At 44.5% G+C, this 72,089-nt stretch overlaps 1 protein-coding gene across 1 annotated transcript; it reads right to left on the bottom strand.

The window, feature by feature from the left end:
• Positions 1-13,672: 13,672 nt before the first annotated feature.
• LOC148505524 (NXPE family member 4-like) lies at positions 13,673-61,798 on the bottom strand. Its single transcript, XM_088448083.1, has 6 exons — positions 61,531-61,798; positions 40,952-41,057; positions 36,160-36,896; positions 34,708-34,769; positions 23,071-23,289; positions 13,673-14,532 (listed from the first exon to the last, which is right to left on the bottom strand). Exons 2-6 carry the CDS (start codon positions 41,039-41,041, stop codon positions 13,988-13,990), a joined length of 1,653 nt encoding a protein of 550 aa, XP_088304209.1. The 5' UTR covers positions 41,042-41,057; positions 61,531-61,798; the 3' UTR covers positions 13,673-13,987.
• Positions 61,799-72,089: the final 10,291 nt, after the last annotated feature.

Genomic DNA, 72,089 nt, shown 5'->3' with positions numbered 1-72,089 from the left:
GTGCTGGGCGCATTCGCGAAAATTTCTGTTTGGGTGCCCAAACAGGTCACTTTTCGCCCATTTCAGCTTGCACCCCCTGGGGCTGCGAGCTGAAATGGAGTGCTGGCAACTGATCGCGCCCGACAGGAGCAACAATTGAATAGCTCCGTCGGGCGCAAAGGGGACTGCAAACAATTGAATTCCACCCCTAGAGTCTTTGGCTCAACCAAGCCTGGCCCAGTCCCGCTCACCGCTTTGTCTCTGACGGATGTGGGTACCCTCCTGTGGACTTCAACTGAGGTGGGCCAACACCCATCGGGGCTTCTTGTAGTCTTTGTCTGAGCATTCCCGCTCTGCTACTTCAGGGCTTTCGTTGTCTTCTCAGACCCCACTTCTAGCAGGTGTTTAATCTTAACCTGGCTATCGACTTGCTTTAGCTCTTTTGCTGTTAGCGCAGGACTTCTGCCATCGATTCTGCCCCTTCCGGCCTTCTTGCTTTGAGAGCTACTTCTTGCTCTTACCACGCTGTTGGACTGTGTTCTGGTACCTCGTACCGGTTGTTACAAGCCAGCGCAAGGGGGTGGGGTGATGATGTGCTTGCCACGATTGGCTCGCCGTGACCATCCTGGATTGGCTGCCGGCTCGCAAGCCAGGATTGGCTTTCAGCCACTGGCCAAATTCAAAATGCTGAGTGGGGACTGGCGGGGCCCAAATCCCTGTGGATGCAGGCCCGCCACCATTCTCCATGCTGTCCCAATGCCCGCCACTTTGTTCTGCTAGACAGGTTGGTGGAGGCTGGATCCCCCAGTATCCAGTCACGCTGTTGAGCCCAAGAGCCACACTGGACCCCACTGCTTTGGCGGCCTGGATCCTGGGCCGCCGTTCTGCTTGTGGCCCCCAAGTGTCCACGCTGTGTGAGGGGCCGGATCCCCTCTGATCCAGGTCAGCTGAAGGGACTGTACGTTGGGCAGGCCTCCACCTGATCAGCGGCCTGGATTCTTCCGGATTCGGGGCTGCTGCCCAGTGTGGAGCCTGACCCCATGACAGTATTATGGTCTCCTTGTGATTCCCTGTATATGTTGGGTGTCAGCCTGATGCATGCGGGTGGTAGAGACAGACATCATCTGAAGTACATGGGCACTAATGTAGAGTAAATGAGAAAGGGTACGTGTGGAGTTTGTATGTTCTCCACGTGTTTTCATGGATTTTCCAGCAGCTCCGATTTCCTCACACATTCCAAAATGCTAATACAGTAGTTTAATTGACTGGTATAAATAAAATAACCCTAGTGTGTATGTGTGTGTACATGTGGTAGGGAACATAGGGCCTGATTCAGACCCGCTCGCGAGCGCTGAGCGCTGGCAAGCGGGTCGATGTTGCCCAAGTGCGCATGCGCATGATGGAGGCTGCTCCGTCGTGCGCATGTGCGAGACCCGGATAGCGACGAGGAAGCCGTCGCTCCGGGTCTCGCACCAAAGGGGGCGTGCTGTCGATGGTGAGTGACAGAGCCAGAGCTCTGATAGAGCCAAAAGCACTCCGGGCTTGCGGATAACGAGACCCTACCGCAAGGGTCTCGTCGCAAGCCTGATGGTCGCGATGGTCTTGACCATTGCGACCATCTTTTTGGACGCTCGCATAAGCTGTGGGTGGTCACCCACAGCTATGCGAGCGGCCAGGAGGCCGCTCCAATTTTAAATAGGACGGCCCTGATTCAGAGCAAGCGCTCTTGTCAGAGCGTCCGGCTCATCAGGCCCATAGATTGTAAGCTTCATTGCAGAAGGGACTGATGACAATGACTGAAAAAGTTCTCTGCAACGAACTGCAGAATATGTGCGCACCATGGGGCATATTCAATAGGCTGCAAGAATAGCAAAAAACCCGCACCTGCAAGGTTTTTCCTGAAGGTGAGGGTTTTTTGCTATTCTATTAGGTGCGAGTTTTATTTTAAAACATGCGCCGGGAGGTTTTTATTCTCGCACCTCCTGAGCAAGCGTGATTTTTCCTAAACTCATTGATTTTAGGAGAAATCACAGGGACTTGCTCTGACACCCCGCGGCAACCCCACCCCTGAGGACTAATTAAGCAGTTGGTGGTATCCAATTAGCTTAGTTAGTCCTTAATTAGTTACCTCCTGCTGCGCTGTCTTCTTCATCCAGTGTCGAGAGCCGGCTCTTCTGCAGCAGCGGTGAGTATATCAGTGTGTGTGTGGTGTATGTAAGTGTGTATGAGTGAGTGTGTGTGTGTATAAGTGTGTGTGTGTCCCTCTGAGAGGTCTGTGAGCCTCCACCTCTCTCAGCCAATGAATGGCTCTCACCACTGACTTTAATGGTGAGCGCCGTAAGCTAACCTTTAGTAACCCTGCGGTTCTTATCATTGAAGTCAATGGTTGGAACCGTTTCTTTGTCTGAGATAGGTGAGCCTCCTGCTCGCTCAGCCAATGAACGGCATAAGAGAAATGCCGTACCTGAGCCCGTCATTCAGGAAGTAAAATCCTTAAAAGATGGTACAGTTTGTGGTTCGGGCTCCTCGTTTTTTTGTTTTAAGATGACGGCCTGGGCTGACTAGCGGTCAGGTGTAATGCTTTGGCAGGGGGATCCGGTAAAAGGGTTTCCCTGGCTGTGGCATTACACCTTGCTAGAGAGGGTCCAGTGCTTGTTATGGTAAATACTCATTTTGTCCCCTGTATTTACAAAACCAAGACCAACACGCTTAGCCCAGTGCTGGTTGTGGTAAATACAGGGACCGCTACATCTTTTGTCCCCATATTTACACAACCAGGACTGGCTCTGAAAAGTCCAGGGCTGGTTGTGCTTTTAGGGGGGGATCCCATGTAATTTTTTTTTTTTATTTAACACTTTACAAGCATTTTACACACAGATGCAGGCATGGATCTCACTTATCTATGTATGAATCTGTGTCAGTTGGAATGGGTGAAGAGCCGCCTGTTCAAATCCCGACTGCAGAAGCCAGACGAGTAAAAATCCCAATGAGGAAAGGTATGTACACTATACCTCCCCTGACCCCCCTAACCCTCCTTTTGTGGTGCCTAACCCTAAATTCCACCATGTGGTGCCTAACCTTAACCCCCCTTCCCCGCACCCTAAACCTAAGTCTTTTGGGGGGGTGCCTAACCCCTACCCCCCTCTAGAGGTGCCTAACCCCCCCTCCCTGCAGCCTAACCCTCAGTTCCCCTAGGGGTACTTAAACCTAACCCCCCCCTTCCTCGGAGATCAAGCTCATACTTACCCGGCCAAGTAGGTTCGGAATTCCACCAGTTCGGGATGCCTACGCCGGTATCCCGATCTCATTCTGGATATCGGCGTCGGCATAATGCCGGGCGGACGGGATTCCGGCATCAGGATATCGACGGCCAGCATCCCGTCCACCAGCAATATCACTACATCCCGTGTCAATCAGAACTGCTCATGTTAATATTGAAAGCATGAAGCAGGTCTATTCATTTGGGGATTTGAAGTTCCATTTGAGTGGGATTTGGTGTTCGATTTGTACATGTGTATGCAAAATCGAACATCAAATCACAGTTCAAAATCTAACCAAATCGAATTCGAGATAGAAAAGGCTTCTGCAATCGCATTTTAGTAAATGTGGGATTTGATGAGGGATTTGTATAAACGATTTGAGGTGAGATAAATCGATCATCAAATCGAATGTAAAATCGAACTTTGATAAATATACCCCTCAGTATCTCTATTAATGGTCTCCAGGGCCACATGAGCATTTATATGGGTATGGCCCCTTTAAATGGTTTCTTTTTGCCTCTGTCACTCCAGCACCTTGTTATTTCTCTAGAACACAGGTTCTCAAACTCGGTCCTCAGGACCCCAAACAGTGCATGTTTTGCAGGTCTCCTCACATAATTACTAGTGAAATAATTAGCTTCACCTGTAGATCTTTTAAAATGTGTCAGTGAGTAATGAATACACCTGTGCACCTGCTGGGTGACCTGCAAAAAGTGAACTGTGTGGGGTCCTGAGGACCAAGTTTGAGAACCACTGTTCTAGAACACACTAATTAGCAGGTTACACCTCATCAGATTGTTATACTCTTATGGACAGTGATATAGATGCAATCATTATAACTCTCAGTGTAGCTGACACTTGCAATTTATATGCTAATGTCGCACATGAAGGTTCAATTGTATTTAAAATGTTTCAGGTCTCACCTTTGTGGATCAAAGTAATGATGAATCTTTTATTCACGTAAAGAAGGAGAAACCTTTCAGTAACATACAGGTATTGTCATTCCACACCAACCACAGAATTCATTAAATGACTTTAGCTCCTGCCTACATAAATGATAACCTGTATCAGCAGGCACTTAATGCCCTGCCTGCTGGTACTTGTGGTTCTCCAAGTAACAGCATGCAGGGGAGGCTTGCTGGGACCTGTAGTTCTACTGTTAAAGACAATGTTATCACTTCTATTTTTTATTTTTTACACACACTTTACACTATCAACCCGGCACCCACTGCCCAGGGGTGCCGGGGACAGCCCGGGTTATCAGCCCAGGCCTGGGGTGCCCTGGAGAGGGGGACCCCTTTATTGGGGCAGTCCCCATCTCCCCAGGGATCCCCAGCCTGGGCTGACTAGCGGTCAGGCATATTGCTTTGGCCAGGGGACCCGCTGAAAGGTTTTCCCTGGCTGTGGCATTACAACCCGCTAGAAAGAGTCTGGTGCTGGTTGTGGTAAATACAGGGGGCCCCTACATCTTTTGTCCCCATATTTACACAACCAGGACTAGCTCTGAAAAGTTTGGGGCTGATTGTGCTTTTAGGGGGGACCCCATGTAATTTTTATTTTAATTTAACACTTTACAATCATTTTACACACAGATGCAGGCATGGATCTCACTAATCTATGTATGAATCTGTGTCAATTGGAATGGGTGAAGAGCCGCCAATTCAAATCCCGACTGCGGAAGCCAGACGAGTAAAAATCCCAACAAGGGAAGGTATGAACACAATCCCTCCCCTGACCCCGCTAACCCTCCTTTTGTGGTGCCTAACCCTAACTCCCCCCCCCTGTGGTGCCTAACCCCCCTCCCTGCAGCCTAGCCCTAAGTTTCCCCCAAGGGTACTTAAGCCTAACCCCCCCTTCCCCGGGGACAAGCTCATACTTACACGGCCAAGTAGGTTCGGAATTCCGGTGGTTCGGGATGCCTACGCTGGTATCTCTAGAACACACTAATTAGCAGGTTACACCTTATCAGATTGTTATACTCTTATGGACAGTGATATAGATGCAATCATTATAACTCTCAGTGTACCTGACACTTGCAATTTATATGCTAATGTCGCACATGAAGGTTCAATTGTATTTAAAATGTTTCAGGTCTCGCCTTTGTGGATCCAAGTAATGATGAATCTTGTATTCACGTAAAGAAGGAGAAACCTTTCAGTAACATACACAGGGCCGGCGCCACCATTAGGCAGATTTAGGCATCTACCCGGGGACGCCAGCCACAGGAGGGCGCCACTCATCACCCTGCTGTGTTATTGACAGTGGTGTCCTAACTATAATGGCCCGCGTAAATTCCAAGCGGCGTCTGCGGCACTTGTAAAGCTAGCCGTGACCACCGCTATGTCCAGGAAGTGACTGACAGTGTAATGGCCCAGCCGCCCCTGTGTAATGTATGTCCGAGCGGTGGCAGGGGCACTTGTAAAGCCAGCCGCGGCCACCGCTATGTCAGATACTGGGACAGAGTGACTTTGCTGCGTCAGTGCTGCACTGCACACTGTCTCCTCACTCCCGCAGCATCTGGTGGGGTCAGGGCAGGCTGCCGCTGCCTGATTTGTTGTCAGTGTGCAGTGCTGCACACTGGTCATCGTCTCCTCACTTATCGCAGGCACAGTGTCTGCCCGCTGTGACCGGACTGCCTGTCAGCTTGCTTTAACTGTAAACTTATCCCTGTGGTGCCCGCCCCCTGGCCTCCTCTATACCTCCCTTTGCTCCTCCACTCACAGACGAGGAGCAGGGATGCCGCCCGCGTTGAGAAGAGCCTGAGAAGAGACTCAAGTCACAAGTGTCAGTAAGTGTAAATGTTGCACACAGTGGGTTTTTTTACATAGTTGTTTTGGGAGGGGGCATTTCACTATTTGACAGTGGAGGGAGGGAGGGGGGGGTCGGTTGGCAGAAGATTTGCCTAGGGTGCTGCAACACCTTGCACCGGCCCTGAACATACAGGTATTGTCATTCCACACCAATCACAGAATCCATTACATGACTTTATCTCCTGCCTACATAAATGATAACCTGTATTAGGTACATTTATTTTATTATTTATTACCAGTTATTCATATAGCACTCACATATTATGCAGCGCTTTTACAGAATATTCGGCCATTCATATCAGTGCCTGCCCCAGTGGAGCTTACAATCTATGGGGCTGATTCAGACCCGGTCGCAAGGCTGCATTCGCACGCAGCCTGCCGATGTTTGCAATCTGCGCATGCGTACAAGACGCAGTGTGCGTGCGAGAACTAGTCCATGCGATCGGGAAGCATTCACACCCTGTACACAGACGCTCCGCAAGCATCGGCGACAGGACGTGCCGTTTGTGGGTGGTGACATGAGGTGGCCGATGGTAGCGGGGGTGTGGTGGTGCGAACGCAGGCGTGTCTGTGCATCGGAATGCCATTTCAGGGGCGTGCATAATTAAGACGCAGCATCATAATACACGTCACATGGCTGAATTACACACAGCAGCACTAGCAGTGTTTGCGGTAGGGTATGGTCAGCCACATGTGTTGCGTATGGGTCCGATGTTACTTGATGCTACCGATTGTTGAATACACTTCCTGGAGATGACGTATGTTACTAAGGGAAAGTGGGCATCTTGTGTCAGGCTGGTGGGCGTCTAAATACATATCACGATTGCACAGCAAGACATAGTGGGTGTGCTAATCGCAGGATTTGTATACTTTGGCTGCTGACGGCTGCGTGCGAACACAGCCTTGCGACCGGGTCTGAATCAGGCCCTATATTCCCTACCATATACAGACACACTCGGGGGTAGGTTTACTAAAGGGTGATTTTGATCAATTTAAAATCGATAAAAATTGATCAACATCGATGTTGTGTTTATGGGGCTAAATCACACATTTACTAATACTAAAAAAAACAAATAAAACATTGGGCCTGATTCAGACCCGCTCGCTAGATGTGGCCGCTCGCTCCCAGCGTATGCAAATTCAGCTAAGTGACGTCAAGGCAGGCGATCGCACGGCAAGGCATAAGCACACCCACTATGTCTTGGCGTGCGATCACTTTGTATATGCAGACACCCACCAGCCTGTCTTTAGAAGCCCACTAGCGAGCGCCATCTCCAGGAAGAATATACAACCATCTGTACATCAGGTTCCATCAGATCTAACTGCAGCATTTGTGGTTGACTTTACCGTACCGGAAGCACTGCGAGCACTTCAGTGTATCATTCAACCAGGTGACATGTACTATGACGCTGCCTGCCTCTCTCGCAGACCCCCCAAGCATACCTCCCAACATAACCCTCTCCAGGAGGGACACAATGCTCTGGTCCTGGACTTCCCTGGTAAGAGGCGGGGCTGCAGCGCAGTCCAAAATTCAAATAGGGGAGTCACACCAACTGTCATTTCACACACTGCCAAACATCACTGGCTGGGACTCACTGGCAGTTGGTGTGACTCCCCTATTTGAATTTTGGACTGTGCTGCAGCCCCACCTGTGGAGTCGCCACCAATCATAAATTACCAGGGAAGTCCAGGACCAGAGCATTGTGTCCCTCCTGGAGAGGGTCATGTTGGGAGGTATGCCCAAGCCACAGTGTGATTAACAAATCTTGCTGCATTTGGGGGGGGGGGCAGAAACGGATGCATCCCCTTCATTTTCCGGGAGGGACGAGGCCAGGGTCTGCTGAAGTGGATGCAGATTCCTGGCCTCTTTCGCGATCAGGCACCGGCCAGGCTGCAGGAGGTTTTAGCTCCAAGTGTCCACTGCTGGGCTGACCAGAACGGAGCAGCGCACCCCACTCACCCATCGTGCCTCCGGACCACTTCGGAGTAAGGTAAGGGGGTCGTGGAAGAGGAGGGAGGTTAAGAAGCGCTGCTCACCTGCGCCGGAGAGCCGGGTCAGTGCCGACCCGGGCATCGCAGTATAAAAAGGGGTCTTTCCCGGGTCTGATCTGGGTTGGAAACGTGTTCGACCCAGGACTTTGGTGTAAAAGGGGTATTATACGCTCTGACGTACACCAGGGAAGGGATTTGTAGCGCCATTTTCAAAAACTTGCTTTGTCTCTAGTGGAGAAGACCTACAAGTATAGAAGACTAAAGCTATGATACTTTATATTGTCCAGATTTTTATAATGTTTTAATTTCATTTTATAATAACTCTTATGTATTATTTATGTGAAACAGTGCAATTTATTCCTACCATCTATTGTAATCCGTTAGACTCATGTAATCTTAATTATGTTTTTCACTGTAATGGAAAAACATTGTTCGCCATAGGAATTTAATATATGTGGAATAGTTACTGTATGTTTTCATTTATACAGTATGGTACAATATTAGACCACTTCCAGGTTTACGGAAGATGGAACACATGGTTATAACCGGCCGGAGATTACATTACCATGGAAACGCCTGATACAGTGAATCATGTGAGTAACAGAAGTTAGATCATGGGTGTACTGAAATGGATAAATAGCGCACATCTATCTTTACACACCATTGACTTTGAAAAAGATTCTATGAATTGAAACGCGTTAGTGGGACAGATGTATCTACTGGACTGACAGCTCCCAGATGCAGTCTCTCTACTAAGAGGACAGATCAACAGAGTTCAGGAGCCTGCTGTTATTTCTCAAGGTTGTTACATTTGGGCCATGTTGTACGCAGCTGTACAGTACTATTATACTGTACTCCTATGTTTCTTAGGAGTGTTATTTTAACTGGCTGACTTGTTTGCATTAAAAAGTTGGGGACACATACATGTCATCAGCACTAATGCTGTTGACAGTCAATATGTCAACAGAATTATTCAGACGGGAGAATTCAAACATGGTAGTAATGTTATCTTAAGCATTTTTGTGTTGACATGATTACTTTAAACTAGAGATGAGTGGCTTAGATTATCTTGAATCTGAACCACACAGAACTTTGGGGCTCATAGTCACATCTGAGCCTGTCTCGGGTTTTCCCACCAGGCTTTGATTTCACATCGAGGTCGAACTCATCCTCCCGGCGTCGGATTCTACAAGTAGCTGCAAGAACAGTTAAATTTGCCATTCCACCATCTGAAGCAAGAGGTAGTGACCAGGTGGAATCCACCTTTATATGCTTCTGCAAAAATACATCGAAACCTACACCACAGGGAGAGGAGGGGGATTGTACCTTACTCCAACACATAGGAGACTACTCTCGGTTTATGCAAGATACTAAAACCATTTGAAATATTAACCAAGTGAGTTCAGACACTGCCAGGCTGAGTTCATTGATTCCATTAGTTAAAAAACTGGAAAAGCAGCCAGAGAAACTGAAGTAGGAGAATAAACAAAGCGATTCTGTTAAGTATGTTGGACTTGTAGATCAAGTTCTTTATTCCCTTCAACAGGAACAAAAGGGTTTACAACATCTTGCAATTGGATTACTACATTTTGGCAACCTTGATTGATCTGAGGTTTAAGTCCTACATAATGTCTTTCTTTATAACTAACACAGATCTTATGAAATGCTAAGATCTCCTTGCAAGCAAATTATCATCTCAAGTGGCACACAACCATGTATCCTGCTTCAGTTTCTCCTGCAAATGCTGCTTGCAGGCAAAACGGTGCAAGAGACCCACTGGTGGGGAGGATGAGTCAACCAGAGGGAAACAATAACATGACATCTGATCAGGCTTAAAAGTATTACGCAAAATTATTGAAATCTCTACCTTGACTCACTCTAAGCATCAATAGAATGGTGGAGGATTATTTGATGAAAAAGTGTAAATTAGCATGTCACACAGTCCTTTTGAATACTGGGAGAAATAAAAGGGAATTTGGAGCTCTTTGTACAAACTAACTTTGCTTTACTTAAGCTGCCCACTCTCCAGTCTGTACTTAGAAAGAGTGTTTAGCACAGCCAGGAACCTTGTGAGCGATCGGCGTAGGAGGCTACTTAATAAAAATGTGGAAAAACTGATATTCATAAAAATAAACTACAAATTGTATGCGAAAGACCTTTGCCACTAATTGCAACAAAGTACAGAGAATTCCGTGATGGTGGATTCAAGTGGGGATTAGCTAACCTTGTGTGATGATGATATTAACAACACTGATGAGGGTGAGATAATAATGACATTTTCAAACTGTAGCAATGATTAACAACACTGTTAGCCTCCTGTTAGCTTGTTTTTGTCTGGCCCCAAACAAACCAAGCACTTCAGCCACAAAAGTGACCGTGCCTGTTGCTTAAGTGTTTGGTTTGTTATATTGTATATTAAAAAAAAATGCACAGTTTAAAAGTGGGTGGGAAGGCCCAAGGACAATTCCATCATTCACCACTTTTAACTATGGGCTTTGCCAAAATTGTGTGTGCTTGACAGACAGTGTATGTTACTTTACTTTACTGGGGTGTTCATGTTGTTTTGTATCTTGCAATGCCATTCATTTTGGATGCTTGTTTTTTAGGGATCTGGTCAAGAAGCCAGCGGACAGGATGCCGGACATCAGGATTCCAACGCCGGAATCCCAATGCCAGCATCTCGAAGGGATCAAGATACCAAACGCCAGCATCCCGAAGGTAAGTATGCGGGTTAGGCTTATGGTTAGGCCAGGGATGGGGTTAGGTTTAGTCACCTCCCAGATGGGGGGGGTTTGGGATCGACCGGGGAGTGGAGCGGTTAGGGAGGAGGCACCGCCTGGGGAGGGCTAGGTTTAGTGTGCTGGAAGGGGTAGTTAAGTTTAGGCATTACTGGGGGGAGGTTAGGGTTAGGGGGGAGAGGGTTAGGTTACTTACCTGCCCCTGTCAGGATCTTAACCATCGTGATGCCGCCGTCTGTCTTTTGACCGCTTGCATCCCGTCCGCTGGTATACCATACCAATTCTGTTTTTTAATAGTGTTTTCATTTATTGGCTTTGTTTTTCTTTATAGTTATACACTGAAGTGCCAAAAGAAATGGGATAGCAGTATGTAATGGTAGGTGACTTCACCATAATGTGACATCTTGGAAATGTCCAGACCTCCATCAGTTGTAATCTGACATTTTATGAGTCAGCTTGAACACTGGCTAGGCTGCTCTTGGCAAAGTGATGTGAATGGGGCATAATAGTGGGTGCCCAACAGATAGGCCATTCCATTACCGAAGTAGTGCAGACATCAAACATTCCTCGATCTATGGTCTAATGTATGTACCGGAAATACCTCATGGAAGGCATTACACCCACCATGGATAGTGCAGTGGCCGACCATGGGTGCTTAATGATTGTAACCAATGGCACCTGGCCAGAATTGTCCATGATAACAGACAAGCGACACTGGCTCAAATCACATCCACATTCCTTGCAGGAGGTACCAAACACATATCAGTCACTGCATTCTTTAACTTCCATGGGATACTGGAGCAAAAGAGCCACCAGAGTGCCCCTGTTAATATTATGACACCGAACACAGCACCTCACTTGGACCCGTGATATCACTAATTGGACCCCGGAGGACTGGCAACATATGGTATGGTCCTTGAGTGACAGTTTGTTGTTTCGGGCTGATAAAGTTTGGGTATGGCACAGACTGCATGATGCCATGGACCCAGTTTCCAACAAGGCACCATGTGGGCTGGTGGTGGTTCTATAATGTTGTGGGGTGTGTTCATGGGTTGGGTCTGCTGATCCACCTGAACACATCATTGACCGGTACATTGCATTGCTTGATGACCATTTGCAGCCCTTCATGTACCCCTACAATCCCACAATAATTGAATATTCCAGCAGGATCGTGTACTGTCTCATCGGTTTTCCAGAATCAGTTCGAGGGGCATTGTTGAGAATTCCAACGAGTGGTGTGGCCATCACATTTACCTGACTTAAATCCAATCAAGCATTTATGGGGCATGGGGGAGATGTCTTTTCGCACCTACAAATATCAGTGAGCTGTGAGAAGCTATTCGGGTGGCAAGGGTCAACATCTCTCCTGAGGTCTTCTATCCACTTGTGAAATTGATGCCACATCGAGTTGCTGCACTTTGCCAGGCTAGACAGGATCTTACATGACACTAGGGATCTATCACATGACTTTTGGCACTGTATTAATACTGTAATTAATTTACCTTTACCTGGCTTCCACTAAATACTCCACCTGTTTACCTGTGCTGGCCTCTGATCTAGTTCTCGATTAATAAAAAAATATTATATAGCATTGTATAGTTTACACTGCCACCTAGTCTGCCACTGCAGTGCCATTCTGTTTCCTAGGTGTGCTATATTCGTTTTTAAACTGCCATGTGTTTGTGCCGCTGCTCTGTCACTTAATTTAGCCAGTCAGCTCTCAGCAGCCTTTGGCCCAGGGAGGTGCAGTCATGGTAGGCAGACCCTACACACAGTCATACTCCCAGTCATGCTCCAGAGTTTTGATATTAAAACTGTTTTTATACATGTGTGCACCTCCCAAGCCATTGGCCTCACCACACATCACTGCTTTGGACAGTATGTGTGAAAAACAATATTGTACAATAATACTGTAGGAACAAAAGCAGGCCCAAAGTACATGATTTTAGTTGCTTTTATCAATTAAAAAAAAAAAATTCAGATCCAAAACCCTTGAGGATGATTTTGGCAAAACCCAAACACTATGATGAATTAAAACCAAAACACTGTGATCCACGCACGTGTCTAATTCGAATACAGTAAGTACTAGTGCTGACATATAGAGAAAAAAGCCAAATAAAATTTACCAATATCCTTACAATCTGATGACGCACATCCACATGCCGATAATACTGAGCGATTGCACGATAACTACATCGTAATCGTGCAACCGCTCAGTAATGGTGCACAAATCATGCACATTTATGTCGGAAAAGGCCAGCGATGCGCGCTCCCGCTGGTCGTTTCCAGCATCAATCATCGGGTGAACATGCAGGTCAATCTATCGACAGATTGGGCATGTTTACAGATGATGGAGGGTGCCTACACTGAATGTAGGCACAGCACAGACTGTGAAATGACTGCACGAATACAATGGCATAATCATGCTGTCATTTTTTGGTCTGCTAGTGGATGTGCTGCTTAACGAGTGTTCCAAAACATTTCTAAAAATATTGAAACTCCAGACGAGAGCTTCCAAGTTCCTGTTCCTTTCACAGAAAACAGTTCAACCTCCTGGTTAAATATTAATAAGTGAAAGTTCAAACAGCACTGGTACTCCTATTCAGTTTCCACTATATAAATATATAAAACACATAGGAGTCCAAAATCTTTAACGCTTCATTTACTGTAACATGCTGCAAGTATCCTCTTTTTATAAAAAGCTGTATTTCCCAGCCTGAAAGGATCAAAGATTGAACAGGACTTCTCAATAACAGAAGGCACGAACGCAATTGCAAGTTAATACTTGTTAGAAAAACACAATCACCCTCATGTTACTATTCCTTTGTTCCAAATAAAACAAACGTAATCCGTTTCAATAAAAGTTCTTTAATAAAAATCTGATTCGCTAGAAAAATATGTAGTAAAATTTTTATTAATCTTAAAATGTTCCATAAAAACAAAAATAAAAAAAATACTTCTCACATGGAGCTCTGTACTTGTATTCCATAATTGCTCCAGTAGGTTGTTCTCCAACCACTGCTGGTATCTTACAGTTTGCTTTGCAGGCGTCACGGTCTCTAGAGTGACCGGCCACACAAGTATAAATAAGTCAGCTAACATAAAAGCACTTACTCTCACCGTAACATGGATTTAAAAGCATGATAAGATCTGGCTACTCCCTTGACAGTCATCTCCCCAGTAAATCTTTGCCTTCCTTCTCGTTTTATTAACATGCAAAGGTGAATGTCAAGCTCATAATACTGGCTAATGTATAGCCATCAGGATGTACAGTTGCTGTGGCTGAAGCCACTGTGATGTCCCAAGCATCGACATAGCCAACGTTGATCCCCAGGAAAACTTCCCTTAACACTAGATTCTGGGTGTATCCATGGAAGTCCGATTGTCTTTCCACCGCGGAATCGGTTTGCCTGGTGTTTTCTGATTTGATGATGACTTTGGTGTCGGGGCTCCTGAGGAACAGCCGTTCTATGGCTGTACGGATGTTGAGAGCCCGTTTAATGTAAAGCTTAAGGGGGAAATGTCTGAAATGCTGTCCAAATGTAATGGCGATGATGGTGTCCTTTCCCCCAATGATCTGGTCAATCTGACGACTCATATACATGTCATCCTTGAAGTTGTAATAGGCAAAATGTTCCAATGGGAACCCGTGTCTCCTATAGGATACATAGAGGTCCTTCTCCATGCTCAGAGCGAGCATCGTCTTTTCCCAACCAGACCATCCTTTTTCATTGAAACGGAAATAATTCACGACTGATGAAAACAAAAACATGTGTTAGTGAAGGTTAATCCAGCATGGTGACATAGTGGTTAGCATTACTGCCTCCTAGCACTGTGGTCAATTCCTGCCCAAGGCCCCATCTGTGTGGAGTTTGTATGTTCTCATTGTGTTTGTATTGTGTTATCTCTGGACAATCTAGATTCTTCCTGCACTCCAAAGCAGGGGCGTTTCTAGAAAGGAGGGGGTCCGTGTGCAGTCTCCGACACAGGCCCCCTCCTCTCCGCCCGGCGGCTGGCAGCGCACTGAGCTGTGCGCGGCCAGCGCCAGGGTTATAGACTCTGGGCACTAGAGAGTGACCAGAGTCTATAGTGTATGCACAGGTCAATGGGAAAATGGCCGCCGCGGCCATTTTCCCTGTACTGCGCATGCGCAATTGATGGGAAAATGGCCGCCTTGGCCATTTTCCTGTCTTTTTACAGTGCCAGATGCCCGTGCCGACGTGGGACTCCGGAGAGGTAAGTAGTAATATGGGTGCAGGGTGTGCGGTGCGGGGCCCACCTGGACCCAGGGGCCCATGTTCCCCGCAAACCCTGCACCCATTATAGATACGCCCCTGCTCCAAAGACCTATTGGTAGGATAATGGACTCCTGACAACAACAATTAACCCTTGTGTGTCCATGTGGTTGGGAATATAGATTGTAAGCTCCACTGGGGCAGGGACTGATATGAATGACTGAAATATGCTCTGCAAAGTGCTGGGTAACGTGTGCGCTGCATAAATAACTTTATAGATAATAATGATGTTCTCTGGTCGACTGATCACGAAGAATGTACATTTCTTACTCTAAACATGACTTGTAAATGCCAGATATTTAAGTTACTGTATGTATATATTTGAAACAAAAATGCAAACAAGGGCGCTCCCTAGTGCAATAACATCACCATCCACCTCTGTGCTAGAGAATAATAAAGTGAACACATAGATATATGTTAATAAAATGGTTAATCTGACAACTCAATAGAATCCCCACGGACAGTTCTTCAAAAGATTTGACTGCCTCAGGGACATAACCTGCATGACGCCATGCCATGAGTGTCAGGATAAAACACGTTGAGTAAAGATCAGATAAGCCTGAAAGGTGCCTACACACTTGGAGATATTTTACACAATTTGCCCAATTCCGACGCATCGTGACGACAAATCGTGTAAAATATGCCCAAATCGGGAGTGTCCACTCATGATCACGATTCGCATCCCCACAGTTCGTACATCGCATCTTCAGATCTGCCGTGCTGTAGGGCAGATCTGACAATCTCAGTCACGATGCACTGGAATAGTTAGGAGGCACGATAGATTGTTTGTCACATTGGACAGTTTTTAACACCAAATCGTGCCAATGACTGCCGGGGAGCTGCTGGGGAGAGTTCAAGGGGAAATCGGACACAATGTCGGATCGTGAGCACATCGCCAAGTGTGTAGGCACCTTTACTGATTTTACAATATTGTACAAGCGATTCTTTTTTGGCATTCGCTATTTGTCCTAACAGAATGACACTATGTATTTTTTTGGTTTGTATTTTCATTCATGAGTCATTAAAAGAAGAAATATCTTTTGAAGCACCGTCTCTTGGGAGCCTATGGACTTATCAGATAAACCATTCTATTCACCAATATTGGTGCGGTTTAAGGTTTAACTTTAATTATTACCCTCTCGCACAGAGGTGGATGATGATGTTATTGCACTAGGAGGCGCCCTTGTTTGTTCTTGGAGTATGGTTTGGATCTGACGAGGCTGCTGCCGTTGTCCCTTACCTGGGGATTATACTAGGCATTTTTTTTTATTTTATTGGACACATTTATGTTGCTTGGACACAATCATTGGATATTTATTATAGATTACTGTGGCAACACGCCACAGAAAATGGCCGCTTAGAGTAATCTTATGTGACAATGGTTTCACTATGCCGTATATAGCAGCAATAACAATTCACAATGCGCTAAGTGTATACTTAAATAGCAATTACTGCATATCAGTGGCGTAAGTCCTGGATGCAACAGGAGCATTCCCCTGCAGGCACCAAGTGTCGGGGATTGTACTCTAGGTCACAGGCTGCCTGTAGAAAGGCAGTGGCATCCATTACACAAGCTGCACTGCTTCCTGTGCACTTTCCTGCACTCCACCTACAAGCTACACTCTCGTCCATGCCACGAGCCGGTGAGAGAAATGGGATTTGCAGGAGAACTTGCCTCACTGTTATACCACTGCTGCATAGATAGGTTTCCACTAATAGAGGAACTGCATGTGTTGTATTGGTCAGTATCTGTATAAATAGGATGTAGTTATAATACCGACAGTCGGGATGCCGATGCCGAGAATGCCGGGGCTGGAATCCTGACACCTGTCAGAATCCCGATGCTGCCATCTTGACGATAAGTAGTGGGGATAGGGGGAGGCAGGGACAGATTTCCCACTAGGTAACCTAGGCGCACGCCTAGGGCCCGGCGGGATCCAAGGGGCCCATGGACAGACCCCTTTGCCTCAAAAAATCTGTCCGGTCAAAATGCTCCCAGAGGAGCACTGCGTGAGTAACGCATGACGTCATGAGAGTCCCACTGTCTGCGCAGTACACTGTCAAAGACACAGAGTGACTGCGCATAACAGGGGGGAGGGGGAAGGGTCACCAGGTCAGCCGCCCAGCCTCAGCTGCTCCAGACCACGCACCGATTCCCCCTATACTGCCTGCAATAGGGACGGAATCAATACGGCAAGCCCCGCCCCATATCACCGCAAATCTTCGCATTACATTGTGAGGGGCCTAATGAATCGAGGTGTCCCAATTAGCAACCTGTCCTGTAATGCAGCAGCTGCAGCATTAACTGTAATTATGTTATGTATGTGTATATATATTATATATACACACACTGTATATACACACATATATATATATATATATATATATACATACACACATATATATATATATATATATAAATATGTTAGTGTCTATGTATGTTATCGTGTATAAGTTTTAGTGTATATGATTGTGTATATGTGTGTGTATACTGTGCATGTTTTAGTGTATATGTGTGTGTATACTGTGCATGTTTTAGTGTATATGATTGTGTATATGAGTGTGTGTATACTGTGCATGTTTTAGTGTATATGTATGTGTGTATACTGTGCATGTTTTAGTGTATATGTGTGTGTATACTGTGCATGTGTTAGTGCATAGTGTGTGTGTGTGTGTGTGTGTGTGTGTGTGTGTGTGTGTGTGTGTGTGTGTGTATTGTGGCAGTATCACCAGAGGTGGCATTGGTGAGCAGCAGTTTCTGTGTGGGGTAGGGGAGATCCGCCCACACAGACTAGAAAAGCATTATGGGAAGATGCCTAATTGCTGCCTTGTGGATAGAGCTCAGGTGTGGGCTGATGTGAAGGCGGACCAGTCAGGCTGCCATGTGAAACAGTCTATGTGGGCTTGTGGCAGCCAGAGAGCCCAGTGAAGCTGAGCGAGCCATTGGGGGCCAGGAGGCCTGTGTCTGGACCTTGCAGGAGGCAAGGGGGGACCACAAACTCTGAGACTGTGTGACATTAAAGCAGTGAAGCTGCAGGCTGAGGAAGCCAGGACCTATATCTGTATGATACAGAGAAGGCCACCAGGACTGACTGTATTTGTGTAGCTGTTGCAGCCAAGCCAGGCTGGTAGAGACTTTGTTGGCAGACTAGCTGCACCACATTAGAGAGAGCTCAAGAAGTGAGTTAGATGCCCTAAACAGGGTCTAGGTTGTTTATTATTTTCTGTTCCTTGTGTTGTACTTGTTTTCCCTGCTGGAAGTAAAGCACCATCTCATTTGTTTTGCTTATAAACTGTGTGTGGACCCTCATTAAGCACCTAAACACTGCACCAATCCACCCTCTGCCGAGCTAATTACCCCCAAGATATCACATTTGGTGGAGAATGTGGGTAAAAAGATTCTACGCACACAGGTCTACGCAACAAGATCTGCGCAGAAAGTGGATTACAGCAGCTAATGGAAAAATTGATGTTTTCTGCACCTGCCTAGTGGACTCAACAGTGCAATGCTCATCAGGCTGGTGAGTGAAGATAAGTCTATTATGAAGTGTTGTTTAAACAAAACAATTGTCTGCAAATGTGCACTTCCTCAGCATTGGAAGGGTTAAAAGAAATTTTGTGATTTATCCTGGTGATTGCTCATGCTCATTAAATCAAGGTTTGGTACTGAGAGCAGAGGTTCCTATTGAAAGGCTATTGAGACTGCTTGATACATGCTGGTAATTGTAATTGTAATGCCACTTGAAGAAAATGTTTTGCTGTGTTGAAAATACTTCTGAAGGCAAAGTGTGATACAGTAAAAACAATAACAAGTTGTTCCTGTGTATTTTGTGCCAAGAATCATGGGAAATAAAAAGAAAAATTCTAAAGGCAGAATTATTCCTACAAAGGTTCATTCTCAGTCTAGAGAGGTGGAAAACCTGGGCTGGAGTTTACAGTCTGAATGTGAAGAAAGTCAGTTACATGGAAGGGATTTAAAGCAGTTTGAAATCCTCTGTGGTGAATCCTTTCAAATTGATGGGGTAAACAGTGTTATTACATTGAAAGAGACATTTACAAAGCAGAATAAAGATGTCAGTGTTTGTGATCAGTGTATGGTGCAAGGTCCGTCCAGAAAGGACTATATCATCCTGGAAGAATTTGACATTAAGCGTAAAGTTTTGAATGAAAGTAATACGTATTATGCTGGGAAGGTTAATGACTTAATGGAACAATTGGCTGATGAGAGAAATTTTCATGAGCAAGCTGAAAAGAAATTACAAAGTGAATCTTTGGAGAGAGAGCTTAACCTTGCCCATGGCAGGACTTGGAAATTACAAGAACAAAGTGAGAACCTTAAGAAGTGTCTGCTAAGTACACAGAACCAGTAGCATAGATTCCAAGTGGAGAGGAATACCAAAGAACTGGAGTTGCAAAGTGAATTAAACGTGGCAGGGTCTGAAATAAATTTACAAAAAAGTTGAGACTTGCTGAACATGAAGTTGTGGAGCGCAATCTGCTGCAATCTGAAAGCAAGTTGAAAAGCACCATGGTGAAAATTGCCCAGCTGGAAGAGCAGCTGTCTGTGGCTCAGAAAAAGTTCCACATGGTAGTGGGAAAACCACAAGAGGAAAAGAAGTTAAATAACATTCTGAAGTTGAATTCTGAACCTAAAATGGCATCTGATGTCTTCAGTGAATCCAGTGTGGCAGAAGTACATAAACACAAGCAGCAATTGTTACAGATTGATCCTGAAAAGCCTGGCATGCAGAGTGATATGCTACCAGTACAGAGTGTCTTGTGTGATGAGCAGCGGCCAAAGTGAATTGCGGGAACTGAGATGTTCCAGAGTTATGTCTTTCAGCAGCAATGGGACCATAGAGATGTCCTCATTAACTGTGTGACATTAAAGCAGTAAAGTTGCAGGCTGAGGAAGCCAGGGCCTATATCTGTATGATACAGGGAAGGCCACCAGGACTGACTGTATTTGTGTAGCTGTGGCAGCCAAGCCAAGCCAGGCTGGAGCCGGTGATAGACCTGCAAGAAGCAGGTAGAGACTTTGTTGGCAGACTAGCTGCACCACATTAGAGAGGGCTCAAGAAGGGAGTTAGACGTCCTAAACAGGGGCTAGATTGTTTATTATTTTCTGTTCCTTGTGTTGTACCTGTTTTCCCTGCTGGAAGTAAAGCACCATCTCATTTGTTTTGCTTGAAAGCTTTGTGTGGACCCTCATTAAGCACCTAAACACTGCACCAATCCACCCTCTGCTGAGATAATTACCCCCAAGATATCACAGTATAAAATAAATAAATATATATATATATATATATATATATATATATACACACACACACATATATACACTGTATATATCCACGATCAGCGGCACTCATCGGACACAGTTTTCTCAACAGTAAAACAAAGACTGCTTCAACGTTTCGAGTTTATTTCAATCTCGTTTCATTGTTCCTGATGATGAGTTGAAATAAACTCGAAATGTAGAAGCAGTCTTTGTTTTACTTTTGAGAAAACTGTGTCCGATGAGTGGCGCTGAACATGGATTGACATATATATTTATTGGTCTGGCAGGCACCACGGAGTGCCAATCACACAGGATAGATATATATATATCTATTAGCAAGGTCGGGGAACTGGTACCATCTCCTGGGGTAGATGGCACTGTGCAGTGGCTGAGAAATCACACAAAGTCCACTGGTCTGGTGCAACTGGTCTCCGCCAGTTTTATTAGGCAATACAAACAAAATAAACAGAAATAGACACTTTGCCGTCTGGCACTAACTATACAGAAGTGATCCTAGCACACTAATAAACAAAGTATTAGAAGGGTTTTTCAGATTTAGTTTACCTGCTTTCATCAACCTGATTCTCACACAGAGACACGAAAGTCTGTCCTTTCCCCAGGCAGTGTCTCCCTCTAATGATCAGCCTCACAGCACTAAAAAACAGCCACATGGCTGAAAACCCTAATTAGCCTCCTGTGAAGCTAATAACCCAAAAAGCTCCCAACACAAACACCTTCCTGAGGTTTCAAAAGACATAGGTCAAGAATCTAGGGAAAATATACCTGCCTGTCACTATGATGCCAGTGACCTTGGATGAAACGCGTTGGGAAGCTGTACTCTTGCCTTTATGAGCTACTAAGATAAGCATTTTTAAATCAGTTGCTGGTTATAAACTTGATTTTCCGCACATCTTAATCTGCTTTTAATATACATTATTGGGGTTGTGCAATATATGTTACTGACTGTTGACACTTTATTCAATATCACGGTGTTGAGATTTTTTATGCATTGTGTTTTTAAATAAGCACATGGATAATAAGTATTCTTTGATTTTAAAGGTCCTTTTAACCAAACTCTGAGACATTAGACACTTTAAAGGATCAATTTCATTTCTATTTCGTTACTTCTTCTGTGTGTTCATATTGTCTTTTTATTGTTTGTCTGTACCACTATGTCTGTATAAACTTGGAATAAATTATTTATACTTATATTTATTGCACATGCACTTTAATTATTAGAGACGCCTGTCGCTGTATCATTCACTACTTCCATATATATATATATATATATACATATATATATATATCCCACCCAGGAAATCCTGCGTTTGCCCCTGGGCCCGCGGCTTGCCCCAGGGCTCAGCCCCATGCACATTAGCCTCTGCACAGTGCCACTGCCAGGCTTGCTACTGTCCACCAGCAGCACGCAGAGGCCAGAGGGACAGGCAGAGCTGCAGAGGCCCCAGATCTCAGGAAAGCACAGCAGCCAGCCAGGTAGGGTACTGTGTTAGAGTGGGTACACACCTGAACGACTGGCAATCGTGCCGATGTTCAGGGTGAATTGCCTTCACCCTGGACATCGCATGGTTGCCGGTACACAATACACGATTTAATGAACGACGGAATGATCACTTGTTCCGTCCTTCATTAATATATATGGCGCCGCATGCAATATCGTGTGATTGGCAGCATGGCCAATCACACGATATCGCTTGTGACAGTGCAAATCGGGCAAACACACTACAATTTGTCGTTCCGATTTGGCCAAATTGGGCCGATATCGTGCAAGTGCATAGCCGGCCTTATTCTCAAATACTCTGTACTATAGATTGATTTATGTCATTTTTATGTTGTGCAATCTGATTTAAAATTGAATAATGAATAATTATGGGGTCAGCAATTATCGGTAGACTATGCACGCACCGTGATCACACTGTGCAAACGCCAAGGTATAGTGCTATTATTATTTGAGGGAGGGGGGCCCCAAACTGGTATGTTGCCTAGGGCCCCATGAGGTACAAATCCAGCTCTGGAGTGAGGGCTAGGACATTAGGGTTAGGCACTAGAGGGAGGGTTAGAGTTAGGTGCTAGGGGAAGGGGGGGGTTAGGTTTAGGCAGTGGGGAGGGAAGGTTAAGTTTAGGGGTAGGGGATGAGGTAGGATTAGGATACTTACTGACAGGTGTCGGTATGCTAAGCCTGTCAGGATGCTGGCCATATCCAATCCGTAAATACAAATATGTATTAAACTGTTCATAATACACAAGTAGAAGATAAAAAGCTTTTATGATCTACCCGGAAAATTCATTGAAGGCAGAGCTAAAGGGCATGTCCAAATCATGGGCATCTTTTTAAATGGTGGCTCTAGTCTAGCTACCCCCAAAAGCAGAGGTCACCGTATCCAGCTGCTGGATGTGCAGCAATTCACTGATGTCACCAAACCAGAACGTGCCGCCCAAATTATTCAAGTAGCTTTTGAGGACGCCATTGAAAAAAAAAGACATCAGGAAGCCCAGCAGCCGGATGCAGTGATCTCTGTGCAAGAAGGGTCCCAGCACAAAACGGTCACAGACACCCCTCATTGGTATTTGCCGTCTGTACAACCTATGGAGCAGTTTCCAGCCAAAAGGTGGAAGTTTTTTCCTTTTAGGTTATTTTCAACTTATGTTCATTTCTTTCAGCCACAGTGTCCACAGGGTGAGTGAAGTGAAACTTACGGTTGATGCCGTCAGTGAAGTACATGATATACTGACGTAACGTTGAGTCTCCGATGAGATAGAGTTTCTTCCCCTGTAGACACTTAATGAAGTCCTCCCCGGTTTTATAATCCGTCATGTTGCAGTAAACAGGGTTCCACATATTATTGAAAAAGTATCCACTTGGGACTGGAGAGCTCATTCCTGTCTGACATTTTGGCTTTGGGTTTGATGCGGAGACTGGAAAAGAGAAGCATTATTAAATCGCATACTGCAGAGCTCGACAAAACCCGGGGGCCAGGTCGCCATGGCGACCAGATTTGGAGCAACCCCCTGCCGCCGCTAGTGTAGTGCAGACCGTGAGCGCAGTCCACACTACACAGTAACAAACACACAGCTGTCAGCGGCGGCTGTGTGTTTGTTATAGCAGCCGATGAGAGTCAGACCGACTCTCATTGGCTGCTGCATCCACCGAGTGAGCCGGCTGGAGCTCACTCATGAGCTCTGCCTTCCGGCTTCCCCCACAGCGGGTGATGGGAGAGACGTCATTACGTCTCTCCCATAGTGCAGAGCGAGCCTGGAGGAGTGGACAGCAGTGGTCATCGGCAGGAGCGGGGATCAGGTAAGTTCTGGGTTTTTTTGTGTGTGTAAGGGGCACTGCATGGGGGGTGGCTACAGGGGGCACCGCATAGAGGGGGTGATCATTACTGGGCCACTCTACAGGGTGAGGCCACTACTAGGGGCACTGCATAGTGGGGACTACTACTGGGGTCACTGTATAGGGAGGACTACTACTGGGGGGACAACTACTGGGGGCAATCTATAGGGGGGACCACTTCTGGGGGCTCTGACTAAAGGGCCACTACATAGGGGGACCACTACTGGGGGCACTGCATAGGGGGGTGGCCGCTACTAGGGGCACTGTATGGGGTGGTGGCCACTACTGGGGCACTGTATAAGGGGGGGTGCTAATAGGGCACTGTATGGGGGGGCGCTCTATTAGGGTCAATGCATAGTGGGTCTTCTACTGGGGGCAATGCATAGTGGGGACTACTGCTGGGGGCAATGCATAGGGGGACCACTGCTGGGGGCAATGTATATGGGGCACTACTGGAGGCACTGCATAGGCGGACCACTACTGGGGGCACTGCATAGGTGTGCCCAAAGCATATTCTTGCACCTGGGCCCATCACTCTCTAGTTTGGCCACTGCCGGCGGTGGCTTTGCTTGCCCAGTGTTTTTTGGCTGCAGATAGGTGGTCTTTCTGGGGGTTGGTTGCCTGGAGAGGGGGGTTAGCTGCTCAGTAATGTGGCTGTGGGAGGGTGGTTTACCTGGGGTACTTTGTTAGTGGTGTGGCCATGGGGGTTGGTTGCCCGGGGCGTAGGTGCTAAATAATGCTGCCCCGGGGGAAGGGGGGGTCTGGCTCCTACACTTTCATCCTGGCTCTTAGATTTAAGAAACATTTGTCAAGCCCTGGCATAAATATAACATAAGTAACATGTATCCATTTAGGTGTAGTTCCACAACTTTACCCAATAGTAAATTATATCAAAAATATTGGGCCTGATTCAGAGCCGGTCGCTATTTGCGCTCGCTCGTCCAGAAAATAGGGGTGGCTATTCAAATGAACCGTTCGCTGTTTGCGGTCTGTTCACACCTCTAGGTCTGAATGAGCGAACAAAACTTGCGTTCGTTTTTTGGGAAACTACGCCCCCTGGCCGCTCGCATCCTACGTCATGTCCGCTATTTATTAGATTAATCGAGTACATCGACCAGCTTATGAACTGCTCGCTATTCTTGTGGTTGGTGTTTGCTACCACAATTTTGCGAGCAGTTCAGGCTAAAAAAAAACCCAGTGACGTGGTCAATGACGCTGCTGTTTAAATTATGCACACCCATAAAATGCCCGTTTTGACCTTTAAGCACGCCTGCGATCGGATCTCCACTCCCCGTTTTCAAGCACCTTCCCCTGTTACCACCCACATACGCCTCATCCTGTCACTCAAATTATCAGGCATTCGCTATTTTGCGAGCACATGAATTTCGGCCGCACTGACTGGTTCGCGCATGCGTATAACGATCCGTACGCATGCGCAGATGAGCGAACATCGGTCAGAACGAAAGAGTGGCCGCTTACGAGTGGCTCTGAATCAGGCCCATTGTCTGCACACCCAAAAACACACATAGGGGTCTATTTACTAAGCAGTGTTAGCAGACAGAGTGAAAGGTGATAAGAAAGTGATAAGGTGTCAGCCAATCAGCTCCCAACTGTCATTTTTCAAACACAGTCTGTGAGATGACAGTTGGGAGCCGATTGGCTGGCACCTTATCACTTTTCACTCTGTCTCCTAACACTGCTTAGTACATAGGCCCTCATTCAGAGCCGCACGTTAACAACAGTACGCTCGTTGCGTTCCGATGTTGACTAACCGCGCATGCGTCGGTGTTACACTGCGCATGTGCGTACGGCAGATTGCGAGTTTTTTTTCTCTCGTTCCTAAAATAGCGTACAGGAAGTGACATGTCAAATGTGATTGACAGAACAGGGCGTTTTTGGGTGTTGACGGGGGTGGAGATGAAAAAACGCAGGCGTGGCGAGGCATTTTTGGGGCGTACATACATTAGCAGATGCGAACGTCAAATGTGTTCGGACCGTCTCATACGTCACTGAAACATCCGCTTTCCCTTCAAAATGCTCGCACAGCTTAGGGTCAGGATTACTCGACCACATTGGCGATGGCCTTCTCCTCCGTCCCGGGACTCAAGGATGGTGCTGCGATTAATCGCGGCTGGTCAGTAAAGTAATTAGTGTTGGATTGAAAACCGGCTTGGTATGTGTTTGGAAAGCAGTTTATTGGGATAGCACAAAAGCGTACGCAGGTGGAAATCAGAGCTGCTAATGTCATGATTACACAATCAATTAGCGTACATTTTTGGTGTTTTATTTTGGCCACAATTTGTTGGTTATGGCCTATTGTAACAATAATGTCCTCATGTTTTAATTAGCTCCCCTTTTTTTTGGTTTACTGTGGAATTTGCATCGCTATGTGATTTTTTAAACGTTCCTTAAAGAGGCCTTTTTTTTTTTTTAAGAGGGTCAGTTTTTGCCTTTAGGGCCAGGATTAAATGTAACCCATTTGTACAATAATGTCACAATACAATGTCAGTTTTTTGTTTTAAATTTATTGTTTAAACACAAACAAATTGGCCTAATATTTTGTTGCCTTTTTTTTGTGGCAAAGATATTTGTTAAAAAAAAAAAAAAAGCCATAACTGGTAACATAAACGTAAATACCAAATGTAAAAAAATTTCACAAGAAAGGAGAGGGAAGTTTTGACCAGAAAGGAATATGAGCCAAGCACAGAAGGAGTGTGGGAAAAGTCGCCATTGCTGTCACCGTTTTCTCGCCCATTTGGCTGGGTGAGGGTGGGCGCCAGACCGGGTCCGGGATGCCATCGGGCTGGCCTGTCCAGAGGCAGATGTTGTGGCCTCTGGACTAGGCACAGGGCTAGGCACATTTGGAGGATTGGCTGATGTTGTGCCAGAGGTGGAGGATCCGGATGTTCCGGCAGGAAGGGAGGTCGGCTCCACCATGTGCTGGCGAACGAGCTGCTCCAGGGCATCGGCGATGCGGATGTTGGCCCTGGTATTTTCCGCCAGGGCCTGAGCAATGGTCACGTTGGCCGCAGCATTTTGCTCCAGGGCCTCAGCCACCCGTATCAGACTGGCGTCCATCCTCTGCAGAATCTCCGTATGGAAATCCGATTTAAAATTGAGTTCTGTGAGGAGGCCCACTGCCTGCGAGGGGGCACGCCCTGGACTGGCTTCTGCAGGGTCCTCAGCCGGATGTACTGGTTCCTCCCCTGCAGAGCCAGCAGAAATTCTGCGGCCAAGGCTCCCCTCTGGAGCAGACTCATCCGCCTCTGTCTCTGTTAGGAAAAATGCGAAAAGACTCACATTAGAATCTACATATTGGCACAATAGCATTTCAGAGTTGGTGACATCACAAGACTTACCTTGGCCAACATGAGGAGCCGCAAAGTCTGGCATGTCCGTATCCATGTTGGACACGCCAAACACCTCCACAGCCTGCACACACCCCTGTGCCAGCTCTTCTAAGTCTGTCAACTCCAATGACACAGGGGTGGGACCCCCACCTGTCCCCCTTGCATGCCTAGCCCTGTCGGCAAGTTTTTGCTTGAGACGATATTTGAAGTCTGCCCATCTGTGGAATGAAATTGGAACCATTATCCTTTTTTTTACAATGGGGTTTGTTTATAGGATGGGAAAGTGTTTACTTACCGCCGTTTGACATCCCGGGCTAGACGGACATAATCACCCACCCTATTGACAGCAACGGCGACCTCCTCCCACATTCTCCACTTCTGGTTTTGGCTCATATTCCTGGCTGCCTGGGGCAGGATGTCAACGCACTTCTGGATCAAAACCTCCATCTCCTTGCTTGTGAAATGTGGCTGCCTTTTTTTTTTGGCAGCTTTGGCGGGTTGACTGGGGCCAGCAGTCTCTTCCATGTCATCCTCCTCACCTATTTGGGTAAATATGCAGATTTAGCCACTTCACAACTTGCCCAATATTATGTTTTAAAAGAATCATTGAGACAAAATGCATGAAGGCCTTACCGCCGGATTTTTGGCCATTGTTTCCCTGGTCTGAAGCCATGTCTCTGCTTCCAGAATGAAATCAACCAGAAATTCAATGTGATTTCGTGACGTATTTATACATGCGTCCTTAGTTTGCGGCCGCATCATTGATTGTGCGTCCCTATGATTCATCCTTAATTTGTGCGGGAAAATAAACACTATTTATGGCTTGGTGTGTGTGGAGTCGAGGTTGCGTTGTTGGTTTGTTGGCGGTTAAGGTGGTTGGATTTGGTTGTTTGCGGTTGGAGGATTTGGCGGAGTTTGGTTTTTTTTGGTTTTGCTACAGTTGTTTTGGTTTTCCGTTCGCATTTTTTTGGTTGATTTTTTTCCATCGTTTCCTGATTTGGTAAGTTTTGTGCAGTCTAATTTGTGGCCAATTGGTGTCTACTTCTGGTTTTTGGTTTTATATATTTTTTTTGACACTAATTTCATCTATTTTAGTTTGTTTTGGCTTTCGGACCCAAAGACCTTTTTGTTGGAAATCTTATATATTCGAGTTGGGTAAGTCCATTTTTTTTCTTGCATTTGCGAACTAATTAACGCATTTTGGACAGTTGGTGTAGTGACTTGCATTTGCGAACTAATTAACGCATTTTGGACAGTTGGTGTAGTGACGCATTTGCGAACTAATTAACGCATTTTGGACAGTTGGTGTAGTGACTTGCATTTGCGAACTAATTAACGCATTTTGGACAGTTGGTGTAGTGACTTGCATTTGCGAACTAATTAACGCATTTTGGACAGTTGGTGTAGTGACTTGCATTTGCGAACTAATTAACGCATTTTGGACAGTTGGTGTAGTGACTTGCATTTGCGAACTAATTAACGCATTTTGGACAGTTGGTGTAGTGACTTGCATTTGCGAACTAATTAACGCATTTTGGACAGTTGGTGTAGTGACTTGCATTTGCGAACTAATTAACGCATTTTGGACAGTTGGTGTAGTGACTTGCATTTGCGAACTAATTAACGCATTTTGGACAGTTGGTGTAGTGACTTGCATTTGCAAACTAATTAACGCATTTTGGACAGTTGGTGTAGTGACTTGCATTTGCGAAATAATTAACGCATTTTGGACAGTTGGTGTAGTGACTTGCATTTGCGAAATAATTAACGCATTTTTCGAGGCTTATTCATCATGTAAACCAGTTTTGCTTTTCCCTTTTCCATTTTTGGGGTCCATTTGACACCTATTTGACGTACGGTGTGCAATGTCGTTTTCATCGATGGCCAAATGTGTGTTTCGCCTATTTTATGTGTTGGCTTGCACCAATTTGACAAACAAAAAATCACCCTCTAAATTTTTGATGTCTCATTTTTGGCTTTTTTACAGTTTATACGTATCATGACAATACCCCGGCATGTAAGCAGCTATGGATGGTATCATAAAGCTAAGTTGTTTTATGTTACTTTTGGGGTGGCTCAAAAGCCTTACATTGTAAACTTTGAATTTCAGGTAGATCTGGGGCGAATTGTTCTGGCCCTGCTCCCGGAAGACGACCAACCTCAAACTCGTCCCAGGCGTAGGCATCGTAGGCATGCAAGGCCCCAGATATTTCGAACACGTGTCACCCTTTTTGGAATGCCCGATGATGAGGTTTTAAGACACTACCGTCTACCTCCCAAAATCATTATAGACACTCTCTCATTAATAGAAAGTGATCTTGAGCGGCAAATTGACAGTCCAACAGCAATACCACCACTGACGCAATTTATGGCGGTGTTACATTTCTGTGCCTCAGGATCGTTTCAAACAACGGTGGGAATAGTGGCGGGCATCTCCCAATCCTCCTTTTCCAGGATCCTGAGGGCAGTGATGGAGGCACTTTTCAAGCACCTCCATCATTTTATTAAAATGCCTTTGGATATGGGTGCCCTTAGTGTGGCCAAGGCCAATTTTTACCAAATAGCTGGCTTCCCACACATCATAGGGGTTGTGGATGGTACTCACATACCACTTCAGCCTCCAGCACGGCTGGAGGCAATATTTAGAAACCGTAAACACTATCACTCCCTGAATGTAATGGTGGTATGTGATGCCTCCCTCCAGATCCTGTCCCTGAATGCTAAATTACCAGGAAGTGCTCATGACTCCTTCGTCATCCGGCAATCAGGGATATGGCAGAAATTAACCAACCTACAAGCTGGTGATGCGTGGCTTCTGGGTAAGTGGAGACCTTTAGTACATAACAATGTTACGCTTGATACACAGTGTTCCTGATGTTGGCTATATTTTTTCACAGGAGACAGTGGATACCCTTGCATGTCCTGGCTGCTCACTCCTTATTTGGCTCCCACACCAGGGCCACAAAGTGCGTATAATTCCGCACTTACAGCCACCAGGAAAGTGGTGGAGCGCTGTATCGGCCTTTTAAAAGGCCGATTCAGATGCCTCCACCGCTCTGGTGGCGAGCTCATGTATGTGCCGGATATGGTGTCTAAAATTGTGGTCCTGTGTGGGATATTTCACAACATTGCCATAAGGAGTGGTGTCCCAATGCAGCCAGAGGATGCCTTACCTGAGGATGGCCCCCCCGAGGTTGGTCGTAGGTCAGTATGTGGGGGGGCCATACGCGATGATGTGGTGGCCAGATTTTTTAGGTAAGTTGTAACAAAACTACAGTGTTTATACCTAATGTGTTTGTGTTTGTTTGCGAACATCTAATTTTGTGTTTTTTTTCTCACCATCTTCTGTTTGGTCACATAATCTTTGGCACTCCAACGCTCACTACTTCCTGCTACCCTTACCAAACCTGGATCTGGTCCTTTTGGGCATATATTCTGGAACCCATATTGCAACGCCATGTTTGTGGAATCATGTTGGCATGGTCCTTCGTCAACCAGTTCTTGATTTTTTGTTTTAATTTAATTATTTCTTGGTATGTGTTGTATTTGAATTTATCACTGTGTTCTTTTTTTGGGAGTGACCACTTTGTTTTCTCTGTTATGTTGTGAATAAATGTTTGGAGAGTGAAATGGTCTTCCTTTTTTGGGACGTTAACAGCAAGTGTAACCAGGTTAACCCAAGTTACATTTGACTAAGGGGTAATCCAGTACTGACGCCAGTTGAGCTAAACTGAAATATGTTTTCAGCTTCCCAATCCACACCAAAAGGAAGCCTGGCCCAACCTTGGGATTTGTAAGATTGGCCTAAGCAGCTTGCGCACCAACTAGGAACCTGTAAAATGTAGAAATATGTAATTGACACTACACCCAAAAAGGGAAATGACATTGTTACTGTTCTGTGTTTCTTGTGTCTGTTTGACATACAAAGACAAAACACAATCTAACTTTTAAAAAAGGGAAATCCTTGCAGGAACAGTCTACTTATGTCATGCTAAACTATCTTGGTTTTGGATTTTAAAAATGAGCCAGAACGTATATTTGTCGGAATAAATTTATTTATAAACGTGAACATAAAAAAAAAAAACCTACTGGCGAAGGAGGCCAGACAGCCGGTCGAGGGCCACCAGAATGCCGATTACATGTTGCCGCATCTGGCCAACACAATCCGCCACCTCTTGCCGACGCCTCTGTTCCTCTGTGGGTGAGAAAAGTGTGTGGGTTAATACAACAATAGGGAATCCACATTAAAAAAACAAAAACACAACGAAATCACTCCTAAACCTAAAAAATAATAAAAAAAAGGGGGTGCTGGCAAAAATACAAGGCCTATGTACAAATTCCCACAGGTGTGATATGTGTATGTTGAAATCACCAGGAAGAGGTAAAGGCAAACTGCAAAATCACCAAAAGTCAAGCCACAAAAACACGAAGAAAGGCACGACACATGATTACATACAAACAGTTTGTGCTTTAAAAAAAAACAAAATAAAAACATACCGGGAGCCAAAACGGGAGCTCCGGAAATGCCTCCATGATCCTCCTCGGAGGATCCGTCATTCCCCAAAGAATGGGGAGGAGTTATGATGGACTCCGGGGAGGGGGTAATTGGAAGAGGGGTGGGTGGAGGAGAGGGGGAAGTGGGACGGAGGGGAAGGAGGCCCAACATTTCCGGGAGAGGGTCTGGGAAGGATGGGGAGGAGTGGGGAATAGGGGAAAGATTTGGGGTGGAGTGTTGGCTGGGGGTTGGGGATAGTGGCCGGGAACGCCGTCTGGACGGACGGTGACGGCGGAGTCTTGGCTGTCCCCCTAAAATATGACAAAGAATTGCAGTTAGTTTATGGACAAATCCGGGGACCAAAACTAAAAAAAAAACAAAAACCAAAAAATAAGCCAAATAGGAGTAGAATGAATAAATCAGAAATAGAGGGAAAACATGCACACGCAGATATGAGTACAAATAAGAAATAGGACAGACAGGAAAACATGCACACGCAGATATGAGTACAAATAAGAAATAGGACAGACAGGAAAACATGCACACGCAGATATGAGTACAAATAAGAAATAGGACAGACAGGAAAACATGCACACGCAGATATGAGTACAAATAAGAAATAGGACAGACAGGAAAACATGCACACGCAGATATGAGTACAAATAAGAAATAGGACAGACAGGAAAACATGCACACGCAGATATGAGTACAAATAAGGAATAGGACAGACAGGAAAACATGCACACGCAGATATGAGTACAAATAAGAAATAGGACAGACAGGAAAACATGCACACGCAGTTTGCCCCACAAACACAAACATTAAAACCACAATACATAACACTTACTTTCCAGGATCTCCATGCGAAAGCATGCCAGCAAGCGGGGCGTTCGCCGTTGCAGGTCGGACCACCTGCGCTCCAGCTGCCCGATGTTGCGGCGTGAGCCGAAGGACCGCAGGCGGGACCGTGCCTCTGCATACGCGGAGCGCTTCTGCCGGTTGGTCATGGATTGAGGTTGGCTGGTGATCCGGCGATCCATGACCTCCGTAAGCACCAGCAGCTTGCGCCTGGTGAATGCGGAGGCTCTCATGATGGCAATGGTGTTTTTCTTAAAAATCATTTTTGATAAAGTGTGTAAAAATTTTCTGATTGGCTAATGTATTTTGGAAATTAACAGGAGCAATTTTATTGGTTAGTGTATGAGTCATGTGTTCGACAGGGCCAGAAATCTCTGGAGAGTTATGATAGGCTTGATGCAGTGACATGCGTAAGCAAATTTAAATAAAGAAATGAACCCAGGGAAATATGCGGGGATCCACAGCAATAGTACAATTGTTTAATTGTGGTTCACATGTTTTTTGAACAATAAAAGCGAATGTTTCATCCGTACGTATTCTGCGGGTAAACACAAACACGGACAAGAGTAAAGTTTCTTGCACTGTGTTGAAAAAAACAAACAATTATGCTAATTGATACATTGATTGGCATGATACGATTGATGGAGGTAGGCAGAATAAAGGAGCAGGTAGTCGACATCTGACAAGGCCACTTCCTGTTTATACTTGTGCGTGCGTTCCTTTCAAGCCATTTCGGGGATGTACGCTCGCTATTTCGTACGCTCGTTAGTTAGAGGAGGGGTCGTCAGAGTTTAGGGAGGAATTTTAGATGCGAACGAAAATACGAGCGAGCCATTGAATTTAAATATTTTTGTACGTACGCCTAACGTACGTGCGCCCGCTTGCGAGTGGGTCTGAATGAGGGCCATAGACCCCATAGTCCCAAAGAAATGTGTTTAAACATTTAATAAAATATGAGCATTAATAAGTCTGTTAAACATTCGATATGGCAGTCTTTTTTGTCACAAATAATACAATATAAAATCATCCAGTTATAAGTAAACAGTGTTACACTCTGGAGCAACTATGTTGCAGTCTGAAAAATGCAACTGTGTTAATACTAAAATATGAAAGAATCCAAAGAAAGTCCCAGGGTAGTATAAAGGAAAAGGATTGTCTGAAGTTTGCACAGCTTGCTGTTTGTATCAGGCTGTAAAGTGCAGTAAGGAAAAAAAGAAGGAGATTGCTTTGTATGCAGGCTACCCACAGACCACAGGGTGTAGTCATCCTGTATTTGAATTGAAAATACAACCCAAACGCTTATCTGTCACTTTATTGTTCTCCTAAATCTGATGTGAACCTTCTTTTAATCCATCCTACAGTGATCCAAAAGGTAAAATAACCCACATGCAAATGAATCAATAGGTGTCCGTCTGCGAATAGCCAATCAGAGCGGATTGTCTCTGATTGACGGTAGCATGAGAAAACTGTTCTGATTGGCTGTTTGTATATTAACTTCTGGTGGTCAGTGAATGGACTTTATTGCAAGTCAGGTCAATGATCTTCATTCATTGACTACATACATACACAAACAGCCAATCAGAGGAGATTTCTCAACCTCTAGCCACTCAATGGCAAGATGTTATCAATGATTTATCAGCAACTTTATTACTAGATTGAAGAAAAGAGGATGTACTATGTATTTATGAGAATAAAGTGGAAAATGAGGGGTTGCAATGTGCATTTATTTCAAACAAATGATAATTGCACATGTTCATTTACTATTACATGTTTGTGGAACTGCAAGTTAAAGTAGACCCTCACTGCCAAATTTGGACTTTCGTTATTCTACTCTCTAAGAAATTATATATATATTTATTTATTTATTTATTTATTTTATTATTCATTTTTTTCAAAAATTTAAAAAATACCTGAGTTTACAATACTTTTTAAATAGCCAACCCTTTGGTGATGCTACCACCAAAGTGGTAACCCTTTTGTGGTGTTGGGAGAACTAAAGTCCTATCCCAATCGAAAACACGCACACACAGTTTTGGTTACATTTGTCAATATTATTAGAAGCGCTCTTATACAAGATCTTTAAAAGGGGTTTTATTTTTTTAATAAATAAAATGGTTCAATAAATACAACAAATCTCCAGTTCACCAGTACAGACATCAATTACCATTACCAATAATCCCAGTCAATCTTAATGTAGTCATACTTCATGGTGGCAGAAAAATACACCATCTCTTCTGCTTCATGTTTACTCAAAGTAATAGCAAAAGAAAGCAGGTAGAAAGAAGGGTAACACTTACTGCCGCACTCGGTAACGGTTATAGGCACAAAGCTTTTAGTGATTTCCACAGCAATGTTTGACCTTCAAAAATGAATAGTAAATAAAAGGTTTATATTGTGCAGTTAGTATGAAAGGTAAAATGTTTGCAATGACAAACAGGAGATTAACTGTGAAGTCACATCAGTCAGGTACTAACACACACAGAACAGCATGACAAACTGGAGACTACAGTAAAATAAAAGTAAGACCGGATAGAAAATGAAGCAAAGTTAAGCCATATTAAACTGGTTCACAATGCCTTGATAGGATGTAAGATATTTGTCATAGCAAATGTATGTGTGTACAGTATATATATTTCGTCCATGTCGAAATTCTGAATGTGTACATACTGTATTCCAGTACCCCCAGAGAAGAGATGTACTTACCTGAGGCTCAACAAAGTCAGGTGTGTGCACATGTGTGTGTTGAAGGAGGTATGACTATGGCAATGCAACAGGGTTTCTACTACCTTCTATTCGGGATATAGTTAGTGAGACTGGCAGCTGCGATGCTGCCGGTCTATATCCCGACCTGAGAAGCCCAACAAGGGACTTTAAGATAGGTGTTGAAATACTGATGACTATCTTAATCCAGACGCCGGAATCCAGAAGGACGCCAACCCGAACAAGGTAAGTCTGGGGTACTCTTAGCTGTTAGCCATGGAGGGGAGGGTTAGGTAGCATACCGGGGTTAGTGTTAGGTTCTTTGGGGGGGTGTTAGGGATAGGCATCCCTAGGGGGGGAGCAGGGCGTTTCTAGAGAGGAGGGGGCCCGTGTGCAGTCTCCCCCATGGGCCCCCTCTTCTCCGCCCGGCGGCTGGCATAGCACTGAGCTGTGCGCGTCCAGCACTGGAGTTATAGACTCTGGGCACTAGAGTGTGCCCAGAGTCTATAATGAATGCACAGGTTATTGGGAAAATGGCCACGGTGGCCATTTTCCCTGTACTGTGCATGCGCAAACGACGGGAAAAAAGGCCACCGCGGCCATTTTTCAGTCATGTTAGAGCGCCGGACCCCCACGCCGATGTGGGACTCCGGAGAGGTAAGTAATATTATGGGTGCAGGGTGTGCGGTGCAGGGCCCCACTGGACCCAGGGGCCCATGTTCCCCGCACACATTATAGATACGCCCCTGGGGGGAAGGATAGGCACCACTGGGGGGGTTAGGGACTAAGGGGGAGGGTTAGGTTTAGGCACAAAGCGGAGAGGATTAGGTTTAGGCACTACCGTGTAAGGTTAGGGTTAGGCTACGAGAAGGGAGGGTTAGGGGGAGAGGGTAAGTATACCAACCATCGGGATGCTGCTGTCGGTATTTTGACAGGAGGCATCCCGACAGCCGGCATTACATACCCATTCCCTTCTATTCACATTTGCTCACAAGATTTATGCAGAAGGTAATGAAGCACGACACGTATATAATGAATGGATATTATACCTTGCAAATAGGAGATTTTCCTCAGGAGTGAGATATGACACAGGACGGACAACCCCCCTCATCTCAGTCAGACTCTCACAATTGAAGTTTGGAACTTTGAAACAATAGTAGGCCTCTTCATATTCAGAGTCCACAAACTCACAGATCTCCTTCCCGTCTTCTTTGTCAAGCATTAAACCACATGTCGTGGCCTCTTGTTTACCATCCTTTTCAAATTTCCCTTGAAAGTCAATAAAACCTTGACTGGAATGTCTCGCCCTCCAGATAGCCGCGATGCCTTCGCTGGGGTGCCACAAGAGAGTGGAGGCTTCAGCTTTGCCCGCCCAGTACAAAGGAAAGCGGACATGGTATGACCCATTGTTGAAGTCTTCTACTGCTCCAGACACAGAAGCTCCGAGGGGTTTAGAAATTAGCCTTGGCCTAATGAAGTCTCCTCCGTAGGTCTTCCTGTTGCCATGGTGGTCGTACATATCGAGCTGAACCACAAGGTCCTCTCCAACACAATACCGTGCCCTGGGGTTCACTATGAAAGCCTTACTGTCTCTCCCACTTGTGCTTCTATTAAAGTTGCTGAATTCAACATTGGGGATGAGATTTTGGATTTTGTTAAACATTGCATCTATTCTTTCTTGCAGCTCAGTTATCTTAGGAGGAAGTACTAATTCCTTTATCCCTGGGAAAGTGTTTTTAGTTCGTATTGGCCCTTTGCAGCTTGCAGGGGAAGGCGGCACCAAATCCTGAAATTTAAATTTTGTTTGAAAAAAGAATATTGCTAGCAGTGTGTCAATGATCTTCAAAACAAGAATACCTCCCTATTAAATTGGATCTCTGGCTGTCTTTCATTCTGTCTCATGAGAACCTGTGTTCCTGACCCCTATTATTTAGTAATCTGTAGGTGTAGAATTTTATGGACACACCTGAACCTTTACATGATGGACTTAAGAATTTTTAAAACTGCTCAGCACACTTGAGAAGAATCATTTGACAATTAAATAGAAAAGGTTTACATTTTACTTAAGATTCTTATACTGGGGCTGATGTAAAATTTAAAGGATTTTGTGGCAAAAACACAAGGGTAAAACAGACTTGACTACTCTTCTTGAACCTCGGGTGGCATTTACGTAGGGATGGAATAGCAGTCAAGTTTCCCGGAGTGCTGTTGTGGCTGCCGTGTGCCACCCACTTCCTGAGTGAAGTGGCCGGTGTAGGGGGCTTGATGACTGGATCGCGTTGCCATTGCTATGCCATCTACTTTACAAGGTCTATAATCACGGCATTGTATAGCAGGGGGTGGAGCCACAATGATGCTTTTACGCCCGCCCCCTCACATTGCTGTGCCACTCCCCCTGCCTTACTGACCTGGCTGCACAAGGTGTAAAATGTAAAAAAAAAAAAAAGCACTATTTTGCGCAGCTTGCAGAGCAGGATGCACCTGGAGATGTATCTAGATCTGCAAGGGTAGAATGTGTGCCAGTTTCACATCAAAAGAGAACAGTATATGAGGTTAAAGTTACAGTAGGATAGAACAACAGTATATGTGCCAGGAGATTTGGCTTGACAGCATTAGCATTAATTGCTAGACATACATGAGACAGGCTGTCTCTGGAGCAGGTATGGACTGGCTCTGTCACTGGCCAAATTGGCTGGACCAGCTGGAATGATGGGAGAGATGGGGGTGTACCGCAAGGCCATGCCTCATAACTTGCTGCACTCCCCTGCAGGGGCAAACACAGGATTTTCTCGTGGGGGTTTCTAATATATATATATACATACACACAAATTATATATACATATATATATATATATATATATATATATATATTTTTTTTTTTTTTTACATGATTGATTATTACAATGATAGGTTGTATGATTTGTATTTTCAACATGGTCTTTCCCCCCATGACCTCTGTGAGCGCTGTGGCAGACCTCTCAGTGCCTGGTCCAGCGGCGCTGGAGTGCGAGTGATGTCACCATGCCGGCTCCGTGCAGCAGATGCACACTGATGTCACACCCATGGTGCCCGGCAAGACACATGGAGGGGATGCACCTATCAAGTCAGATAGTCTGGTATATAGGTATGTACATCTGTATGGTCATGTGAGTTCTTGATAAAAGTCGATTGGGACTGAAACGTCAAACAGAATGTGACACAGTTGTCTGTATTTACTCCTAAGACCCGTGAGTGCTGCCTATTCTTTTGTGTAATATATATATCTCACACTTATCCACCGGACGCGGCACTCGTGGTACTTATATCCAACTTTAATGGTGCAATATGTACAGCTGTACATATTGCACCATTAAAGTCTGATACGAGTACCACAAGTGCCGCGTCCTGTGGATAAGTATGAGCATGACATTAGCGGGCACTGGGCCAAGCTAATCTCTGACTGGTAGAGCCGGACGCTATGTAAATTGAGAATATATATATTATATATCTCTCAACACACACATGCATGAAGGAGATGATGGTGTCGCTGAGAGATGTAGGGAGGAGTTGATGGTGTGGCTGAAAGATGACATGGGGGAGATGATAGTGTGGCTGAGAGATGCAGGTAGGAGAGGACTGTGTTGCCGAGTGATGACACAGGGAGGAGATGATGGTGTGGCTGAGAGATGACGCAGGGAGGAGAGGACTGTGTGGCTGAAAGTTGACGTAAAGTGGAGATGATGGTGTGGCTGAGAGAGGACAGGGGGGAGATGATGGTGTGGCCGAGAGATGACACAGGGTGGAGATGGTGTGGCTGAGAGATGCAGGGAGGAGATGATGGTCTGGCTGAGAGATGCAGGGGGAAGATGAGGGTCTGGCTGAGAGACGACGCAGGGAGATGGTGTGGCTGAGAGTTGACATAAAGGAGAGATTATGGTGTGGCTGAGAGATGACACAGGGAGGAGAGGACTGTGTGGCTGAAAGTTGACGTAAAGTGGAGATGATGGAGTTGCTGAGAGATGACAGGGGGGAGATGATGGTGTGGCTGAGAGATGACACAGGGTAGAGATGGTGTGGCTGAGAGATGCAGGGAGGAGATGATGGTCTGGCTGAGAGATGCAGGGGGAAGATGAGGGTCTGGCTGAGAGACGACGCAGGGAGATGGTGTGGCTGAGAGTTGACATAAAGGAGAGATTATGGTGTGGCTGAGAGATGATACAGGGATGAGATGATGGTGTGGCTGAAAGACGCAGGGGAGAGATGATGATGTGACTGAAAGACGCAGGGGAGAGATGATGATGTGACTGAAAGACGCAGGGGAGAGATGATGATGTGACTGAAAGACGCAGGGGAGAGATGATGATGTGACTGAAAGACGCAGGGGAGAGATGATGGTGTGACTGATAGATGCAGGAGGCAGGAAGTGGCACAAGACTGGTTGATCCGCTGTTGTATGATGAGGACCTTGGAAATATTCCTACACAACCAGATATCTGTGCGTTTTTTTTTAGCCACAGCCCTCCCCCTGTTACCTCCCAGTCACCGTTTAGGAACACCCCTCACACTTCTACTACCGTGCATCCAAATCTGTACTGCCACCCTGTACGCACAATAATCGGGGTGAATGCGCGGTACAACTCATGCGCAGAAGAAAAAAAAACAATGTCCCTTTGCATGAATGTTCGACTCAGAATCAGCCCTTCGTTTGTTCCTCTTATCTTTATATTACTTTTAAAAGGAATTTTAAGTAGGATTTGTAATTTTAATATTTCCAATTATTTAGGTAGGGATGTCCTATAACTTTTCTTAGGGGGACAAAAAATCTGAATTTGGATCCCCAACAAAAGGAGTGCTCCTTAAGGCAAAGATTCCCAAACGTGGTCCTCAAGGCTCCCCAACAGTTCAGCTTTTAGAGATATCCATGGCTGAGCACAGGTGGTTAAATCAAATTGACTGAGGTATTAATTAAGTCACCTTTGCTCAACCATGGCTCTCTCTAAAACCTGGACTGTTGGGGAGACTTGAGGACAGAGTTTGGGAACCTCTGTCGTAAGGGATCATTATTCTCCTTCCCAATTTTGTCATGTATTCACTATAATCCGGGAGAGGATCCTAGGTCACTTCATTCTTCTTGAATTAAGAGGTAGCATATATCGAAAATAAAATATAAATATACACGCAGGAGCGGTTTAAGAGAGTAGGGGGCCGTGTGCAACTTCCGTGTGGGCTTTGTGCCAGATTCTATTGCTCAGACGCAAGTCTCCAGGAATGTGGTTGCCCCCGCAATATTCCCGAAGACTTTTCTATTGCGCATGTCTCTGGGAAAATGGCCGCCACTCCATTTTCTTGGTGATTTCTGCCTGCAGCGCCATACATGGGATAAGAGGGAAGTATAATATAATATGGTTGTAGGCAGGGCTATTTTTGGTTGAGGAACTGTGGGTGGAACTATAATAAAAAAATAAAAATAAAAAATACCGCTGGTTGTAGGGTGTTCGGTGTGGGCACTGCACACCCTGCACCCATTATAGATAGGCCAATGAGTACCCGGCTGCAGAAGGCCTATTTGTTCATCATTTGGTATAAAAAATTAGAAAGGGCCAAATCAAGATAAAATTTGGTCAGTGTGATTCTCACTCCCAATTATGAATCACAATATAGCGTTGTTGTTTTTTTTTTATTAAAGGGTTTTTTTTGTTGTTAAAGGTTGTAACTATTCTAACTTTATGTCAGTGTTCCCTACTCTGTTTAAGCACCAAACTCCCAAATACTATACTATTAGATTACAACATTAATTACACCCCCATCCCCCCTTCATACTCACTAGAAAAAGATTTGTTACATGAAAATACAATTTCTTACCCGAAAACTTCTGTACCACTGGGAAGTGATCAACAATACGATGATTAGCAGCAGCAGCAGATGTGTTTTGCCCAAGGAAAATGGGTTCATTATGAGGTTCAACCTGCTGAATACACAGATAATTATATGTTACAGATTCGTTGAAGCAACATTGAAGGTAATTTACAAATAGGCAAAGTGTAATAAAGTATATAGGGTTCCGCCCTATTCTGATTAGGCGGCTTCAAAAGGGTACTGATGTACTAAGCCTTGGAGAGAGATAAAGTACCAGCCAATCACCTCCTAAATGTCACTTTACAGGCTGTGTTTGAAAAATGACAGAAGCCGATTGGTTGGCACTTTACCTCTCTCGAAGGCTTAGTACATCTTCTTAGGCTGTTATCCTATTAGCCGCAGTAATTTGGAGTGGCTAATTGACCTGGGGGGGGCTATTCACTTAGCTCCGATAGCCGGCACTTATCGAGATGGCGTTTCACCTGCCTCAAGCAGGCAGAACAAAATCCCCGAAATCAGCCCAATTTTTGTTGCTGCAATTGGGCAAACACATGTTTCACGGGCCCTGTGTGTTTTAGGATTAAAATGGGACATTTGTCTTGCAAAAAAGGGGCTCTAATTGGATAGCCCGATAATGATCATCGTGTTTTTTGCGTGAAAAATGTACCTACCTGAGCGAGGGATCAATTATATAGTTAATTGGGGAAGAAAAGTTCTACAAACCGATATATAAAATCTAAAGATGTGCACCGACCCCCGTGTTTTGGTTTTGGATCTGGATCTCCTCTGGTTTTGGAACTGGATTGGTTTTGTCAAAACCCCACCTTCGTGTTTTGTTTTTGTGTTTTGGTTTTGGATCTCGATTCTTTCTTAAAAAAAAAAAAAAAAAAACAGCTAAAATCACATAAAATGGGCCTTTTTTTGTTCCTACAGTATAATTAACCTCAATAACATTTATTTCCACTCATTTCCAGTCAATTTTGACCACCTCACAATATAGATTTTTTTCATCTAGTTATAGGGCCAAAAGGTTGCATCCAGCTTGCTGGCTCAAAACTGATTGATATAATTAATAGAGCTGAGGACAGTGCAAAGATGATGGTTGGGATACCCTTGAGGATTGAAGAACTGATAGTTGATAGTTGGTGCAGCCCCTGGCTGTAAAATTGATAATAAATTAATTAAAAAACAATTCATTGGTTCCTAAACCAACCATAACATTAATTTAAATATCAGGCAGCATTGCCCCAACCAGCACATAATGGAAAGGAAAAAGGTGCAAGATGGAATAGTCCTTGGGCCCTCCCACCCACCCTTATGTTGTATGCGAAACAGGACAGTTTAACAAACCAATCATTTCAGTGACAAGGACTGCCAATTGTGGCTGAAATTATTGGTTTGTTTGGACCCCCATAAAACAAGCTGCCAATGTGCATTGGACATGGAAATGAAAATGATCCCATACACAAACTGGCTTTACAGTACAAGTTGTCCTCGTCCTCGTCATCCCCATCAGTGTGTACATCCTCTTCTTCACACAATATTAATTCGTCCCCGCTGGAATCCACCATAGGCGCCTCTGTACTGTTTTTAATGTAATTGTTGGTAGAGGTCTTCCTCGTGGAATTTGTAATTCATTTTAATGAACATCATCTTTTCCACATTTTGGGGAAGTAACCTCCTACGCCAATCACTGACAAGGTTGCCAGATGCACTGAAAACTCTTTCGGAGTACACACTGGAGGTTGGGCAACTTAAGTAATGCAAAGCCAGTTTGTGTATGGGACTCCAAATTGCCTCTTTTTCCTGCCAGTACTGAAAGGGACAGTCTGACATGCCTTTTAGGATGTTATCTCTGAAATAGTCCTCCACTATTCTGTGAATGGAGACCGTATCACATATAATCACTGTAGAAGACATGTCACTAGTAGGCAGTTCTCTCAGGCACGACCAGATGTCATTTTTTGGTGAACAATCTGCATGACCAGCAGGCATTCTGTATTGGATCCTGGTGAAGTGAATCAAGGGCTTTTTTCTACCAGTCCGACATACCTTGCGCAATCACTCCATTTCAGTTCCTCCTTCAGTTTCTCCACCTGTTTTTGCAAAAGTCTGATGAGAGGAATGACCTGACTCAAGCTGGCAGTATCTGAACTAACTTCACGTGTGGCACATTCAAAGGGTTTGAGAACCGGGCACAACACGGAAATTATTCTCCACTGAGCTTGAATAAGGTGCCTTCCCCCTCCACGGCCTGTGTCATAGGCCGTTGTATAGCCCTGGATGGCCTTTTGCTGTTCCTCTATCCACTGAAGCATATAGAGGGTAGAATTCCACTGAGTTACTACCTGTTGATTCAGCTGATGGCAGGGCAAATTTAACAGTACCTGCTGGTCACGCAATCTTCGACAAGCGTTTGCCAAATGTCTAAAATGTCCAGATATTTTGCAGGCTACCGAGAGCATCTCCTGCATGCCCCTGTCATTTTTTTAAAGATGTTGCACCACCAAATTAATTGTGTGAGCAAAACATGGGACGTGTTGGAATTCGCCCACATGTACTGCTCTCACAATATTGGTGGCATTGTCCGAAATTACAAATCCCAAGTAGAGTCCAAGTGGGTTAAGCCATTTAGCAATGATTTTCCTGAGTTTTTCTAAGAGGTTCTCAGCGGTATGCCTCTTAGTGAAACCAGTTATACAAAGAGTAGCCTGCCTCTGTATCAGCTGTCTTTTGGTAGATGTTGCTGCTGCTGTTGCTGTTGTAGGCAATACACCTACCCAGTTTGCCCTGTCCCACTTGTCCACATCAGTGGTCAAGTGGACAGTGGGTAAAACAGCATTTCTGAGGACATTAATAAGGTTTTTTTAATGTCCTTGTACAGACTTGGAATTGCTGTTCTAGCGAAGTGGAATCTAGAAGTGATCTGGTAGCGAGGACACAGGATCTCAATTAACTGTTGAAAACCCACTGCAGTAATGGCGGATACTGGACGCACATCTAATACTAGCATAGCTGTTAACAGTAATCCGCTGTGCAACTGGGTGACTGCTGTCATACTTGTTTGCCCTTGCAAATGATTGTTTGACAGTTAATTGTTTTTTGGAGGATATACTACAAGTAGTCTTCCTCCAGGTCCCCTTCTGGGATGAAGATCCACCCACAGCAACAGGCATGGTCATCACTGATCCTTCTGAGGAATCACGGATAGGAGAGGAGTCAATCATGCTTCGAATAACAACATTGGATGTAGCAGGGCTACTCAAATGAGGATTTGATTATGCAAGTGTTGGTGATCGAAGGCGCTTGGATCCCACAGAGAGGGAGCAGGTAGGTGACACTGGACTTGTTGTTACGTTTTGAGTTTTGGAACTTGGCGACATGCACTATGATATTTGATGAATGCGCTCCAAGTGACGTAACAAGGAGGAGGTTCCTAGGTGGTTTAGGTCCCTCCCTCTACTCACTCTTGCTTGGCAATGGTTACATATGGCTGGACAACTGTTGTCCGGATTGGGGTGGAAATAATTCCACACAAGAGAAGTGGATTTATTTGTCTTTTGCCCCGGCATGACAACAATAGTCTTTGGCTTTTTCAATTCATGGACAACAGCTATTGCCTTACTTACACAAGGACATCCTCGGCATCAACATCCTCATCACCAACATCTTCATCATCAACATCCTCATCATCCTTAGCGCCTTCAACTACCAAAATATCCTCCTCCTCCATGTGCAATTCCACAGAAGCATCCTCACTGACTACGTCTGCAAGATGTTGACTGCCCTTCCCCACATTTACAGAGGGAACGCAAATGTTGGAACTTGGAGGATCCTCCAGTACACTAGTATTTAGGTCTGGCTCACACATGGCAACCGCGGACACACTTACACTCTCCTCGGGGATTTGTGATTTCGATTTCTCAGGACACACAGTTGGTTTTTCCGGAGCCGTCTTACTCATAACAACTTTCAAATTTTTATGGTACCACCACCACTACTACTATAAGCAGAAGGAGTTATTAGAACCAACAGTCAACATAAATAAAGGCCAAGGCCTTATCCTTTCCTTGCCACTTCGTGTAGTGAATGGCATATTGCCAATTTTTTGTTTATCTAAAGACAACTTGCCTTTCGATTTGTTTTCCCTTTACTACAGTAAAAGTAGCTTTACCATATCAATGGCATTTCTTAAGCCCTGGGGCATGGGCCTTCATAGAGGACAAGGAAGTTGACGGCCTTGCATTATCATGAAGACTGCTGGCGGCAGCTACAACATGTGGTTCTTGGCCTTGCTCTCCTGTCATGTGACAGCCCTCCATATTTTCTGCAGTCTTGAAGTAGTGTCACAAGCACCAATAGTGTAGTGTTGTGTTCAGTTTTGTGGCTCCAACCTTAAGTAACTCACTTCCCCGCACAGTTCGAGAGGCCTCCACTCTAGAATCCTTCAAAAATAGACTCAAGACTCACCTATTCACCCAAGCATTTCACTAATGTCCCTTGTAAAAGCTTGTTTTATATTTTATACTGTAAATGTAAAGCACTTTGAGTCCTTTGGGAGAAAAGCGCTATATAAAATTATTATTATTATTATTATTATTATTATTATTATAATAGTGTAGCCAAGGTGCGGTTACAAAATTCACATACGTGCAGCCGTGCACACACAGAAAAATATTAGACAAAAAAAGACACTATTTGTCCTATTTTTTTTTCGGGTCCAGAACTTGGGCCCAGAGCACAGATTGATGATGACTGGAGTCGGGAAGCACTAGGTTGCATTGCTGTATCTTGTGCGGCTAAGCCTAACACGTACACACGGGAAAGATATTAAAAGACAATACTTTTTTTTTTTAAAATTTCGGGTCCAGAACTTGGGCCCAGCTGGACGTAGCAGACAGCACAGCACCAGCCCAGATGGATCAGCACCAGCCCAGATGGACACAGCAGACAGCACAGCACCACCCCAGATGGGTCAGCAACAGCACCAGCCAAGATGGACACAGCAGACAGCACAGCAGTGACAGCACCAGATGCATCAGCAGTGCACCAGCCCAGGACACAGCAGACAGCACAGGTAAGTACCTCCCAGCACTACACTACCCACCCTCCCTGCTCAGTCTCCACAGCCTGAGTGAAACTAGGGGTACTCTCTAAAGTTTCCCCCAAAAAGGATTGTTTAATTTCTGTGAGCATTCCTGACTTTGGTTCTTCATGTCAGGAGTTTTCTGCATTGTTAGATTCTGGAGCAGCTGGCAATTTTATTTCATTGTCTTTGGTTCAAAAGTTGAAAATTCCTGTTGTCAAATTAACCAGTTCTTTTTCCCTTTCTGCAGTAAATGACACTAGAATTTCTAATGGATATGTTACACATCAAACAAAGTCTGTGAAGTTGAGGGTAGGAGCTTTGCATGAAGAAAGTTTGGAGTTTTTGGAATAACCTATTTCTATGTATGATATAGTTCTTGGTTTACCATGGTTAACTCTTCATAACCCTCATATTGATTGGACTTGTTCTCAAATTCTCTCTTGGAGTCCTGAATGCAAATTAAATTGTTTGATTCCTGTGGTACGATTGGCTGAAGTGAAAGTAGATGTTCCACCTTCTCTCCCACAGCCTTATCATGAATTTGCTGATGTCTTTTCTGAGCAGGCGGCAGACGAGCTCCCACTGCATCGCCCCTGGGATTGTCCTATTGAACTTATCCCTGGTAAAATGCCACCTAAAGGTCGAGTATACCCTTTCTCTGTTCCTGAGACTCAAGCCATGTCGGAGTATGTGCGAGATTACCTATGAAAGGGGTTTATCAGGCCTTCTTCATCTCCCGCTGGAGCGGGCTTCTTTTTTGTAAAGAAAAAAAGATGGCGGTCTTCGTCCATGTATCGACTTTAGAGGTTTAAATGAGATTACGGTAAAAAATAAATATAAATATCCTTTACCTCTCATTACGGAACTGTTTGATAGAGTTAAGGGTTCTCATCTATTTACTAAACTTGATCTAAAAGGAGCTTATAACTTGATCAGAATTAAAGAGGGTGATGAGTGGAAAACAGTGTTTAATACGCGAGATGGCCATTATGAGAACCTCGTCATGCCTTTTGGGTTATGTAATGTTCCAGGAGTTTGTGAATGCAATTTTCCGAGATATACTTTACCAGTTTGTTATTGTTTATCTTGATGATATTTTGATTTTTTCCAGGAATCTTTCTGATCATCGTACCCATGTTAAAGAGGTATTAAGTCGTCTTCAAGCTAATAAGCTTTATGGTAAGATCTCCAAGTGTGTTTTTGAAGTTCCAGTTATACCCTTTTTGGGGTATATCATCTCCGGTTCTGAGCTTCAGGTGGACCCTGACAAGTTAAAGGCTATTCAAGATTGGGTTCTGTCCACTTCGTTAAAGTCTATCCAGAGATTTTTAGGCTTTGCCAATTATTACAGAAAGTTTATCAAAGCGTTTTCAACGATTGTAGCCCCAATTACTGCTATGACAAAAAAAGGGGCTAATCCCAAAGTATGGTCCCCAGAGGCATTGAATGCCTTTCAGACTCTTAAAGATTCATTTTCTGCTGCCCCCATTCTAGTTCAACCTGACGTTGAAAAACCATTTATGCTAGAAGTGGATGCTTCCACTTATGGAGTTGGGGCTATTTTGTCTCAAGTGGCTGCAGATGGGAGAACAGTGTCTTGTGGATTCTTTTCACGAAAGTTTTCTAGTGCTGAGAGTAATAACTCCATCGGGGACCAAGAATTGTTAGCTATTAAGTTAGCTTTGGAGGAGTGGAGATATTTATTTGAAGGCACAAAACATCCTGTTACAATTTTTACAGACCATAAAAATTTGCTGTATTTAAAGACTGCCTATTGTCTGAACCCACGACAAGCTCGTTGGGCACTCTTCTTTTCTCGTTTTGATTTTGTCATCAGGTATCATCTAGGTTCCTTGAATAAAAAGGCAGATGCTCTCTCACGCTCAATGTTGGAAGAGAAAGAACAAAATGAGGATCAAAAGGTACCCTATAATAAACCCTCTGGCCTTTTCTTCAATTTCCATCTCTCCTGATCCTCCTCCTGGGAAGATATTTGTGGCACCTGAGTTACAAGGTAAACTTCTTTCCTGGGCTCATAATTCTCATTTCTCTGGACATCCAAGGGTTCATAAAATGTACTCTTTTTTGCAACGTTCCTATTGGTGGTCTTCCATGAAAAAAGATGTCCAAGAGTTTATACGTTCTTGTTCTAAGTGTGTACAACATAAGTCCTCCCGGCAGTCTCCAGTTGGTCCTCTCCATCCACTACCCATTCCCACCCAGCCATGGACCCATCTTTCCATGGATTTTATTACAGATCTTCCTGAGTCTAGGGGGTGTACAGTTATTTGGGTAGTGGTGGATCGTTTTACCAAGATGGCTCATTTTTGTCCTTTGGCTCAAATTCCATCAGCCCCCAAATTAGAAGAAATATTTATCAAAGAGATATTTTCATCTTCATGGATTTCCTTCTGTGATAGTGTCTGATCGGGGTGTCCAGTTTGTTGCTCGGTTTTGGAGGGCTTTATGTTCATCATTGCAAATTAAATTACAGTTTTCTTCTGCATATCATCCTCAGTTAAATGGACAAACCGAAAGAGTGAACCAGGACTTGGAGACCTTCTTAAGAATGTACATTTCTTCCTCCCAAGATGATTGGATGGATTTTTTGCTCATAACTTTCTCATAACTTTCATTATTCGTCTGCTACATGTATAAGTCCTTTTTTTGCCAATACTGGTCGACATCCTCGAGTTCCTGAGCTTCAGTAAATTTCTACTATGGACGTCCCAGCAGCTAAAGCTACCCTCCAATATTTTTCTGGAATTTGGAGACAGGTACATAAGTGTCTTAGGAAAGCCTCTCATAATTATAAAACCTTTGCTGATAGAAAATGTTCGGCTGTTCCTAAATATTCTGTGGGGGATCGTGTCTGGTTGTCTACTAGAAATCTGCGACTTAAGGTACCTACCATGAAGTTTGCTCCCTGGTTTATTGGTCCTTTTCGTATTATAAAAATTATCAACCCAGTGGCATGTAAGTTACAGTTACCTCCAACCATGTGTGTACCTAACTCCTTTCATGTCTCTTTGCTTAGACCACTTAATCAATTTCATGGCAGCTTGCCTAAAGTACCTCCCATAACAACTGCTCGAGGTCTGGAGTTTGAGATCGATAAGATTCTGGATTCACGTAAGCATCAAAATCAATTGCAATATCTTGTAGACTAGAAGGGTTATGGCCCGGAAGAGAGATCTTGGATTAAAGATTCTGATGTCCATGCTCCTAAGTTGATACGTAATTTTCATGCTAAATTTCCTTTAAAACCTGGTGGGTGTTCGGAGACCACCCAAAAAGGGGAGGGTACTGTCAGGACTGCAACTATTTCAGTACATAAAGATAGACTACTTTTACCAAAGTTCCATTGTGGTCATTGGAGGAGCTATCCTGCTTGCTGGCATGCTTCTCATTCAGGGGATAGAGTGTTAAAGTGATCATCTGTTTCCCAGGTGTCATCAGGTTGTGGGATTCCTAGATTGCTCATTATTTCAAACCTGATTCCATTTGGGTCACATGTTCTGAAACTTCCTATGGATCACAGACCTTTAGTATAAAGCCTGTTACTAACTGTGTCTTAGTGTCTGTGCAACATTACTTTCAGGTCTTTTCTCGGACTCCTGCCAGATCCCCGCTGTGCCTGTGGATTGCTGTGGACTTTGTTGTATTCCAGATGAACTTCTGATGCCAGTTATCTGCTGCACTACAGAGCCCAGCATTCCTATTGTCTAAGTATTGCTTTTTGCTCCATCATTGTGCTTTCATCATTTTGCTGCACTTTACCTGTTGTCTTTTCGTTCCTGTGGATATTGAACTCATCCTTGTTACAGTTGTCAACTGCACCATTACAGTGTCATCTCCGCATCACGGGGCTCAACCCCACTCCATACTCTAGCCACACCACAGGGCTCAACCCTGCTAAAATCTTCTCCTCATCACGGGGCTCAACCCCACTCTGAACCCTATCCACACTACAGGGCCCAACCCTGTTGCAATCTTCTCCGCATCCGGGGGCTCAACCCCGCTACAATCTTCTCTGCATCACGGGGCTCAACCCCGCTACAATCTTTTCCGCATCACGGGGCTCAACACCGCTACAATCCTCTCTGCATCACAGAGCTCACCCCACTCCGAACTCTAGCCTCGCTGCAGGGCTCAACCCTGCCCTGGAATCTCATCGTCTTACAAGGCTTAACCGTGCTCTGACTTCACTACTCTACAAGGTTCTCAATGCACCGCAGGGCACGGCCCTGTCACGAAACTGTACTAGTCTGCAGGGTCCGCTCTGCTCCGGATTTCCATTACTACAGGGTTCTACCCTGGCAAAGGTCCTTAATGTCATCCTGAGGTGTTAGCCTCATTCTGGACTCGGGGTTCCCTACCACCTTAGTTCTTATATGCTAAAGACTGCTTATATAGAGGATGTACAATAACTCGCCATTACAGTATTGCTATTGTATAGACACTAGTTTTATACTCAGCTGCTGCACCCTATTATTGATACTTTTTGTTGAAGCCTGGATATTATACCTGCGACAATGAAACATGAACAAGCTGTTGCTGCCTATGTGGTCGCTGCACTGAGCTTCCTGCAACCTATGAAGAGGAGGGAGAGAAGGGTCCTTAATAGGAGCTGTTAGACCAAGTACTAGCTTCTTAGGAGAGACCAAAAAGGTGTGATATCCTGCACAGGACACAGTGACGTCATTATGGGGTGACCCCAAAATGTCGGCTCCTCGGTGACAGGAGCCGGGTGCTGCAGTGCAACTTTTTCCTGCTTTCGATGTGATGGCTCGATTAACCTAGCTCCCAACCACAGTGCCGATGATGTGTGTACACACCTATACAATTTTGTGATGATCGGTCCTCCTCTGTCCAAACTATTGAGAGAAACAGATTGTACCAGCGTACACTCTCCCCCTGATTCAGGCTATAGTCAAGGCAGCTGTAAATAGAATTTGGACGGGAGAAGGACCTGATTACAGACCATAAACAAACATACAGGAAGGGAAGAGGAGTCATCACATCGCCATTTTCGACTCTAGTGCTGCGGAGAGAATACGTTCGTTCGTTTCAATCCCCATCATTGGATACCACTATATGTTTGACGAATTAAAACAGCCATGGTGTATAGCCATATATTTTTATTTTTTCAGAGTGTTGATTAGTTTTATAATATTTATATTTGTATTTAAGCGAGCACAGTGCTTTTCATGTGGACGCTGACATTTGAATGAATAAATCACTTGGCAAATAAAGAGTGCATATTATTTTATTTTTTTAAGTAAACACGTTATATCAGTATGCCATATTTATCTTTTAGATATTGTCTAATGTATTATGCTATTTTTCATACTACGTATATAAGGAAAGGGGGACATGGTGTAGCCACGTGTAAAAACATACTGTACTGGAAAGCAGTATGCCATAAGGGTACTAGTAATAAAAGTGATTGTTCACAATGTATTTATCCTATATGTTGTTCCATATATTATGCTATTTTTCACACTATATAGAGATGTGTCCACATCCATCTTACCTCCGTGCGCTACAAGTCGCTTCAAACAGAACGCATGAGCGACGTGCGACTCGGTAGCACTGAGCATTTTATCGTGTCACCTTTTACTGTGGGTGTATCTGCATGTGAAATACTATGTTACAGTGTCAACAGCTGTGACACGGTCACGTAGCAATTCAAATGCACCCACAGAATATTGGCATGCTGCATCAGGGGCGGATCTAGACCTTCTTTTTTTTTAGTGGGGGTGATTTAATAATTTATCGTGACTCCTCCTCTTCTTGTCCTGGCACCTCCCCTTTATGGTCTCAACTCCTCCCTTTTTTCTGTGTTTTTTTTTAATCATTCCAATTTCTATATTTCTTATTCCTAGCAGATAAATAGCTGATATATATTTATGCAGCCACTGTCAGTGGCAAACGCAGGATTTCTAGAGGGGGGTTTCCAAATGCTTGATTTTAGAGTGAGTGTGGCCAGTCCATGAAGAGGGCATAATTAGCACTTATCCAGCTTTAATATATTACATACAAAGTATATTGTGTTGCATAATTTCAGCAAATACAGGACCAGTGATCACAGTATGCCATTAGATGCAGAAGTAGGTCCATCCTGCCTGAGCTGAATGTTTTTTTTTCAGATGTGGGTTCCATTCCTGAGCATTGGAACAAGTCCAGGAGTCTGAGGGTGCAGCAGCAGTAAAACTTAACGCTGCCCTTGACATATATGTACATATCGGTCTCCTTATGTACTGGATAGTGTATTATTATACAGTATTAATAATTAACCCTATTGATGGTCTATAGCAGTACACCCCTAACAGTGCATGTTTTTCACATCTTCTAGTTGGTGCTCAGGTGTATTTATTTATTTTAAAAGATCCATAGGTGCTGCTAATCATTTCATGTGTGATACTGAGAAGAGTATGCAGCACTAATAACATTCTGTTATATTACTATTTCTATTGTGGTCATGGTGTGTGCTGGGGAGGGGGGTTTCCAGGCAGACGGAAACCCCCCTTGCGTTTGCCTATGACTGTAGACGGGATGTATCGTGTACATCCCACCTCGTATGGTATGCATACCGTCATTTATTCATGCAGTATGTATGATTACTTATGCACGGGACAACTCTTTCGATAAGAGCTGTCCCATGCGAAGTTATGACTTCTGGGTTTATGACTGTAGACCAGCGCATGCAGGGGGAAGGTAGGATCAGAAGCATTTTGTCCACTACAGTTTTTTTGAGGACTAAATTGTAACGATAACTAAAATATAAACGTTTTAATACCGAAAATTACGACGAAATCGATGTTAAATTTTGAATAAGCGACTAAGGGGTCTATTTACTAAGCAGTGTTAGTAGACAGAGTGAAAAGTGATAAAGTGCCAGCCAATCAGCTCCCAACTGTCATTTTTTAAACACAGCCTGTGAGATGACAGTTAGGAGCTGATTGGCTGGCACCTTATCACTTTTCACTCTGTCTCCTAACACTGCTTAGTAAATAGACCCCTCAGACTAAAACTAAATTTAAAATCCTTGTAAAAATTAAACAAGGGTTCTAACAAACTTCGGGCCTGATTCAGCACGGATCGCTAATGCGATCGCTGCTGCGATTACGCACTCAGGTCTGCTGTGAATGTACTGTATGCTACTGTTTGCAATCGCAAAGCCGTCGAGGGCCAACATAAAGACGCCCACTTCTCCTATCCCACATCCGTAATACCTTGCAATTCAGTGAAAACATCGGTACCATCAAGGAACATCGGAGCCTCAATCACAATTACACCAGGTCAGATCTTAATTAAAAGACAAAAAAAAAAAAAAAATCAGGTAGCGCAAAAAAGTACAGTACAGATATATGAGAATTGGGGATTGTATAATAGGCAGTTAAGCAGCCCATACACCGTACGATAAAGCAGCCTGTCCGGCAGATTGGCGATATTTGGCTGTTATATCACTCCGTGTATGGGCTTGATGTCGGATCCAGCGCGCATCCGTGGGGACGTACATCGCACCCCCTGATCTTAATGCAGGGTTCAGTCGATCAGGGGATGCGATGTGTGATCTCATAACATTTGGAACATCGACATTGAATTACAGTGGGGTGTGGGACGCCCTCTCCCTGTATTTATTGGCCACCAGGTGCTGAACTAATCTATCCCACCTATCATACAGTCCTTATTTAGGTTTATCCAACTACCTTATTATTTTTTCCTCCTTTTGCCCCCTCCCCCCCCCTTCAGTGACTGCAGCTTTACTTAAAGTACAAACTGATTTGTTTTTTACAAATACCCATTTTTATTATAAAAATCCAAGAGTTATTATACAAACAGTTAATTAGATTCAGATTATTTCTACCTATACTATTTTCTCATCCTTCTCCTGTTCAATACACTGATCGCCTCTCATTTAAAATATATACATTATTATTTTTTCATTAACAGAGCGTAGGCCCCTTGGCATGTTTGTGTAATTACACTCATATGCAATTCTTGATCTAAGTGCAGTCTAGGTTACATTCTGGGGAATCAAATTTTTGGGATCTGCAGCCCTACCTCCCATATCCCCCTATTAGCACAAGTGAGCGCCGAGTGTTGTTTCCTATTCATGTTGACAAGGATTTTAAATTTAGTCTTAAGCTGGCCACACACTAGACCAACTTACAGCCAACCAGCCAACTTGTTGATTGGTTGGAATGAAAATCTGGTAACGTATGGAGGTAAATGATGATCAGCAATTTGCTCCTAAATGCCAGAAAACAGATAAAAATGGTCGTTCAGACAAGTTTGTTAAATACAAATTAAGGAAAATGAGAGAGTGCTAATACACAATATTAAAGATTAGAAGTTTATTAATACCCTTTACAGATAAAAATTAATTATACCAGCTCTTTAGCACATATAAAAAACCATTATAAAATAGACCAATCGCATATATTCATGCATATAATATAAAAGAAAACATTACACAATTAGCTGAAATCTATTACATTTTCACAGCCACATCAATCTCTATACATACACATAAATGACCCCTGTTAGGATGTTATAAGCACTACTGTGTTAAAGCATTAATAGCATAATACATGTATTCAAACTTTGTTTCTCAATAGTGTTCTTAAATCTGTTTCTTTAGTAACACTTCCAAGAGATATAGATATTTATGTGTCAGTTGGTTTGGACACTATAGGATTTTACTCGCTGTTTTTCAGACAGCACAACTTCCCACAATAACAATTGTTGTTTTTCAACTCTTAAATAATTCTTTTAAGAGCATATCATTATTTAGAAAAATAGTTTAGCTTTTTTATGGTGCTCCAGCTATTTGTGTTTCCACAGTACAAAATAGAGATAAAAATTAGAATAACTCCTTAGCAGTCACATTTGCATTAGTACATACATATTTAAAAAATCATGGTCATGAAAAATATGTATAAAAAATTATTTATAGTTTACCACGTCCTCCTGATTCATCAGGGTTTGGTGATTGTGTCGTTTTCCAGTTATTTCACCTTTTTCTTTTTTAGCCACCACTCCGTATTATATGGGCTGCAATTATATTCACAGTCCAGCAGCCAGGGTGTAGGGATAAAGGGATTCTTCAGGAGGCAGAAAAACAGATGATCCTTATAGCAATTATGTGGGAAAAACGTGCCCCGCTAATTATTAGGTGTTCTCCTCCCTCACCCTATTAGCTGCTCCGTATCTGCCCTGTGCTTGGAGGCTAATTCTCCAGTCTGTACGGCCAATTCTTGGGCAGGTTGTTCTCCTGTAGCCGCTCTATGACTGGCGTTTCCCTCCTGTCTTTAAGCGGCTAGATGTCGGATCTCCAAACGAGACAGGGCGGCTGTCTCTCAGCTCTAAAATGGCCCGGCACTGAACCCACCGTCAGTGTCCTTCCTCCTTCTCCGTACACAGTCCGCTCCACAGCCGTGTGTAGCTAGCGCTCCAAGTCCCAGTCCTACCGGATCTCCAAGGGAGATAAGAGCTCTTGGGGACGTGGAAACAACAGTTGGTCTTAAATGGCAATATAGTCAGTCTGCTTGAAACGCGTTTCTCCACCTGTACACAGACATCAGCGGCTTCCTCAGTCAGCATATTCTTTACATTCTTTCACCAGCCTTTTATTTGCACCTATGTAGTCGGCACATATGTGGGCAATTTATTCATCAAGTTTCCTTTTACTAATTACTAACAGATTTAACCCTTAATTATATGGTATCTATCCGTGATTTTCAATTTATATTTATTCTTTGCAAATATGATGTTGAATTGATTTCATTCCCCCAATCTTGGGATTTAGGAATATTTTAAGATATTCTTATGTAGTATAAAAGAAGAAATATAGAAAAATACAACCAAATTAATTAACTGATATCATTACTAATATATAAATATATTTGTATATACATATACCTACATGCAAATAATTATGCGTACATATATATGCACATACAAAAAATCCTACCAAATTTTGACACAAAGGATAAGTATATGGCCAGAGATAATTGACAGTATTGTTCCCCCATATAAATACACATCAAAACTAATTGAGGGGTCGAAGGCCAGAAAAAAAGACAAATATATACACAGTTCATAAATCTCATTATAACTAATAAACTACGTATAGCTATACCGACAAAAAAGTTAAAACTGTACGTATCCATAGCTAATAGTCCCAATAGTCATAGCTACAATATAGTCATCTTGATGACAAAGATCCTTACTAAATTATTAAATTCGACAATAATGCATATAGAGGAATAACAGAGGGCCTGATTCAGAGCCGGACGCTCTGAACGAGCGCCCGCTCTGAATCAGGGCGTTTATTTATTTTTTTTGCGAAGTGGCCTCTTGGATGCTCGCATAGCTGTGGGTTACCACCCACAGCTTATGCGAGAGTCCATGATGATGGTCAAGACCATCGTGACCATCGGGCTTGCGATGAGACCCTTGTGGTAGGGTCTCGTTGACCGCAAGCCCTGGAGTGATTTTTGCTCTATCAGAGCCAAAATCACTCCCACTGTGATCACTAGTGATGTCAGTGGGGCCTGACCCAGACAGTAGGTGTTCCCATGGGAACGCCTCCTTCTGGGCAGCCACGCCCCCGGCACATCCACCAAAGGGGGCGTGCTGTCACTCACCATTGACGGCACGCCCCCTTTGGTGCGAGACCCATAACGACGGCTTCCCCATCGTTATTCGGGTCTCGCGCATGCACACGACGGAGGCACCGCCGTCGTGCACATGTGCATTTGGGCAACATCGACCTGCTTGCAAGCGCTCAGCGCTCGCGAGCGGGTCTGAATCAGGCCCAGATTCTTTATTAATAAGCTCAAGATGTTGTATTATAAGAAAGTCAGATAAATCATCTATAGTTTGTATAAGTTCAGATATTATATCCTTCCTAGAACTATTGGCCCACAGGGACCTCTGGTACCATACCTCTATGTAGGATAAATAGAACCGCCCATAAAGTTTACTAAATATTATTTAATTCTATGGTGTCATTTAAACCGTTGGGAAAAAGTGTACCAAGCCTATAGATCCAGAATGCCTCTCTCCGACATAGCATACTGAACCTATCTCCTCCTCTTGGTGTTAATTTAATTTGTTCTATACCCTTTACAGAGATTTCTTTATGTGACAGACCCTTACATTGTGATATATGACTCGACAGAGGATGGGTTTTTATCCCTTTATTGATATTTCGCCAGTGCTCCATAAATCTCGTATTGAGCATTCTTGTGGTACGTCCCACGTACTGTTTCCCACAACCACACTGTATTATGTATATAATGAAAGTTGATTTACATGTTATAAAATCCTTTATAAGGAACCTATCGCCATTAGAATGTGAGGAGAAACCAGTTTATTTTCTTGTTGTGTGTAAACATGTATTGCACGTGGTTCTACCACACCTATGAAATCTTAGTGGTTTTTTAGGAAGCCAGTTATTATCATTTTCTATTTTTTCTTTTTTTTCCAATTCTCGCTTGAAGTGACTCGATACTAGTTTGGATTTGATATTGTCAGCCCTTCTAAAAATCACTTTCCCCTTCAACTCTAGTACGTCTCTCAATATGGTATCTAGTTTTAATAATGAAGAATTTTTCTTTATTATGTTCTTAATTTCTTGTGCACAACTGTTGTATTTAGTTATAAATAGTGATGATCTATCTCCTTTCTTGGACACATCATCTCTATTTTCATATTTTGTTTCTAAAAGATCCTCTCTGTTTAGTTTGTCTACCTCCTATCTGGCTTTTTCTAAAATTTCCTTAGGATACCCTTGTTCCAAAAAAGACTCAATCAATGCCTCTGTCTGTCTGTTATATGATTCTCTAGTGGTACAATTTCTTTTTAATCTAATAAATTGTCCCTTCGGAATATTTATTTTCCAAGTTTTAGCATGTGAGCTTTTAAAGTTAAGATAACGGTTTTGATCGACCGGTTTAATGAAGGTTTCTGTTACCAACTTCCCTTCCTTGTCGATCAAAACCGTTATCTTAACTTTAAAAGCTCACATGCTAAAACTTGGAAAATAAATATTCCGAAGGGACAATTTATTAGATTAAAGTCATATATCACAATGTAAGGGTCTCTGTAAAGGGTATAGAACAAATTAAATTAACACCAAGAGGAGGAGATAGGTTCAGTATGCTATGTCAGAGAGAGGCATTCTGGATCTCACTTTTTCCCAACGGTTTAAATGACACCATAGAATTAAATAATATTTAGTAAACTTTATGGGTGGTTGTATTTATCCAACATAGAGGTATGGTACCAGAGGTCCCTGTTGGCCAATAGTTCTAGGAAGGATATAATAGCTGAACCTATACGAACTATAGATGATTTATCTGACTTTCTTATAATACAACATCTTGAGTTTATTAATAAAGAATCTGTTATTCCTCTATATGCATTATTGTCGAATTTAATAATTTAGTAAGGATCTTTGTCATCAAGATGACTATATTGTAGCTATGACTATTGGGACTATTAGCTATGGATACGTACAGTTTGAACTTTTTCATCTGTATAGCTACTGTATACGTAGTTTATTAGTTATAACGAAATGTATGAACTGTGTATATATTTATGTCTTTTTTTCTGGCCTTAGACCCCTCAATTAGTTTTGATGTGTATTTATATGGGGGAACAATACTGTCAATTATCTCTGGCCATATACTTATCCTTTGTGTCAAAATTTGGTAGCATTTTTTGTATGTGCATATATGTGCACGCATAATTATTTGCTTGTAGGTATATGTATATACAAATATATTTATATATTAGTAATGATATCAGTTAATTAATTTGGTTGTATTTTTCCATATTTCTTCTTTTATACTACATAAGAATATCTTAAAATATTCCTAAATCCCAAGATTGGGGGAATGAAATCAATTCAACATCATATTTGCAAAGAATAAATATAAATTGAAAATCATGGATAGATACCATATAATTAAGGTTAAATCTGTTAGTAATTAGTAAAAGGAAACTTGGAGTAAATTGCCCACATATGTGCCGACTACATAGGTGCAAATAAAAGGCTGGTGAAAGAATGTAAAGAATATGCTGACTGAGGAAGCCGCTGATGTCTGTGTACAGGCGGAGAAACGCGTTTCAAGCAGACTGACTATATTGCCATTTAAGACCAACTGTTGTTTCCATGTCCCCAAGAGCTCTTATCTCCCTTGGAGATCCTGTAGGACTGGGAGTTGGAGCGCTAGCTACAGACGGCTGTGGGGTGGACTGTGTACGGAGAAGGAGGAAGGACACTGATGGTGGGTTCAGTGCCGGGCCTATTTAGAGCTGAGAGACAGCCACCCTGTCTCCTTTGGAGATCCGACATCTAGCCGCTTAAAGCCAGGAGGGAAACGCCAGTCATAGAGCGGCTACAGGAGCACAACGTGCCCAAGAATTGGCCGTACAGACTGGAGAATTAGCCGCCAAGCACAGGGCAGATACGGAGCAGCTAATAGGGTGAGGGAGGAGAACACCTAATAATTAGCGGGGCACGTTTTTCCCACATAATTGCTATAAGGATCATCTGTTTTTCTGCCTCCTGAAGAATCCCTTTATCCCTACACCCTGGCTGCTGGACTGTGAATATAATTGCAGCCCATATAATACGGAGTGGTGGCTAAAAAAGAAAGAGGTGAAATAACTGGAAAATGACACAATCACCAAACCCTGATGAATCAGGAGGACGTGGTAAACTATAAATAATTTTTTATACATATTTTTCATGACCATGATTTTTTAAATATGTATGTACTAATACAAATGTGACTGCTAAGGAGTTATTCTAATTTTTATCTCTATTTTGTACTGTGGAAACACAAATTGCTGGAGCAGCATAAAAAAGCTAAACTGTTTTTCTAAATAATGATATGCTCTTAAAAGAATAATTTAAGAGTTGAAAAACAACAATTTTTATTGTGGGAAGTTGTGCTGTCTGAAAAACAGCGAGAAAAATCCTGTAGTGTCCAAACCAACTGACACATAAATATCTATATCTCTTGGAAGTGTTACTAAAGAAACAGATTTAAGAACACTATTGAGAAACAAAGTTTCAATACATGTATCATGCTATTTAATGCTTTAACACAGTGGTACTTATAACATCCTAATAGGGGTCATTTATATGTATGTATAGAGATTGGTGTGGCTGTGAAAATTTGATAGATTTCAGCTAATTGTGTAATGTTTTCTTTTATATTATATGCATGAATATATGCGATTGGTCTATTTTATAATAGTTTTTATATGTGCTAAAGAGCTGGTATAATTAATTTTTATCTGTAAAGGGTATTAATAAATTGAAAAAAAAATGTAATCTTGAATATTGTGTATTAGCGCTCTCTCATTTTCCTTAATTTGCAGTCTACTATATAGGGATCAAGTAATCCCCTTGTTTTTGAGAGCTGCATATACCCCATTTTCTATTATTGGAGCCATTACTAATACACCCTTTTTCTTTATTGTTACTAAGTTTGTTAAATGTTTGATCTAAACAATTTGATCAAACAACAATTTTTGTCCATTTTCGGCGTTTGGGAGCAAATTGCTGATGGTCATTTGCTTTCATACCTTACCAGATTTTCATTCCAACCAATCAACTAGTTGGCTGGTTGGACAGATAATCTTTAGATGTGTGGCCAGCTTTAGGGTCTTCATTACCGATTGCAACTGCGATCATGCACTCAATCGGCCGATTGTCACGTTCTGTGAGTGCATCGCAGTGTGCGAAGGCTTCACTGCCATCACACTTTTGATCGCAGTGTAAACCTGAAACCCCCCTCCCTAGCCCACACCATGATGACCACAATAGAAATAGCATATAATACTAAAGTTGCAAGTTTTTTAAGATCCCTTCAGTGTCATAAATGAAATAATTAACGCCACCTGTTGATCTTTTAAAATGTGTCAGCTAGTAATGAATACACCTGTGCACCAACTAAGAGCTCTGGTAAACATGCACTGTTAGGGGTGCACTGATATAGACCATCTATAGGGTCAATTCTTAATACTGTACTCTTTAACACTATCCAGTGCATAAGGAGACCAAACGGCACATATATGTTCAGAGCAGTGCAAGGTTCTTCTTCTGCCCTCGCAGATTCCCGAACCTGGAATGGAGCCCACATCTGAAATAAAAACATTCAACTGAGACAGGGCAGCCCTACTTCTGCATATAACGGTGTACTGTGATAGCTGGTCCGACTCCTACATATGCCAAATTCATTAAATACTGTACACTTCATATGACGTATAATATAGCTGGTTAAGTGCCAATTATGCCCTCTTCATGGACTGGTCACACTTGCTTTAAAATCAAGCATTTGGAAACTGCTCTGTAGAAATCCTGCGTTTGCCACCATAGCACTAGAACCTACTTAAAGTAGGCACAGGAAGGTGCCAATAGCCATGTGCCAGCCCCGGCTGGGTGTCCAAATCTGCAGCCACTTACCTGGGTGAGGCAGGCCAGGGGGTATATACTGCTTGATGTGCAGACTAGAGAGGGTGTAGTGTGACCAGGATCACGCCTGCTGCCGCTGCTGACTGTTATTACAGATCTCTGCAAACTGCAGCTCAGCCTCAGCAGCTCCATGAGCTGAACGTTCAGCACCCCCGGCTCAGTCTGGCTTGTGATGCAGCTGTGTACCCTTAGCCCAGTTCTAGGCTAGGAGCTGGCTGCACTGCACACAGGAAAAACTTTCTGGACACTGCAGCCCTCCCTGCTCCATTCACAGCACAGCATAATTAGTCATGCAAGCAGGCTGATTTGTCTCTGTAGATTTAACTCCTGTGGGTGTGACTGTGTATACAGTGGGATCTTAAGCTAGGTACACACTAGAACAGTTATTACCAAACCTCGGTCCTCAAGGCACACTAACAGTCCTGGTTTTAGTGATATCCATGCTTAAGCACAGATGGTTAAATCAAATGAACTCAGGTACTAATTAAGCCACCTGTGCTCAAGTGTGGCTATCCTTAGAACCTGGACTGTTATACCCCTTTTACACCGGAGCTAAAACCCGGGTTTTTGAAGGGTTAACCCGGGCAGCTCCCTGGTGTAAAAGGGCAGAGGGTTGGATCGCCGGGTCGAGTGACCCGGCAATCCAACCCAGGTAACTAGCAGGGTTTAACACGGGCGTAGCCCGTGAAACCCTGCTATGGGAACAGTGCACTCCGGGTCACGATGACCTGGAGTGCGCTGCTAGCCGGCCTATTGGTCGAGCTTCAGTGGCGCTTGGAGTTGACGTCATCTCCAAGCGTCCACTTTCACTCCACAAAAGCCGGGTCTATGCAGACCCGACTGCGGTGTGAGCGGCGCTGACTCGGGAATATCCCGAGTCAGCGCCGGCAAAATTCCGGGTCTGATCAGGATAGGAACTTTGTTCCAACTCCATGTCAGACCCGGAATTTAGGTGGAAAAAGGGTATATGTGTGCCTTGAAGACCGTGGTTGGGAACCCCTGCACTTAGATGACTTGCAAATCAGTGGCAAATGCAGGATTTCTAGAGGGGGGTTTCCAAATGCTTGATTTTACAGCGAGTGTGGCCAGACCATGAAGAGGGCAGAATTACCACTTATCCAGCTTTAATATACATCTTACAAAGTGTATTGTGTGTCATAATTCCAGCATATAGAGGACCAGCAATCACAGTAAGCCATTAAATGCGGCAGTAGGGCCATCCTGCCTGAGCTGAATGTTTTAATTTTAGATGTGAGCACCATTCCAAGGCATGGGAGCAAGTCCGGGAGTCTGGGGGAGCAGCAGAAGAACCTAGCACTGTACTGGACATATATGTAAAAATTGGGCTCTATAGCAGTGTATCCCTAACAGTGCATGTTTTCCAAATCCCCTAATTGGTGCACAGGTTATTTATTACTGGCTGATACATATTAAAAGATCCACAGGTGGTGCTAATTATTTCATTTATGATACTGAGAAGAACATCCAGCGCTAGTAAAATTCCATTATATTAGGGGTGTGCACCGGCCACTTTTCGTGTTTTGTGTTTTGGTTTTGGATCTGGATCTTTCTTCGTGTTTTGGATCTGGATTGGTTTTGCCAAAACCACCCTTCCGTGTTTTGGGTTCTTGGTTTTGTGTTTTGGATCTGTATTTTTTTGAAGAAAAGCATAAAAACAGCTAAAATCACAGAATTTGTGGGTTTTTCTGCTCCTATGCTATTATTAACCTCAATAACATTAATTTCCACTCATTTCCAGTCTATTCTGAACACCTCACACCTCACAATATTGTTTTTAGGCCAAAAGGTTGCACCGAGGTAGCTGGATGACTATGTTAAGCGACACGAGTGGGCGGCACAAACACGTGGCCCATCTAGGAGTGACACTGCAGTGGCAGACAGGATGGCATATTGAAAAACTAGGCCCCAAACAGTACATAATGAAAAGAAAAAAAAGAGGTGCAAGATGGAATTGTCCTTGGGCCCTCCCACCCACCCTTATGCTGTATAAACAGGACATGTACACTTTAACAAACCAATCATTTCACCGCCAGGGTCTGCCACACGACTGTGGCTGAAATGATTATTTAGTTTGGACCCCCACAAAACAAGCTGGCAATTAATCTGTCCCTGCACAAACTGGCTCTACGGAGGCAAGTTGTCATCCTCATCCTCCTCATCCACCGATTCCTCACCCTCTTCAGTGTTGTGTACATCCTCATCCTCACAGAGTATTAATTTGTCCCCGCTGGAATCCACCACCACAGGTCCCTCTGTACGTTCTGGAGGCTGGTCTCCCTGGAAGAGTTGATAATTATATATATAATATATATATATATATAATTTTGATGAACATCAACTTCTCCACATTTTGTGGAAGCAACCTCCTACGCCTTTCGCTGACAAGGTTCCCGGCTGCACTGCAACTCAGGTAAAATAGAGCCAGTTTGTACAGGGGCCTCCAAATTGCCTCTTTTTCCTGCCAGTACAGGTACGGATTGTCTGACATGCCAACTTGGATGCTGTCACCGATGTAATCCTCCACCATTCTGTCAATGGTGAGAGTACCATATGCAGTGACAGACATGTCAGAATTGTTGCCAGGTCCTTCAGTCCGGACCAGATGTCCAAACTTGGTCCTGCCTGCCCTGCATCACCGCCAGCGGGTTGCTTAGGATACCTAAGTTGTTTCCTGGCAGCCCCAGTTGTGGGAGAAAATGAAGAAGAAGCTGTTGACGTGTCACGTTCTGCTTCAGCTGACAGTGTTTTCACCAGCAGGTCTTTGCACCTCTGCAGGCTTGTGTCGGCCGGAAAGAGAGACACCACGTAGGCTTTAAAACTAGTATCGAGCACGGTGGCCAAAATGTAGTGGCCTGATTTCAACAGATTGACCACCCTGGAACCCTGGCAAAGTGAATGAAGGGCTTCATCCACAAGTCCCACATGCCGAGCGGAATCGCTCCGTCTTAGCTCATCCTTCACTTTCTCCAGGTGCTTCTCCAAAACCCTGATGAGGGGAATGACCTGACTCAAGCTGGCAGTGTCTGAACTGAGGCCCTGATTCAGAGCCGGACGCTCTGACAGAGCGCTCGCTCTGAATCAGGGCGTTTTTAGGGTTTTTTTGTGCGGCCTCCTGGCCGCTCGCATAGCTGTGGGTGACCACCCACAGCTTTAGCGAGCGGCCATGATGATGGTCATGATGGTCAAGACCATCGCGACCATCGGGCTTGAGACGAGACCCTTGTGGTAGGGTCTCATGGCCGCAAGCCCCAGAGAGCGTTCGGCTCAAATTGAGCCGGAAGCTCTCCCACTGACATCACTTGTGATGTCAGTGGGGCCGCCCCCAAACGGTAGGCGTTCCTTCCTTCACTCACCATCGACAGCTCGCCCCCTTTGTTGCAAGACCCGGAGCGACGGAGTGCCCATCGCTATCCGGGTCTAGCACATGCGCACGACGGAACCGGCTCCGTTGTGCGCATGCCCAGTGGGCCATCGACCCATTTTGAGCACTCAGCGCTTGCGACCGGGTCTGAATCAGGCTCTGACTTCACGTGTGGCAAGTTCGAAGGGCTGGAGAACCTTGCACAACATGACAATCATTCTACATTGCGCTTGAGTCAGGTGCATACCCCCTCCTTTGCCTATGTCATAGGTGGATGTATAGGCTTGAATGGCCTTTTGCTGCTCCTCCATCCTCTGAAGCATATAGAGGGTTGAGTTCCACCGTGTCACAACCTCTTGCTTCAGGTGATGGCAAGGCAGGTTCAAGAGTGTTTGCTGGCACTCCAGTCTTCGGCACACAGTCGCTGAATGGCAAAAGTGGGCAGAAATTTTTCGGGCCACCCAAAGCGTCTCCTGCACGCCCCTGTCGTTTTTCTGAAAATTCTGCACAACCAAATTTATTGTGTGAGCAAAACATGGGACATGCTGGAATTTGCCAAGATGTAATGTCAGATATCACAAATCCCCAGGAGAGTCTAAGTGGGGTAAGCCACTGGGCGATAATTTCCCTCAGTTTCTCTAAGAGGTTGTCGGCGGTGTGCCTCTTACTGAAACCGGTGATACACAGCGTAGCCTGCCTTGGAACGAGCTGGCGTTTCTGAGCTGCTGCTACTGGTGATGCTGCTGTTGTTGCTGCATAAGGTGATACATCTGCCCAGTGGGCTGTCACAGTCATATAGTCCTTAGTCTGCCCTGTTCCACTTGTCCACATGTCCATGGTTAAGTGGACATTGGGTACAACCGCATTTTTTAGGACACTTAGGACACTTTTTCTGACGTTTGTGTACAGTCTCGGTATCGCCTGCCTAGTGAAGTGGAATTTAGATGGGATTTGGTACCAGGGACACACTACCTCCATCAATTGTCTAAATCCCACTGCACTAATAGCGGATACCGGATGCACGTCTAACACCAACATAGCAGTCAAGGCCTCAGTTATCCGTTGTGTTTCAGGATGACTGCTGTCGTACTTCATCCTCCTCGCTAAGGACTGTTGGAGGGTCAATTATTTAGTAAAAGTAGTGGTGTTTCTACTTCCTCTCTGGGATGATGAACGACTCCCAGCAGCAGCAGCAGCGGCAGCAGTAGGCGTAGCAATGCAGGATCCTCCGGAGGAATCCCGGATAGAAGAGTCAGTCATGCCAGTGACATGGCCTGCAGGACTACTTCCGATCCTGACTAAGGAGGAAATTGACGAGGAGGGAGTTGACGGTGTGGTTTGCAGGCGCTTGGATACAACAGGACAAAGGGATTTAGGTGTCCCTGGACTGCTTACGGTCTTAGCCAAAGTTTCTGAACTTGACAGTAACTTTTTATGAACGCGCTGCAGGTGACATATAATGGAGGATGTTCCTAGGTGGTTAATGTCCCTTCCCCTACTTATTTCACCTTTACATATGGTACATATAGCAAGACAGTTGTTGTCCAGGTTTGCATAGAAATATTGCCAGACCAAAGAGGTGGAATGTTTGGTCTTCTGCCCAGGCATGACCGTGAAGTGCTTTTTCATCCCACAGACAACAACTGTCTCCCTCGAAGCCTGATTTAACCAAACCACATCACCATCAGAATCCTCCTCGCCAACTTCCTCCTCAGCGCCAGCTACACCAGTATCCTCATCCTGTTGTACTTCAACAGTGACATCTTCAATTTAAATATCAGCAAGTGGACTGTGGGTGCTCCTTCCAGCACTTTCAGAGGGCGTGCAAATGGTGAAAAGAGCCACCTCTTCCCGTAAAGTGTTGGGAAGGTCAGACATCGCAACCGCCACCACACTTGGACTGTCCTTGGGGATTTGTGATATCTTCTTAGAATGCACAGTTCTTCGCTGTGCTTTTGCCAGCTTAACTCGTTTGATTTTTTTAGTGGGAGGAGGGCTTCCATCGTCATGTGTAGCTGAACCACTAGTCATGAACATATGGAAAGACCTTAGCCATTCCTTGCCACTCCATGTCGTAAATGGCATATTGGCAAGTTTACGTTTCTCCTCAGATGATTTAAATGTTTTTTTAAGGTAATTTTCCTCAACTTTGTCATTTGGGATTTTATATGCCCTCTACTATGACATTGGGCATCGACCTTGGCAGATGACGTTGATGGCATTTAATCATCTATGTCATGACTAGTGGCAGCAGCTTCAGCACTAGGAGGAAGTGGTTCTTGATCTTTCCCTATTTTATTTTTATCGGACAAAGTTTGGTCCTCCATTTATGTTATATTGATATATACGTGCAGCTAAGACGCACACAAACACAGAAAAGAAGAATTTAAAAAAATTTTTGGAGTGCACTTTGGGGGTTACACTACCCTTTAACAGACGAGCCAGCCGGCCCTTGATTTAAGACACAGGCGCATGCTTGGCGCTGCTCCTTTGTTGATGCACGTGCGACTACTGTGCATACATTTCACACACAAACACAGAAAAAAAGAATTGTTTATTTTTTGTGGAACGCACTTTGGGGGTTACACCACCCTTTAACAGACTTCTGACACAGGCGCACGCTTGGCGCTGCTCCTTTGTTGATGCATGTGTGGCTACAGTGCATACAGGGCCATGATTCAGACCCACTTGTGAGCGCTATGCGCTTGCAAGCGGGTCGATGACGGCCCAGTGCACATGCGCACGACGGAGCCGGCTCCATCGTGCGCATGCGCAAGACCCGGATAGCGATGTGCAAACCGTCGCTCCAGGTCTCGCTACAAAGGGGGCGTGCTGTCGATGTTGAGTGATGTTGGTGGGCGGGCCGGGGGAGTGGCTGCCCAAACGGAGGCATTCCCATGTGAACGCCTCCGTTTGGGGGCGGCCCCACTGACATCACGAGTGATGTCAGTGGGAGAGATATCGGCTCTGTTAGAGCCAAAATCTCTATGGGGCTTGCGGCCACGAGACCCTACCACAAGGGTCTCATCGCAAGCCCGATGGTCGCGATGGTCTTGACCATTGTGACCATCTTCCTGGCCGCTCGCTATAGCTGTGGGTGGTCACCCACAGCTATGCAAGCGGCCAGGAGGCCCCTCTAAAAAAACAAGAAGGCCGGCCCTGATTCAGAGCGAGCTCTCTGTCAGAGCGTCCGGCTCTGAATCAGGGCCACAATTCACAACACAGAAAAGTAGAATTTTACATTTTTTGGGAGTGCACTTTGGGGGTTACACCACCCTTTAACAGACGAGACAGCCGGCCCTTTACTTATGACACAGGCGCATGCTTGGCGCTGCTCCTTTGTTGATGCACGTGCAGCTACAGCACACACAATTCACAACACAGAAAAGAAGAATTTTTTATTTTTTTGGAGTGCACTTTGGGGGTTACACCACCCTTTAACAGACGAGCCAGCCGGCCCTTTACTTATGACACAGGCGCATGCTTGGCGCTGCTCCTTTGTTGATGCATGTGCAGCTACAGCGCACACAATTCACAACACAGAAATGAAGAATTTTTTATTTTTTTTGGAGTGCACTTTGGGGGTTACACCACCCTTTAACAGACTTATAACACAGGCGAATGCTTGGCGCTGCTCCTTTGTTGATGCACGTGCAGCTACTGCACATACGTTTCACACAAAAACACAGAAAAAAAGAATTGTTTAATTTTTGTGGAGCGCACTTTGGGGGTTACAGCACCCTTTAACAGACTTAGGACACAGGCACACGCTTGGCACTGCTCCTTTGTTGATGCACGTGCGGCTACAGCGCATACAATTCACAACACAGAAAAGAAGAAGTTTTAATTTTTTTTTTAGTGCACTTTGGGGGTTACACCACTCTTTAACAGATGAGTCAGCTGGCCCTTTACTTATGACACAGGCGCATGCTTGGCGCTGCTCCTTTGTTGATGCACGTGTGGCTACTGCGCGCACATTTCACACACAAACACAGAAAAAAAGAAGAATTATAAATTTTTTGTGGCGCGCACTTTGGGGGTTACACCACCCTTTAACAGACTTAGGACACAGATGCACGCTTGGTGCTGCTCCTTTGTTGATGCACGTGCGGCTACAGCGCACACATTTCACAGACAAACACAGAAAAAAAGAAGAATTATAAATTTTTTGTGCGCGCACTTTGGGGGTTACACCACCCTTTAACAGACGAGCCAGCCGGCCCTTTACTTATGACACAGGTGCACGCTTGGCGCTACTTTGTTGATGCACGTGCGGCTACTGCGCATACATTTCACACACAAACACAGAAAAAAAGAATTGTTTATTTTTTGTGGAGCGCACTTTGGGGGTTACACCACCCTTTAACAGACTTAGGACACAGACGCACACTTGGTGCTGCTCCTTTGTTGATGCACGTGCGGCTACAGCTCATACATTTCACACACAAACACAGAAAAAAAGAATTGTTTATTTTTTGTGGAGAGCACTTTGGGGGTTACACCACCCTTTAACAGACGAGCCAGCCGGCCCTTTACTTATGACACAGGCGCACGCTTGGCGCTACTTTGTTGATGCACGTGCGGCTACTGCGCATACATTTCACACACAAACACAGAAAAAAAGAATTGTTTATTTTTTGTGGAGTGCACTTTGGGGGTTACACCACTCTTTAACAGACGAGCCAGCCGGCCCTTGATTTTTGACACAGGCGCACGCTTGGAGCTACTTTGTTGATGCACGTGCTGCTACAGCGCACACAGGGCCTGATTCAGAGCCGCACGCTCTGAACGAGCGCCCACTCTGAATCAGGGCTTTTTTTTTATTGTTGCGGCCTCTTGGTTGCTCGCATAGCTGTGGGTTACCACCCACAGCTTATGCGAGCGGCCATGATGATGGTCGCGATAGTCAAGATCGTCGCGACCATCAGGCTTGCGACGAGACCCTTTGCGGTAGGGTCTCATTGCTGCAAGCCCCAGAGTGCTTTTGGCTCTAGCAGAGCCAAAAGCACTCCCACTGACATCACTTGTGATGTCAGTGGGGCCGGCCCCAGACGGTAGGCGTTCCCATGGGAAAGCCTCCGTCTGGGCAGCCACGCCCCTGGTCAACCCACCAAAGGGGGCGTGCTGTCACTCAACATCGACAGCACGCCCCCTTTGTTACGAGACCCGGAGCGACAGCTTGCCCGGCTCCGTCGTGCGCATGCGCACTGGGCCACCATCGACCCGCTTGCGAGCGCATAGTGCTCGCGAGCGGGTCTGAGTCAGGCCCACAATTCACAAACAAAGAAAAATATATTTTTTTATTTTTTTGGGAGTGCACTTGGGGGAAACAATGTTGATAATAAGTGCGCAATAAATTCAGAAGTGCAGCAGGTGGTGAAAACCACAAAAGAGTTAACACCCTGGGCTAAGTGGTGGAGCGCTGTCTGGAGTATCCTTTCCTTTTGGCATATCCTAGTATCCGGAGCTGGGTGACTGCCTTCCTCTATTACCATCCAGGAGGTGAAGGACGGAGTCTTGGAGAGTGCTGTCAGTTTGCCACCATTGATGATTTTAAACAAATGCTTGTTTAAACCTCAGCTTTGTAAGTGCAATTTGCCATTAGAATTTATGTGTCCAAGTTTGATCTGCACTATTTTTGCTTCTCTTCTCATTCATACTTGTGTTGTTTTCATTAACACACAAACGGAGGAGAAATTTTTGTTATAGATGCCATCAACCATATGTCTATAGGACGTTCCTATTGGATTCTTAAGCATTTCCTCAGTACCAAGTGGAATTATTTATGGTGATTATTTTATATATGTATATCTTTTCTGCACTGACGTATGTTGATTTGTTCGGAAGAGCGCTAGAGGTGGACACACATAATATTTATAATCTGAGTGCACTTTGGGGGTTACAGCACCCTTTAACGGTCAAGCCAGCCAGCCCTTTACCTATGACACAGGTGCACGCTTGGCGCTACTTTGTTGATGCACGTGCGGCTACTGCGCACACAATTCACAAACACAGAAAAAAATAACTGTTTTTATGCACTTGGGGGGAGGACCCCTGATGGACAGATCTCCCCCTGGACAACACTACAGCACCCCTTTAGGACTACAGCCTTTATGGGACACTGCACAACACAGCCCAGCCAGCCCCTATAGACTTTGGAGTGTGACACAGCCCCTATGGACAACTGACTGCACAACACAGCCCAGCCAGCCCCTATGACAGCAGCACAACACAGCCCAGCCAGCCCCTATGGACAACACAGCCCAGCCAGCCCTAGCTCCCACCCTCCCTCTTCACTGTCCACAGCCGGAGTGAAAAATGTCGCCAACGCAGGGATCTTTTATATAATCCAAAACCAGCGAGATCCGGAAGGCGGGATGATGACGTTTTGCCTTGATTTCAGATCTTAGTCAGGCGGGAAAACTCGAGCCTGCCTCGGACCCGACTCGGATCGGGGAGGGCTCAGGGGGGTTCGGATTTCAGAAATCCGAACCTGCTCATCCTTACATTATATTACTATTTCTATTGTGGTCATGAGGTGGGCTGGGGAGGGGGGTTTCCAGGCAGAAGGAAACCCCCCTGCATTTTCCTATGGCAAATGATGCAATGTCATCAATGATTTCCCTTGAACTCCCGGCAAACGATCTAATCCAGTGGTTCTCAAACTCAGTCCTCAGGACCCCACACAGTTCACGTTTTGCAGGTCACCAGGTGTATTCATTACTCACTGACACATTTTAAAAGATCCACAGGTGGAGCTAATACCTCACTTGAGATTCTCTGAGGAGACCTGGAAAACATTCACTGTTTGGGGTCCTGAGGACCGAGTTTGAGAACCTGTGATCTAGTGCATACACACTGTGCAATCTGAAGGTGCGTTACCCACTTGCAGACTGTGAAACGATTGAACGATTACAACATTGTAATCGTGCAGTCGTTTCACAGTCTGTGCTGTGCCTACACTGAACGATCAGTCGTTCAGGGTAGGTACCCTCCCTCATCACCGAACACGGCCAATCTGTCATTATCGGTAGATTGACCAGCATGTTCGGGCGATGATAGATGTCAAAAACGACCAGCGGGAGTGCGCATCGCTGCCGGATCTACCACTGTGCTGCATATCATTTTAATCAGCAGAAGCAGTCGTCCATCCAAATCGCATCACTTT

The sequence above is a fragment of the Taudactylus pleione genome, unplaced genomic scaffold (assembly GCF_031769625.1).
Source record: "Taudactylus pleione unplaced genomic scaffold, aTauple2 ptg000451l, whole genome shotgun sequence".
Lineage (NCBI taxonomy): Eukaryota > Metazoa > Chordata > Amphibia > Anura > Myobatrachidae > Taudactylus > Taudactylus pleione.
This window is presented reverse-complemented; position numbering and strand designations above follow the sequence as displayed.

Bases quoted from the DNA above. Each gene is read 5' to 3' on its own strand.
- LOC148505524 (XM_088448083.1), bottom strand. From the start codon at position 41,041: ATGAACCCATTTTCCTTGGGCAAAACACATCTGCTGCTGCTGCTAATC. The intron at 36,897-40,951 runs GTAAGAAATTGT...TTTAAATTTCAG, and splicing joins AGTGGTACAGAAGTTTTCGG to GATTTGGTGCCGCCTTCCCC. The intron at 14,533-23,070 runs GTAAGTTTCACT...TGTTTTCATCAG, and splicing joins CTTCACTGACGGCATCAACC to TCGTGAATTATTTCCGTTTC.